Source organism: Erithacus rubecula (assembly GCF_903797595.1).
Source record: "Erithacus rubecula genome assembly, chromosome: 3".
NCBI classification, from domain to species: Eukaryota; Metazoa; Chordata; class Aves; order Passeriformes; family Muscicapidae; genus Erithacus; species Erithacus rubecula.
This window is the reverse complement of record NC_136689.1, coordinates 130,906,565-130,978,653: the sequence shown is the minus strand read 5'-3', so window position 1 is coordinate 130,978,653 and position 72,089 is coordinate 130,906,565. Positions and strand designations below refer to the sequence as shown.

At 38.1% G+C, this 72,089-nt stretch overlaps 1 protein-coding gene and 1 long non-coding RNA gene across 2 annotated transcripts; one reads left to right on the top strand and one right to left on the bottom strand.

Moving 5' to 3' along the window:
* Positions 1-14,732: 14,732 nt before the first annotated feature.
* Positions 14,733-24,317, bottom strand: LOC306799929. Its single transcript, XR_013773716.1, has 3 exons — positions 24,268-24,317; positions 22,992-23,142; positions 14,733-15,126 (listed from the first exon to the last, which is right to left on the bottom strand). It is a non-coding gene; the product is annotated as an uncharacterized lncRNA (long non-coding RNA).
* A 15,316-nt stretch (positions 24,318-39,633) lies between these two features.
* On the top strand, positions 39,634-60,573 carry EIF3E (eukaryotic translation initiation factor 3 subunit E). Its single transcript, XM_079301578.1, has 13 exons — positions 39,634-39,792; positions 41,424-41,538; positions 44,542-44,659; positions 47,875-47,917; positions 48,366-48,470; positions 50,464-50,589; positions 51,998-52,122; positions 52,851-52,977; positions 54,944-55,045; positions 55,719-55,828; positions 58,647-58,749; positions 59,203-59,337; positions 60,414-60,573. Exons 1-13 carry the CDS (start codon positions 39,703-39,705, stop codon positions 60,450-60,452), a joined length of 1,338 nt encoding a protein of 445 aa, XP_079157704.1. The 5' UTR covers positions 39,634-39,702; the 3' UTR covers positions 60,453-60,573.
* The last annotated feature ends 11,516 nt before the right edge of the window (positions 60,574-72,089 follow it).

Below are 72,089 nucleotides of genomic sequence, written 5' to 3'. Positions count from 1 at the left end.
CATAACCTTCATAAAGTGGGTGGAAGGGCCTCACTAATTTACTGGGACTTTAATCCATTTAGAAGCCTGGTTAAAGAAAGAAGATATATTACACTAGCACTGGATAAGCAGATTAAAGGAATACTAATATTACATATTATTTCTGCTTTCTAACTAAAAAAACCCCATTATTTTCCTATATATCTATATCTATATCTATATCTATATCTATATCTATATCTATCTGATCTTCATATCTAATATATGTTCTCCTCTTGAACAAATAAGCAAAAGAAAAAAAAAAATACAATAAAACTCAACTGCTTTGGTAGACCTTAAAATCCAGAATCCTTTAATACCTCAGCTATGCACGGTTTTGCCTGCATATTAGAGTCAAATATATCTTTCTTCCCTGATATGGTAATTTGTCACAAAATGAATGTCTGGAAAAAGGATTTGAGGACCCAGCTTGAAATATCAATAAGAAAAAAGTCTTACTCTATGATGTTCGGTGTGGCTTTTCTTTTTCTCACACCTATTTGCCTTTCCTTTGTTAACTAATTCTCTGGACAAGCCTAAAAATAAGGAAAAAGTCATAACAAAGTTACAGATTGCTTTCTGTACCTGGCACTATAGCTATGTCTCTTCTATCAAGTATTTCCATGTTCTTCAACACCTTTATTTGCTGCAAAAATTAATGGAAGAAAATATTCTCCTGGAGAAATCCTGGCCTGTTTGGGAATTTTTCTGCCAAACACCCGGGGGCTCAAGAAAACCTCTTTGCCATGCTGCCTTCTCCATGGGATTACTTTCACTCCTCTGATGTGCATACCCATGGATATCTAAAAAAAAACTTAACAAAAAAATTCAAGATAAACAGTAAATTCAGGAGGAGTCCCACATACCTTCCAATTCTTGAGTTTTATGGTTTTTGCAGGTGTTTTAGCTTTCTCAAGTAAAAGTTTTGTGTTCTGGGAAAACACATTTCTCCCAGCACCACAGCCCCTTCTAGTGATTCTCCTAAACCCCAAATTGTCACTCAACATGCAGCCATGTCAAACTGGATAGTGCTGCAGTTGCTTTGATGGGAAGATCAGGAAATTCACAGTAATTCACAACAAGAAATAAGATAACCTTTTCTAAACTGCCTAACAAGACTGAGGAAAAAGCACCTTTTTTCCCAATCTATTTATAATTTCAGAAATGAATTTGTCTATCAACATTTACATAAAAGTAAATGCCATTTTGCTGACACCAGCATATATGGGAAAACTCTATTGAACAAAAATCCACAAAACCTGTAATTACACTTTAGTTGCTTTCATGCTAGAAATCTGTCATTTAGAGGGGTTCAAGCAGTGTTTTGTGATGCTTTATTTGGTATTTTATTTTCCATTATTTTATTAAGCTTTATTAAAAGCAAAAGAGCTACTTTACATTTTCAGAATCCTTAAAGATATCATCATCAAGTTCACAGTTTTTACTGAAACACCTTTTACTTGCTTCTTAAACCAAAAGACTTTGTGCTTGATAATGAAACAGCTGGACATATGGATATTGCATATGCATAATGCATATTATGATCACTATATGTGAATAAAGCAAAAGTAAAAATGTTAGAAAAATTAAAACTAATATAATACACTACAAGAATTATGTTCATAATTTACATTAAATTATACAAATACTTCAATATTCTTTTTATCACAATGAAATTTAAAGGAAGTATTTTGGAATAATCCAAAGAAACATTTTAATTAAAAAATATTTTTGTGAAAAATTTCTACTTGCTTGCATAGGTAGTAACCATGAAATAAGCTTAGCTATTAGTCCCAGAATTAGAAGACAGAAACATCTACTTCTCCTTTATTATTTATTTGGAAACACAAATTCCTGTAAATTGACATGATTCGCTTTTAATTCCTGCAAAATTGTACAGAATGATAATATATGTAAAAATTAAAAATATTGTAGCATAAAACTGAAGGAGATATTTCAACTTCATACAAATTTTTTTCCTAAATTATAAAATCTAGAATTTCTGGGGCTTGTGTGACATATAGAAACACAGATGATTTTTTTTAATTATTTTTTTTTCCTCAGGAAGATCTTTTAACCTGTTTGGAGTACAATGACAGCTCAAAATTCTATTCTGACAATCCAAAACACTGGAAAATTTTGCAGTGCTGGAAAATTAAAGCTGTAACTTTCATTTGATGAAACTTTGGCCTCCACCCCATTGAGCTGCAGAGACCTCAGTGCTGTTTGCTCTGTGTCTCATCTTACAGAGCTGTGATGAAACATTGATTTTTTGGTGCATTCCATCTTAGTGTACAAGTGTTCAGGTATTAATCTGATCCTCTTTCTTTTTCCATGGCTGCAGAGAAACATTTTATGTTATTTTATGTTATCTCATGTTTATGTGGACTAAATGCTTTTCTCACCCTACATTTTGATCTGGCCACTTGTGATTACATCTGCAATCTCTCAGTCTCACACTAAACCTTCCAGCACAGCAAGACTCAGGACATCTCCCAAAATTGAGCATTTGAAGGGTGAGGAGACAGCAGCAACCCAATTCACCTGTCAGCAGTGCAGTGGAAAGAGAGACAGGAAAGTGGCACCTGCTGGGAAAACAGAAATGCTACAATCTCACTTTGCTCATTATGGAAACACAGCCACTCTTTTCCATCATGGAAAAACAAAAAGACAAATCAAAAATATTATTATTTGTTCTGACAATTACAGTGACCTTTAAAGCTGAAATTTGACCTGCTAAGGATTTCTGGCCTCACAGTTTCTTTTAAATTCCAATGCAGAAAATGCTTTCTGCATGTGCATCTGGAGCAACTGGAAGAATTTGACTGTGCAGCTGCAGATAAACCCAATTTCCAACAAGCTGTTTCCAACATCTGGCTCCTGTTCTAACCTGATTTAAGGGAGTCAGTCCATTGGCTGGTGGCCTCTGTGCAGATCACAGGTTCTGCCTGCTCTGACAGTTCATCACATGCAATATCCAGTTAAATTCCCTGGCAGGTTCAGAGCCTTTGGAGAAGTCAGCTGGGAAAATCATCCTTGTGCCAGCAAGGCAGTGCCTGCCCTGCACTGCAGCTAATGGCCTTTTGTTAAATGCAGCAGCTGTCTCAAGAGCTCAGAAGAGAAATATGAGGCTGTGATTTAATGAAGTAATTTGATTACATAGAAATCAATTCCCTGCTAGGATTTGATAACTGCAACAAAAATGCCTACCAAATTTGACATAACTCCTACTTAAATAATTCTATAAGCTTGTGCTTAAGCACTTTGTTAAATGAAGACTTAAGCAGAGGAAGACAGTGCCTTTGTACTCTCCTTGGGATAACAATCTGAAATGCTTTAAATTGGGCTTACAGCCTTTTACATCTTTTATATAATTTCCTAATTCAGAACAATCATCTGCAGAAGAAGAGGAACAATGGAAATTTCTCAAGCTGGAAAGTGTTTCAAAACTGGATCTTTCTTGAACATTATTCTATAGTTGCATATTACAACAAAATTAGGTTTAGATTTTTTAGGCTGTAAGGAGTCAATCTTACCAGTGTCTCCAAATTATTTATTCCTTTTTAATCATATATATTTGGAGAAAACCTGAGCATATTTTAAGTTCTACCTCTTCTTTAAGATGTCAAAGTTTTTGGTGGGGGAAAAAGTTATTTTAAGAATGGGAGATAATATAAAAGCACAATTTCCTTTCATCAGACTTGTTTCTCTCTCTCAGTCTCATGTTATTAGCTCTGCATCTAAACATTTGTATCTTGGAATAAATACTTACAAGACACAATACTTGGATTTTTCTTGTGGATGTGCAGAGTCAGGCCAAGGCCTGGGATTTAATGATGAGGTGGATACATTTCACCAGAAATAAAAGGCAGGAGCAACCCTGGTTATCTGCATATTCCTTTGTAGACCATTGGCTTGTCTCAGTTCAGTAGATGGAAGCACACATTTGGATTAACACCTGCAATACAGCATTGGATTAAAAAAACCTGTAGAATACCTTGAGAGTGTAACATTTTCTTCATTTTATTTTCATCCAAGGTAAAAAAGCCTGTTCTATAAGGTACTGCTGGTGGAAAGGTGTGTTGTGGGTGAGACGTGTTTCTGAGCAAGCTCCCACATTCCAACAGCATTTTTTGGTGGTCTAAGCACAAAAGATTAATTTCCTTGTTGAGTCACAGGTTATTACACCTGGGCCCAGCCTCCTGAGGTGCAGTTCAGGTGCTTCCCCTCAGTCTTGCCAGGAAGAAGGGGCTTTGCATGCAAAGACTGAGGCACCATGAGATGCTGAAGCACAGCAGCTCATCCTCAGTGGAGAGCAGCTTGCAGCAGTGCTGCTGGAGAGCTGATCACACCCTCTTTTAAACATGGCAAATAATAATGTTGTTTTCATGAAATGATGAACTATTAAATCTGTATGACATATAGATGAGAGAAGAAGTGTTCACAGGCCCTCTGTAATTTATGAACATGTGGTGCACAGATGTTGCATGAGATTTTTCTTCCCTTTACTTCTCAAAATTTGGATTACATTTTCTCTCCTTTTCTCTAGTGTTCAAACTGTGTGTTTGATGCTTTATTAGATATCTCAGCAGGGTAATGGATGATTAATAATTGTTGTTGACAGATATTTGGTTTCTATAAGCTGTGGAGTGAAAGATAAATATGATGGGAACGGTTGTACCTATGTATGACAACTAAGCCTTTTTAACACTTTGTTAGGGTTACCCATGATCCATGGTGATGCAATCACTGACCCTAGATAGGGAAAACCTCTCAAATTTCTCTAATTGGAATCATAATGAAAAACTTAATTTTTTTCAGGGTAGGGAGATATTTCAAAGAACACCCAGTTCCTGATAGTACAATTAAAACTTTCTTCAGAGCAACGTGTTTTGTGTTGCCATCTCTCAACTAAGTCTTGAGATCAAACCATCAGAACAAGACCATAGTGTGTGTGTGCTGGTATCCAGGGCTGCACTAAAGGCTCACCTCCAACTCTAGTTCCCACTTCACTGTTAAGAAGGAAAATCAAAAAGACAGTTCTGAATCCCTTCTAAGCTGAGATGAACCACAGTGCCCTGATTTGGATCCTGGAGAGTCATAAACAGAGGTGAGGTTTTGCTTCAAGACCATTTCTTTTGTAATGAGAAGCGTCTGGCCACAGCAACTTAAATTCCATTTCCAGTGTTTTAAATTCAAGGAAAAGATTGTACTGGATTAGGTAGGTGGATTGACAGGAATAACTCATAGCAGTTGGCAAGTTGAAAGCGTTACCTCATTCCTATGTCTATCATATACAAAATCATTTACAGAAATACATCACTTCTGTTTCTTTGGGTCATATTTGTTGGAGAAACAAACAACAAAAACAACAACAATAAAACCGTAACAATTTTATTAGGAGCTCTTTCTAATTTCTTCAGGTCTTCCAAAAAATACATGCATCTTGCCAAGGAAATAATATTTTGTTTCTAATATCAACTCCTGATAATTGCAGAACCCTGAAGAGTATTGGAAATTCTATAGGCAAAAGTTATGCCAGACAGGAACAAAGATGAAGGAGAAGAAAGGTTGAAACACAAGCAAGTGAAGGCAGCTTTTTCAGTTGAAAATAAAGGAAATTTGCCTTACAAGTATATACCTATAATAGTACTACATGTGCTAAAAATTTCAATATATTACTCATTATTACAAAACAAAAGTAATTGTTGGTAGATAACCAACTAGCTATGATCTTTTCCTCATTTAAAACTACTGCTCCACCACCCCCACCCCAGCCCCAAACCCAACTTCCTGGAAATTTAATTCCTCCTGAAGTTAAGTAGTTTAAAAATGGCCACAAATTTCTTTGACTCTTAATGCTACTGCAGAATGATGGAAACTCTGCTTTTCTGCACCTTTCATCTCAGCTCTGTGAAGTTTTCATGAGATTTGCATAAATTTGCATGTAGATAGAGAATGACTCCTTCCCATATGTGGTAATTAGTCTGGGAAATGCATTGCAATAAGAGATACTATAAGAGATAAACTGATTAAGGACCACAGTTGAACTCTATTCCTTCCATTTAATCATTATGCATGTTGATAAATGCTTCCTCTGAATTTTGGCCTGATTGAGTTTTTTAAAGTAAGTCTGCTTTCTGTCAGTGAAGAAAATAGCACTCATGTTAAGATTTGGCCCCTCTGCTCTTGCTTTGAGTCCCAAGACCACCTACACCTGCAAACCTAAGGCGAGACAGGCAGGAAGCAAATTTAATTTGAAGGGACAGGGAAGGACTGTGCTGTGAGAGGCTCAAATACTCTGCACAGACATACTGACCTCCTCCTTCACCAAGACTTCAGAGAAAAAGAACAGATTTATACTCTGTCTGGCACTTGGATCTGAGCTGTTGGCAAAGTACTCCTCCAGAACATTATAAATTAACAAAATCTATAGAAAACTCCCCTTAATTGTAATTGGGTTTGGAGCAACTTATCTTAAACATTCTAAATTAGCTTTGATTTTGATCACCACTTAATTGTGGACAAAACAGTCTGACCCACCAGCCACCAGGGGCTGGTTTCATTACAAAACCCCACTCCATCATGCTGAAGCAGACTAAGGAGCCTGATGTGCAGCTCCACTCACAAGGCAGGTTTGTGGATGGCAGAAGGCACTGTGGGGACACCCAAAACTGCTGAATTTTAGTAAAAACTCTGAGAAAAACAAGAAGAAAAATAATTTTGGCAAAAAAAAAAAAAAAAAAAAAAAAAAAAGTGGATATACAGCTCTTTTGACCTGTTCTCTCTTGCTGCTGAGGACTGGGAGAAGCCCCAATGCCCTGACAGTGTGTTGCCCTTCTGCTGCAGAGGCTGCAGAGAGGGTGTCTCCAATTGGCTGCAGCAGCCACTTCACAGCCTTTCCTGATGATGACAAAGTCCTTCACATCAATGCCATAGTCATTGTTATTATACCAGTTTGGAACCAGTGCCTCCAGAGCTGAGATTGTTCTTTGTTTCAGCTATGCAGGCAATATTCTTCAGCTCTGCTGCTAGCAGACTGTATTTCATCTCTGCCCTCCCCTTGGCACAAAGAAGGACTGACAGAGAATTATTCAGGGGGATAGAATAAGCTCTAAAAAAAAATTGTACAGGTGGGGAATTGGGAAAAAAAATTGTACAGGTGGGAAAAAGTATGTTTTAATTCAGAAATATTTCCCTCTAGAGCAAAACTGTCACTTGACAGCTTGAAGGAGGATGTGCCTCTGCAGATTTCCAGGCCAAAGCAGAGGAGTGACACAACCCCAAAGTCCTCCTGCTGTTTCCTAATTCTGGATCATATGTGTCAGGTTGAACAGCAGAGACAAAGGGATGAGACCTTTTCAGTTTCTCCACCTTCCAAAAAATGCTCAGACTGGCATTGCTCTCACGCATACAGAATAATAACCTCCTACTGTCTGTGGTTACTGACCAGACCTTAATTTATTTTAGGATTATCAGTAGTTTTCAAATCAGTGAAAAACTGGATAGACCTGCCCTTGTTTTTTAGCCCTTGTGTTTTAATGGTTCTTAAATTTTCATGCCACCCACAAGGAATTTATCTGGACTTATGTAAAGCCTTTGATATAGAACCCTCAACATCCTTCTGTCTAGATTGGAGAGAGATGGATTTGATGACTGAACTGCTAGGTAAATAAGTTGTTGGACAGTCACATTTGGAGGGCAGTGCTCAATGCACTCAAGTGACAAATGATGTCCCTCATGGTTCAGTATTGGAATGAGTGTTATTAAATATCTTCATTAATGACATACAGGATTGAGTGCACCCACAGCAAATTTGCAGAAACACCAAGCTGAGTTGTGTGGGTGACACACCTGAAAGATGGGATCCATCCAGAGGGCCTGGATGAGTTTGATAAGTGGCCCATGGGAATCTCACAAAGTTTAACCAGACTAAGTGCTGGTGCTGATCCTGGGTTGGGGCAGCCCCTGATGTCAATCCCAGGTGAGGGATGAACAGACAGAGAGCAGCCCTGCTGAGAATGATCTGGGGGTGGATGAGAGGCTGGACATGAACTGGCCATGTACACTTGCAGCCCAGAAAGCCAAACAGCCTCTGCTGTTAGGCTGCATCACAAGCTGTGTGGCCAGCAGGGCAAGGGAGGAGATTCTGCTGCTCTGTCCTCCCACAGGGACAGCCCACCTGAGGAACTACATCCAGTTCTGGTACCTCAACATAGGAAAGACATGGACCTGTCAGAGCATGTCCAGAGGAGGCCACCAAATTGATCAGAGGGATGGAGTGTCTCTCCTATGAGGAAAGGCTGAGAGCATTGGGCTTGTTCAGTCTGGAAGAGAGAAGGCTTTGGGGTGACCTATTTGCAGTCTGCCAGTACCTAAAGGGAGCCTACAAGAAGGTTTGAATGAGAGTTTTTACAGGAGCATGTACTGACAGAACAAGGGGAATGGGTTCAAACTGAGAGTATGTTTAGATTAGATATGAAGAAAAAAAGTCTCCACTGTGGTGCTTGGGGCACTGGAACAGCTTGCTCAGAGAAGCTGTGCATTCCCCATTGCTGGAATCATTCAAGACCGGACTGGATGGAGCTCTGAGAAACCTGGTCTGGTGAAAGATGTCCATGCCCACAGAAGAGGATGGATCTAGATGGTCTTTAAGATCATTTCCAACCCAGGTGATTCCATGACTCTGTAAAGGCTGAGATGCATGTTCATTTATTGTAAGACAGTGGTGTTGAAATTAATGAATAAGTAAATTGGACATGTTTGTAGTCTGACAAACCTGGTGGCTCTTGTGGTAGACTGGAAATCACTTACAACCTCTGAATTACATTATCTTACAGATTAGTCATTGGGGTTAGTTCATAACCAATAGTCCTATATGACCAGTTCTGTAGGACAAGGACAGCTGGAGAAATGTACTGGAAGGAATTAATTTTATTATGGATGTTCAAGTCAGCCATTCAATGTGCAATACAGGTGTGCACAGGAATACATTTCTGCCATTCCACACATTGCTGTAAATCCCATATCCAAGAGCTGACTGGCTGGAAATGTGCATTTTTGCAACACACAGTAACAATATGCCAGCATTAAAAATATTGACAACTTGCCTCAAATCAAATCTAGCTTTCTTTTCCAGTTTTCTCTCTTTACTGCTCAGGCAGTGTAGTTCTCTCAAGTGGATCAAGACAATGGATAGTGCATTTTTTTTCAACAGAGGCTGACAGATAGAAGGATGACAATTAGGATAAAGCTAAAATAGACAAAAGAGGTAAAATATTCTTGGTCTGACACATTTCAAATATTCTGCCCTGTGCTAATAAGACGAAAAAGAGAACAAACATTCCCCTTCCCCTAGCTGATCTGATCTGGGTATAAAAATGAAGCTGTAAAAATGTTTAGCTGGTTCCAGCTGGATCCTATGCAAAGTCCTACAAAGAGCTAGCTCCTCTTAGACCAATCAGAGAGTGTAAATTCTTATGTCATGACAGGAAAGTGCTCAGAATCTCTACCACTGGGAAAAGCTGTGAAGGGCACTACAAGAGCATGTAACAGAGAAAGAGGGATTCTCTTAGGAGGATTTACAGACTTAAAAAAGACTGTTGTATCTAGACATGCAAAAGAGAACACTTCATCATAGAGGGCCATATCCTATGGGTTATTAAAAAGTAGACAGGACAAAGTAACGGAAAATACACTGCATTGGACAATTTTTCGTTAGAAGCTGGAAGGACATGGTGAACTACTAAGTAATTTTTCTTATCATGCATGTCTTTTACTGCTTTTGAAAATAGCCTAGGTTGCCAGCTAGATCCTTGCTGTGGGACAGCAGCCTCGCATTTATAACAGCCTCACATTTTATCACAGTTCAGAGAATATAATTTTCTTTCAATAAAGAAACAGTCCATGAGAACCCTTTAAAAATGCATCGACAACAACTTGCAGGTTGAAACGTGTTGCTTTTATTTTATCTTTCATAAGGCAGTATGAATCCAACATGTAACTTTTAATGGAAGGCATGTTGTGCATACGTGGAGCAGTTTCATGTAAATATGTGAATATATTTAAACAAACAATCTAAGGCAGGCTTACCACAATGAGTGGAAAAAAATGGAAAGCAATAAAATGCCAAGTTACACTGGTCTGTGCTCATGCAATATACACCTACTGGGACTTAGTTTAAAAGTGTTTTGAAATATTTATTTCTCTGATATTTATTTTAATGGAAACTTTCCCAACTGCTGATGGCAGATATCATATGCTTGTGGTGATAAGAAAAATGGCAAATTTTCTGTTCCTGTGGAATGTCTCTTTTGGCTATATGCAAAGAAATACCATATTGTAAAGCTGGAGTGGAAGCCTGTCACTGAAATGAAAATATGGAAGAAATTTAATTGTTTCCATAATACCTTATTTGAGTTAAACAAGTCTACTCAGACATGTAACCCCTGAAAACCTGACAAAGCTGCAGATGTTAAGAATTTAAACAGTTTGTGGTTCTCTTGATAGCAAATCTTATTAAATGGGAACTGATATGGCTTATGCAAACATACAAGATACAAAATAGTAGGATCGTTTAATTTAACTCCGATAGCAGCTTCCAAATAGAATCTGTAAATATTTAACCAGGGACAAAAGGTACTGTTTTTTACAGCATTTCATTAAAAACAAACCAAATAACCTAGTACACTCAATTATAGTACAGTGCTGGCAATGACTGCTGCTCCATCCAATACTTTTTCATAATGTCTGTTACTTTCTCCCATTTTGTGATTGACCTGAATTTCTTCTCTTCTATTATCAAAACCAGGCCTGAATCAGTTTGGTTTATTTCTTTCTTCAAACCAAGGAAGAAAAGGTAGTATAATTCCTACTGAATCTTGGAATACTTTCTTTTGTACTAGCACATAATTTCTTTTTCTAAAAATATAACATTTATCCAATGTTAAAGCTTGTTGTAAAATAGAAACTGAGCTGGCAACACTGACTAAAACCACATATCCAAACCAATTCCTTTGCATCTGCTTTTATTTCTTGGACTTCTACAACTTTCCTCAGATTTCAGCTCCATGTACCAAGTAAGCAAGAATTTTGCAAAAGATGAAGCTATCAACCTGCAGGAACAGGCAGAGTTCATTGGGACAGTTCCTAGCACAGCATCAACACGAAGCCCCTGTGTACAGATAGCTACAGCACACAAATCACAATTTACCTCCACAGTTATTGTTTGACTGGTATTCCTAACCAGCAGCCAGTCTATTCCTGATATGGCCACACAGTCACAGTGAGAAGCAGCGTGTTACAGACTGTGTCTGGATGAGCTTTTCTTACATGCCATCTTTGGAAAGGAGGTAAAACTGAACCCAGCAAGCTGAAGCCATGGGAATGAGGTGTTCCAGCTCCAGAGCTGACCATGACTGGCCCCTGTGCACACAACTGGCTGAAAAACAGCTCTGCTACAAGCACAGCTCTGAAATATTGTTCCAAGGGAAGATGGGTGGTCACATTCTGGAGACTGGTCCACGAAGCAGAGGGAACATTTAGACCTGAGACAGAATTCCTCCTTAAGTCAGCAGTGCATGTACTCATCACACTCAACATACCAGGACATAAATCCTTTAGCCACCTCATAGAATACCAGAAAAAGATCTTTCCAAGCAACTGCATTTTAGATATTAACTTTAGGCTCTTGCTTTTCTGCTTTGTTCTCCTCTAGTCAGTTAAACAAAGAAATGTAGAAAAACCAAGGAGAGAAATATGAGCAGCTGAAAAAGAAAAGTGCTGTCATGATTCTACAATAGGTTGCTGGTATTTACAAAATTCTGTGTATTCAGATTCAATATTTTCCATATGAAGATCATCACTTAGTATTAATGCTGAAGCTGTAAGGAGGATAGGGCCCCTCTTCCAATAAATAATTTGCAGATACAAGGAAAAGTACAATCCCTGCCCTGAGGACCTTGGAAATAATATCCTGCTTGTATAAGTTGAAATAGAAATGTGTTTATTTTTACTACAGTAAGTGCTTAACACACAATAACTAAACCAAAACTATTATTTCAAAAGGATTTAGAATAATATTTTAATTATTTCAATGTTTATAGAATTGAAAAAGCAGGAACTACTAATAATTACAGTCTCAAATACTTGTCTTTTTTCTTTGGAAAATCCAGAGACGGGTATAATGATATGCACTTGCAAAAAAAGAGAGCAGTTGGACAGATGAACTCTTCCATTACAGGATTTGGCCTAGAGGAGTGCAAACAAACCAGCATTCTCTTCAGGGCAATTTACACCTTTCGGTCTCCAGAAACATATATTGTTGAGGAAATTTGGGAGTTTTACTATGCCAAGTCAGAAAACACTGCAAATTATTTATGAGCAAAGAAACAGTAACCACATAAAAGAGCATATAATATTTTGTTCAGGTTATGTAGGAATACAGAATGTAAAAAGTAATACAGAAAAAGAGATCCAGAATGTAAGTATTGAGGGAACTCACATTCTCTTTTCAGATAATTTTTATCAATATGAATGCTGAGAAGCATCCATCCTTCATTGTCCGTCAAGAAAGTCTTGATATGGCTTTTGAGAAATGTTATCACATTGTCTGGTTCTGTTATTCACAGAATATCTGTGACATTCACAGAATGAGGACCTACAGGTTTGTTCTCAAGTTACTACCTCCCCCTCCCTGAACACAGACCAGTATGAATAATGCACATTGAGGAAGAGATTCAAGACAAGTGCACATTTGTTGAAAAAAAAAAAAAAAAGGATGTGTTATTTCATAGAATTTAGGCTGAAAAATAGCTTCTAGACTGTATATGCAGACTGAGGGATGAGACTGAAAAGCAGTTCCATGGAAAGGGACTGGGGGTGCAGGTCCATGGCAAGTTGACCATGAGCCAGCAGTGCCCTGGAGCCAGGAGAGCCAACCCTGTCCTGGCACAGCATCACAGCCAGGCAAGGGAGGGATTGTCCTGCTCTGCTCTGAGCTGGGGCAGCCTCACCTCCAGAGCTGGGGGAAGCTTTGGGTGCCACAAGACAAGACAGAAAACTATTAGAGAGTGTCCAAAGGAGAGCAACAAAGATGCTGAAGGGCCTTGAGACGAAGCTCAGTGAGGAGAGACTGAGGTCACTTGGTCTGTTCAGCCTGGAGGAGACTGAGGGGAGACCTCATTGCAATTACAACTTCCTCATGAGGGGATGAGGAGGGGCAGACACTGATCCCTGCTCTGTGGTGAGCAGTGACAGGACTCAAGGGAATGACCTGAAGATGTGCCAGAGGAGGTTTAGGTTGGATTTTAGAAAAAGCTTCTTCACCTAGAGGGTGGTTGGGCACTGGAACTGCTCCTCAGGGCACCAAGCCTGACAAAGTTCAAGGAAAGTTTGGACACCACTCTTGGGCCCCTGGTGTGACTGTTGGGGATGGTGCTGTGCAGGGAGTCAGATGATGATCCTTGTGGCTGTCTTCCAACTCAGCTTATTCTGTGATTCTGTGATTCCAACCTTTGACCAATCATCACTTTGTCAACCAGACCAGGGCCATATCCAGTTGTTTTTTGAACACCTCCAGGGATGGTGACTCCATCACATCCTTGTGCAGTCTGTTCCAATGCTTGACAGCCTTTTCTGTGAAAAAATTCTTCTTGATTTCCAACCAGAATCTTCTCTGGTATTGCTTGAGGCTGTTTCCTCTTTTCCTGTTGCTAGTTGCCTGGGAGAAGAGAAAAATATTTGGAAAATGCTGCAATATGGACAGCACAGAATAGCATGTGTGAGATGAGTATGGAGGCAGGACCACCCTCATGAAGGGAGGTACTGGCCTCCCCAAAAGTGGTCCTTGTGTTCCCTCTTTTCTTTGCTGTGCTCCTCTACTGCTGCAAGCAGTACCAGCCTTGCATGGGAATTTCTCCCATGCCTGTCATCCAGGGCCTTTGCTGGAATCATCCATCCCGTGAAGGAGCTCTAGTACAGACACCATAAAAGACCTAAAAGAAAAAGAGGAAAAGACCCAAAAGAGAAAGGAGTACAGAAAGGAGAGGAAATCACTGTTTTAATCTACACCACATGTACTACATGGCTGAGCTACAAACTCCAGGGAGTCATAACTCTGAATGTCCTGACTTATGTGTGTTTAAAATCTGAACTGTTGCATTACAACATGGGGTGGGTTTTTACACATTTAATTTAATTTTTTTCTTTGGGGAAAAAGAAAGTATGCTTTACCGTTCAGTCAAAGAAACACCATGACAGACAGTCAAATAAATATCATCCTCACATTTATTTGTATGATTAAGCCATCAGACAGTCAAGTAAATGGAATGGAGTACATTTATTTGAATAACTTCCAAGGTATTTTTGGGTACATATATAAAATAGAGATGTCAAGTCATGGCCCTTAATTTTTTCCATTGTTGAAAGAGTGCAACTCTAGAATAACTCCTCTGAAACAGAGGTAAAATTAATGTAAAAACAAACCAATATAATTCTGAAAACCACTCTGCTTTTCCCATTCTCTACCTACACAAAGAAGTTTAATTAGGAGGACTTTAGTTGGTTATGAAGGGCAACATGCAGCTATATGTCTAGATGAAGTTCAGTGCTGCAGTGGTAACTGGATATTAAACACAAGACAGAATAGTGCCTATACATTCTTGTTCTTTAAGAATCAGGAGGCTCTCCTATAAACCCAAGACATTCTCCTCTTCAAAAGCACATACCATTCACATTGTGTGCCATGGTTTCCACATCCACAGAAGACAATGAGGACAGCATTGGTAGAGCAGAACACTCAGTGTGGAATACTTGAAATCCACAGTACTCACATTTAAAGAATTTTTTTCTTGCTTTTGTCTTGGGGGTTGTTTTAGAGACTTCTAGACTAACTGTAGATTGGCCCCATAGAAAAAATGCCTTATTGTGGCTGGAGTTCATTAGATGAGCTCTGGGAGTCTATACTCCAATTTAGTTTCATCCAAAGGCATCTGGCACATATGTGCCAAAGCCATCCCATAACGAGAAGCAAAGAACAGTAGAGACAATTGGGACTGTTGTTTTCAAGAGCAACCCTTATTTGCACTGAAATATCAACATTGGCACACACTGTGAAGGAAAGATAACTTAAGCTCATAAATTATGCCTTCTGTATTCTTCTCAAAGTAACAGAATGAGCCCTAGAAACAGCACCCAGTTTTTACTACTCCCATGACAAGGACAGATGAATGCACCTACAGCTGAAAAAAGCTTCAAGACACAATTTTGGAAATGTTTCCAAGGAATTGTATATGAATCCAGAGATTACTTATAGTCCTTTATGACTCAGACCCTGGTATGATGCTTAGTCATGAGTCCTGTGCTTGGAGATGACTGAAAATATTTTAGTATCCAGAAGCATCCAAATACCAAATGAATCCTATTTTTACCACCCAAAATAATAGTTTTCATTCAACAATTGTGAGAAACATGAACTGAGTTTTGTTTTAAATCAATAGTGAAGGCTGTTCTGTACAATATTACAAATTGCAAAATTGGAAGAAGTGTGAAATGACTCAAAGTGATGATTATAAAGTAAAGTAATATTATTACAAAGTTTTATTAAGTTAAGGAAAATGTTATTTAAGTTTCTTGTGCTGCCCTAAGCCTTATTCTCCTTGTGAGTAGGCTCATGACCAAGACCATGAGAACAGCAAAGGTCATAATTTCCAGGCCTGGTGAAACCTGGTGATTTATATTGAAAGCACTAGCAACTCCAGAAAACTGCTGTAGGAGGAGAGGAGAGTATTCTGGTTTGTACCCTGCAATACCCCAGTATGATATCATCTCTTTCAGCAGATCAGCTACATGCCACCAAAATCTCAGTGGACATGTCTACATTGTGCTCAGCTCCTTGACAATCTCCATCTAGAGGTCACCTGGCTAACTTCCTCTCCAGTTTTCCTTTGAAGGAAATTAGCTAGCTCTGTTCATATCAAAGCCCAAGGGCAGCTCTGTGGATAACTCACTAGCAACTCTTCCTCAAAGACAGCATGGACCAGCCTGCACTCTGTGGGTCTGCTCAGTGTAGTCCTCCAACACCATTGCAAATAAACCCACATTCCTTTCTGTCATACCCCACAGCCTGCAGCACATACCTTAAGATTCATATAATAGAAGATTCATGTATCTAGAAGACTGCACACAACCCACATGTTACACTTTGATCAGAAAAACACATAAAAAATAGCAGCACCCTGCGAAGCTCAGAAAACTCATAGACAATGAACGTGACCAGTCTGTTTCAGAGGACAGCAGCCCTGTAAAACATGGATGTCACCATCCTGCACCAGATGGTCTGTGGGCCAGGTATCACAGTCTTCAAACACATTTAACAGCATGAATGCACTGGGTGAATTTCAGTTTCTTTACAGCAAACTCCTGTATACCTGAGAAGTTAATTGAGGAGAGCTTGATAAATTATGTCCTTCTTGGATCTGGGATGTCAGTGGAGAGAAGTGAAAAGTGTTTGGTGGTTATATCACCAAGTGCACCAGTGCAAGGAACAGACACTTCCAGAAATGGTAGCACAGCTTCCCAGAGAAGCAAGAGAGAAATTGTCAATGGACTACTTCTCAGCCCCTTGACTTGGAAGAGGAACTCCTATGTAAGTCTCCTATGGAGAGGTGATATGTTAAAGTCTAACAAGCCAAGCAGAATGTCAGGACAGTGATTCCAGTGCCAGATAGCTATAAATTTTCACCTGTGGTACCAGGGTACCAGCCTGGAAGCCTGTGAATACAGAGTGAGAAATACTGCATCCCCATGGCACATTGGAAGCGTGCACCCAACGAGTTCAAGTGGTGCCTTTTGTGTGACCTCTTCCATGTTTCAACTTAGACAGAGTAAATGGTCTAGTAAAGAGACTAAATCAGATATTTATGTCCATATTCCCTCTGAGGACTAATCTACATTAAAACCATTATAATTAACAACAAAATTTTAATCCTAAATGAGTGGATCTTCATTTGAACATCCTTGAGTAAGGATCTTCTCTAAGCTACACTGCCATGCACTTTTAGAGATTAAAAGTGGCAGTTGCTGTGAAAATAAGTGTTTCTTGGCAAGAAAGGAAATCCAACTATGTTGAAAATATTTAAAGCAACACATTTTATCCTAATAACAAACCTTAATTACTCTATTACATTACCAGAAGTGATTTCATTAATGTCTCTGAAACAAATCATATCAGTCATCCAAACAAAGTTTTCACGATCAATCTAAAATGGAACTGAACCAAGCCATAACTTCTCAGGATTCCTTGTAATGACTCAGAGAATATGAGCTGCGAGTAACACGTGAACTGTGAGTTTGACATACAGGCTGCTACTTTGGAAGTTGTCTGAAATTCAGTAGACATTGATTCAAGTGCACTTTTTAAAAGCTGTTGCAGCTTCCTGCTGAAAAAGCAAAAATTCAGTTGCCAAGATGAAAAGTTAAGGGAGGGCCAAATGCAAAAAGCACAAGAAAAACTTTTGTTACAAAATCTTTAAAACCAAATACTGTTGTTCACTACAAAATTAAGGCTTGATGTGGCCAGTATATGTAGATTTGTTTAACTTTACCAGCATGAACTTACAATCAGTTAAGCAGATTCCCTGTGGTAAGCTGTGAGTGAGCTTTGCTCAGTGGGGCACTGACTTGAGTCTCTCTCCTTTAGTATCAATTTTCCTGACATGTGTAAGACCTTAATAGTTTTGGGACCTCTAATCCTCAGTCAAATTTGGTTAAAATTGGCTGCCAGTTCAGAAATTATTAGAGGACTGCTAGATGAGCACATGAATGGATAAAGGAACAAAAGAGCACTAGAATCAAGTAATTTCTTTCATTATAGAGTTTAAAATAAAAGTGGTATATTGAAAGTAGGCTGTGAATCAAGGAAAAGGGCACTAATGTGCCGCTTCGAATATCAAGAGTTTTCCAAAGATGATGGTGGAGATGTCATCCTCTGTAACTTTCAAACTGCATTTGTCAAAATTTTTGTGAACAAGTAATAAAATACCCTGTAGTATTTTTTTTTTTACAATGAATAGTTAAGTATTTTCAGTATAATTGATGAACCACATGCAAAAATGGTTCTTTGTTGTACCTCTATTCAGGTGTGCAAATATATACACATATGTAACACACAGAAATTTATAAAGGTATGAAACTGTTTTTAAATTTAAATCTTCTTCACTAAGTCTACTTAAGATATGAAAAAAAATATCACTAAACCAGAAAGGAAACCCATAAGGCATTAAAAATGACACTATGTATACTAGTCCAAAAATCTGTCACAGTTGGGCTATATATTAAACCATCATTTCAGAGAAGTACAATGAAAATAATTGGATTTATTTGGTATTTGTCTGAATTACTCGTCCTCAAATTCAGCCTGGGTGTCTGGTTCTATGCCCTTTGTCATTAATCATTCTAAGGAAAAACAATCTTAACTATCTCCTCGAAGCACATGAATAGTTTTATTGAAAAAATTGTGCCCTGGCAATTAGTAACAATCTCTTAACTTGTACAGCTATATTCCTGTGTTTGTTGTATGTACATATACAAAATAAACCTCAGGCAGTTTACTTAGTCTCTCTATCAGTATTTAATAACCTATTTTCCTTATGAAAAACCCAGTTCAAATTAGTTTCTCCTTGGTATCCATATTGTTAAACATAAACTCTGCAGAAATACCTCACCTAAGAATAGGAGTTATATTTTACTTCACAGACCTACAGCAGTCTTTAGCTGATCTGAGCCTCATAGCACTCACAGACATATGGTGATGAGATTTGGTAATGTAAATGCAACATTCATTATAGGGTCACTGGCTGAAAGGTGGTGCTAAGATTCTGGAATCAAAAAAGCTAAAGTATGATCAGGTAGCTTATTGCAAAAAGACTCAGAAACATGCACTGGTATGCACACCCATAGAGCTATATATACTGCTTACATTCAGCAAGTATTACCTCTCTTTAAAAGGTAAGGCAAAGAAAGCTCTTAAGTGTCTGTTATGGGTTGTGTCATATTCACACATCATTTCTGATTGTCATAATTTTATTTTTATTAAGCTTTTTATTAACAGCAAGAGCAAAAAGAGAAAGCAGGGAATAATACAGCAAAATAAACGAAATCCCAACCAACAGCTCACTGGTCACACTTGTACTTTCAGCAAATTGCTAGATTTCAGTACAAGGATGTGGGGTTTCTTTGTGCTCCCCTTAGTAGCAGCTACAGGTAGGAGAGGTACTATCACTTTCCTCAAATTAATACAGTAGCTAAAAGATCAAATTTAAAAGTTTAAAATTGTTTTTAAAATCTTATCAGAAGTTAGCAGATAAAAAAGTCTGTCTTTTGAAATGTGAACATTCTATTGAGGTCCTACAGAAAGTCAATGGGCATCACACATTTTCAGCCTCTAAAAAGAATTGGAAATTTAGTTGTAAGCCAAGCACAGACCCTGTGCTTTTGAGGAGACAGCAAGTGATTTCCTTCTCTCCTGGCAGCCCCTTGTAAGAGTTACCAACTGATCAATGGACAGCAGAGGAGATCCTGCTCATGAACCATGCCAGGCTTCTGACAACAGTGTTTAACTACCCACTTAAAGAAAAGTTTAGGGAATATGGGGACTTAGTTACAGTACATTGTAAGGAATCTTCCCATCCATACTGCCACAGGACCACTAAAAAGATTTCTTTTTTCAGTGCAGGTGATGAACATTCACCAAAGTTTGCAACTTGGCTATGCACATTTGGCAGACTGAATTATGGGACTTGAAGTCTAAGATCAAGAGAACTGCTTGGTTTTGCAATTCTTCCTTTAGGAACAATTCACAGCAGAATCACAAATTTTCCTCTTTCCAATTACAGTCCTGTATGGATGTGGTGGCATGAGGAACATTCAATAATGAAGATCTGCAGTACCAAGCCACAGGGGACAAACAGATGACAGCAGAAAAACTGGAACGATAATTGATGCCTCCTTTGAACAATACAATGTAAAATGAAATCTAGATTTAAAAAATGGAGAAAATAAGATTATTCTACTTGCAAACTGTACTAAAAGCTGCCATCTCAGCCACATATTCCACGTCTTTAGTAACCCAGTTATGATTAAAACAATTTTTACATGCATTCTCTGCACATCAGTGAATTACATTACTCAACCTACTAATTATTTAGTTACCATTCTGTGACATGAATAATTCTAAAACTAAGCTCCTAAGAACTCCAGTTTAAAGGCAAAATTCTGATTGGCAGGCAGGAAGATCTGACAGATTAGTCAATGGGGGCAGCTAATCAGTCATTTGACCTATTGTCCTACTGAAGTAGTTACAGTTAAAGTTGCTTTAACACTAATACACCTGCAGTGAAATTTTTCTCCTCCTTGGCAGAGAATGGTATTATCAGAAATGGCATGTCTAAAAATCACTTTTGAGAGAAGCTAGGCTTAAGGTGTCAAACTCAGAATGTTGTGACACATTAAACAGGGTTTCAGAGATGGACACTACCTCCCAAGCTTAGGTCCTGAGGTTTCATTGAAATTCAGTCATTTGGTGTTCTTTTGCTGCTAAAACCCACCACGATGATTGTGCCAACTACCTTATTAATGGCAAAGGTGTTTGGTACACTTGAAATTCAGAAAGAATGGATGAAACTGATCCGATTGTTCTTCAATACTTTCACAGGTAGGTTGTACCTACATAGCACTGGAAGCACAGAAGAGAAATTTTGTAATTTGCCCTAATTCAAAGTCACATTCCTACACTCATTGAGGAGAGGGTAAGTTTGAATTTAGTTCTGGAAAAGATTAACCTATTCCAGGACATGTACTTGCCTGAAAAGAATAAACCTGCTACCTCTGAACATGTATGACAAGTGAAGAAAAAGGGCTTTTAAAACTAGAGGAAAAATAAATCTGGAAGATGCTTCTTTCTACTATTATGTTTCAGGATGGCTCTGTAAGAACCTGCTCTAAGCCTGGTGCTAAACAGCTGAATTCTCTAGAAGACAAGATTCTCATCTCCCTGATGCTCCTACAGTCTAGATCTACTGCATCACCTCTGAGCTCTGAAATGCTTTCTGCAACGCTGGCAAGTGCTTCCTATGAAAAATATTTCTGTTATTCTACAAGGACAACTGTGAATTTCTAAATCAGCTGTTTGGATTATTATAATAGATCTGTATTTGTCACACTGCACTACTATTTGATATGTTTACTTTCAGGGGCAAAATCAAATCTAAGGAACATTAAAGGAAAAGTTGATCAATCTATTAAATGATAAAAAAAGTATGGTCACTTCTTGCATGATCAGGGCAAAAAGTTTTTTCCTGTATTCATTTCCTTTTGCACTCTTTTCTCTCAAGAGACAATTTCTTTTTTTACATGACTTGAAATATATCAGGATCATTTTAATCCTTAATTAACATATCCTGAAGTTAGATATTCTTTGTTTGCAACAGATACAAATATCTGCAGAAATAGGACTTTCCTTTGTATAATTTTCTTCGTCAATGAAAAGTATTACACTTGATCCCATGGATTTAAATGTGCATTAACCTGTCTTGTTCACACTAGTTCAGTGAGTAGTTCCATTACAATTAATGAGGCAGATAATATCTTGATCCAGATCCTGTAATTCTTTTATTTCAGAATAACTAATGCAAATAGGATGACATATGAGCTTTGAGCAGTGAAATCAAAATACAAATACACTGAATTGTATTCCAAGCTACTTTGATGATTAAAATTTAGAAAAGTGAATTTTATTTTAGTAAGCTGAGAAGACTTGTTGTTTATTAGGCAACCTAGTGAATCATCCCTTATTTTCAAGCCTGCATTTTAGGAGCTGCCTAAACAGTTCTGTTTGCAAGCCTTAGAAGTATATTGATTTATGGAGGGACAGAATAGCTATTAACACACATGCAAATATGAAGATGAGGATGTACCTTGTAAGACATCCTATTGGTGTTTCATAGGCTGCCAACTAAGATGAATTGTAAACTCTGGAACCTCATTACCTGCAAAGTGTTCTGCTTTGTGCAGTTTCATGGGAGTTTCTGTTCTCAAGCAGGCAGCCAGTCTATTGGCTTTTCTATGAAAACCAGATATTGCTTCCATTTATATCAACATTTATGTCAATCAGCTCAAACATTTTCATTTAGAGACATCATTAAATACTTTATCTACCTAAACAGTCCAACGTTTCAAAATCTATACCCTTTTATCCTTAGGCAGGACAAAGTAACATCTAGATGAAAAGAAATTTTACTGTCCAAAACAGCAATAACCATAGCCAGACAGTTTTTGTCCAAGCTCAGAGTTTACATCTATTGAGTGCATTTTCATTTTATTTGTAGTAACAGCTGTGATTTCTACACATATTTTGCCAATCGGAGAACAAGCATTTTCCTCTGAGTAACTAATCACACCTCAAGGGCCTGTGTTAGCAACACAGACACCCTTTTAAGGAAATAGAAAACACCATCTTTGCTATAGCCTTGACCTAAACCCAAAGGAGCAAGGCCCTTGGGGTCATGATTTCAAGCAGCACTGCCCATACCTTTCCCCTCAGTCATGTATTAAGTTATTACTTCAGCACTGTGGGAAAAGAAGTATGAACAAGTTCACTTTTACTTTCATATTTCTCATGAGTTCAGCAGTTCCTAAAGTCTGATACACAGAAAGGTCTGGTTGCAGACTGATTATAGGCTGGTTGCCAGAAAGATCAAGCAAGGTATTTTAAGCTTCATCAACCATATGGATGTGCCTTGTCTTTTTAGATGATGTATTTTTCCCCTGAGGATTTTCAACATTTTAAAGTTCTACTATTTAATTTTTTTAAAATTATTTCAGATAAATTTAGGATGACTGAGACTCAGCACAGAAGTTCACAAAACTGACAGTAATTTTCCAACAGTGCTATGTTCTTGGGTGTTAAATTTCTTTACCTTGAGTGGCTATATATTTATAGAATGGGTAAGGTTGGAAGGGAACCCAGTGAGTCATCTGGTACAAGTTCCCTGCTCAAGCAGGGTCATCTAATAGTGCATGCCACAGGATTATGTCCAGAGGGTTCTTGAGGGAGAATCCACACTATCTCTTTTGGAGAGAGGACAATCTGTTTCAGTATGTGGCCACCTGGACAATAAAATTCTTCCTCATGTTCAGGTGGAACTTCCTGTACATCAGTTTCTACCCATTGCCTCTTGTCCTATTGCTTGGCTCCACTGAGAAGAGCCTGAATCTGTCCTCAGACATCCTCCCTTCAGATACTTGTAGATATCTATGATATCTCCTCTCAGTCACCTCTTCTCAAGGCTCAATAGGCCCTATATTCCCTATATTTAAGCCTTTCCTCATAAGACCTCCAGATTCTCAATCATCTTCGTAGCCCTCAGCTGGACCAGCTCCAGGAGCTCCATGTCTCTGCTGTAACAAGAAGCCCAGAACTGGACACACTACTCCAAATGCAGCCTCACTAGGGCTGAGTAGAGGGGCACATTTTCAACTGTAAATACATTAGATAACAATTATTAATAAATGTTTGTTGTACTTGATTAGCTGCAATCAAATATTTCTTGAGAAGGAAAAGCTGATTTTGTCTTTGTGTCTCAGGGTTGAACATCAACAGCCCCTCCTGCCCCTTAACACACACTGCAATCATATCTTCAAGTCTTCCCTACCTACTTGTCTTTGTTTTCTGTTGGACAAGAGACTCTTGCATTTCTCTACATTTTTGCCACTTGTTGCATACCTGATGATCTGATGCAAGTGCAGCTCTACTTGGCTGCCAGGAAATATTGCTGAAAATCAAGCCTCTCATTCTCTGGCAGATAAACAAATAAGTTCAGGGGTTGTCTTCAGTTCCTGGAATTACTGCAGATTTTCCCTTCTGGTATCTCTACCCCACTTTTAAACTGATTTGACCTGCAGGTTACAAAGGGATGAACATGTCATGCTGTGACATGACAGCAGAAGCCTTGCTTCTTTAGTGAGCCAAGTTAAAAACTGATTCACATGTGATCTCAGAGATCACTGTAGTAATTGTAGTATGACATAAAGGCTGTTTCATGCAAGAAAAGCTGTCCATCTGGGCATTTTCACTAAGGTTTTACCAGATCATGCTTATAGGAGGCAAAAGAGGTAGATCTAAGTTTTAACAATCCTATCTTAGTATCTTACTATTTCCACTATTTTAAATCCTCTAAAGCTAGCAAAGCCCACCTCAAAAGATTCCACAATGGGCTGCCAGTTTAAAGCTCCAGCAAGAAATAATCCTCTTTCTAGTTTCACCTATACATACCTGAAAGAAAAATGCGATTAATTAAACAAAATGTTTATCCCTTGCACAGTGCAACTGAAATTGGAAAATTGGGAATTTCTCCAAAAATAGAAAAATCTCCTGAAAACATTCTAAATTTTACGTAGAAAAATGTAAATTTAAAATACTGTAATTAAGCATACAGCATAATTAAAATCTGCCCTTAAAATCAAGTCCTAAATTCCCTAGAGAAAAATATACATTAAGTGTATGATGGCATTCACCAAATGTATTTCTCCAAAATATGTAACCTGAGTAAAATGTTAGGAAAAAACTAGAGTTTTTTACTATTTCACAGCAAATTCAGAGCACCCATACAGCACAGGATCAGTGCCACAGTCTCTATGTTCTTTAGCAATGACATTATTAATAGTATCTTCAGAGGAGGTACAGCGTGTCCAACTTCTTTTCAGTCCCTGAGAAGTCTCCTGACAACTTCCAAGAGAGCTGAGCACTGTTTCATATGAATTATATTAATTTCCTTATAGGCTGATTTGTATTTTATTGCCCAAATTAAATAATATCAAAACTCTTAAGAGGCACAAAATTTCCTAGAACCTATGTCCTGCCCTCCCTTCATTCCCCAAACACAATCCTGAGTGGAGGCATACAACTGTAATAAACTAGATTTTGGCAAGTTTTGACTAATTACATTTTATCTATTAAAGTAAATAAATCTGTTTGATCAGAACTGAAGCTTGGAAACATTGTTGGGAATTTAGCTCCTAAAAAGACTAGTACAGAAACACCAACAGAGTTTCGTAATAACTGTTTATTTATTGCACATCACAAGATTTTCCTGGAGGAACAGAGAGGACAAAAATTTCCAAGTCAGTTATATTTTTTCTCAAGTATCAGCAAGCCTCAGGGATAATCCTTACCTGATGAGCAACACGATGCAACACATGCACTTCAGGAACAGCCATCCATGTGCACAGTCCCTCCCATTCCACATACTGCTGCATTTGGTATCAAGACAAAACAGGGTGTTTTGTTCTGCAGAGGCAGAAGTTCAATAGAAACCAGAGCGTCTCTAGAGAGCAGAACAAGCTAGAAACAAATGCATAGGCACTGGTCATCCACAGCAGCACATATATGTTATAGAGCACACCTGCATTCAGCAGATGCAAAACTTCTTCCCATGCATGAACACAAAAACCTTCCAAATCCTTCCCCTACTTGTTCTGTTTGGTTCAGGGAGCTCATCCTTCTCTTAGTAGACAAAACATAAACCTAGAGCTCTATTTACATACTATCACAAAGAAGTTTACCATTAAGAGTAATACCTTAATGCATAACACCCCCCCTCCCCACCCCAGTGTAATTACAAAAAGAAAACAGGGACCATCATTTGCTCTCCTATGTACCTATACATGCATGGAGCCTGTTCTCCTACATGAGGGCTGCTAGGACAATTATGCTTTACTGAAAGCATATGCTGTTGCTTTTAGATGAAGATGTGCTCATATCATTTGAAGGGTAATGTAAAAAAATATTATTGCTGTAGTTATGCTGTATTTCCTGACCAAATTTGCTTAAACTGTGATGTATCACTGACAGGATCTCCCTCCACCTCTCTAGGGATATATATTCAGTATCTTGGGAACACGCTGCATAAGCAATGGATCTTTTCAATGTCCATATACAAGAATATAACCCACAGTCTTCACTATCTGGATTTGTTCCCAGAGTAATTTCAGGAAATTTCTAGGCTGTTCTGTACAAGCAAGCTTTTCTAAAATTGTCTTTGGGAATAAGCTCTAGAAGCAGATGGATCACAAACACTGGAGCCCAGCAGGAAACAGATCATTACCAAAGTCAGCATTTGCATACTTGCTCTTCCTTAGAACTTTTTGTTTATAACTGATTACTTGTTTGTAAAAAAAAATCATCCGTTTTGGTCTTCTGAGCAGTCTCTTAGTTATATCTGTGGTATCCAAGTCTACACCTTCATTCTTACCTTCATGATGTTTTCAGAGCTTGTGGTACTGAAACAATGCTCTGCCTTATTTGACTATATAAAGAATTAAATTTCACATCACCTTCCTGTCCATGTGAGAACACCAAAATGATTCCTGAATAAAAATGTCACATCCTTCTTTCTGGGGAAGAAAAAAAAAAAAAAAAAAGCTGCCTTCAGAGATTCAGTGAGTAGGCTATTGAAGAAAATTAAATGGCAAAACAGAGAAGTCAGTGATGTATCAAAAGACTGATTAATTCCAGTTCTCTTGGGAACTGTACAATGTTTTGCTTGACATCACAAAAGATTGATAGGTGTGAATTATACTCTGTTGGAGGTGAATACCAAAGCATATTAAAAAGCAGTACCATTTCAATTGGATTTCCCATGTCCTGACCACTGAATCAAGTTTTCTACCATTTCACATATAACATTTATCAAAACTTTTCAACACTGAAAAAAAAAGAATGAAAAATATTAACAAGAAATTGGATTGGCCAATATTTGGAGAATAGATCCTTCATTCTTGAATATTTCTAAAAGACTGAGACAATAAGCGATTTTTTTTGAAATGGAATATTTATTTACTTTATTTGACTTAAACTTATTCTTTCTGCAACTACAGCAAATTCATATTTACATCTGATGTAACGATGGATCAAAATTTACATGGAAATATTTGATTGAACATAATTGCACTTGCAAGCACTCTCTCCCACTAATAGACAAACTTTAATCTCACTCTATTCTGACACAAACCACTGATGTACAGCTAAAAAACTTGGCAGGCAGGAAAAGCAATATTTCAACAATTCTTCAAGTTATTGTTGTCTCAGCACAAAAAAGTCCATACTTACTTTATGAAAAATACTACCAATCTCTAGGGCATATAAAACAAATTGGTTTCAATGCAGCAGTTTTGGCTCATATTAAAAGCATGTGGAGATTAATTTCTTTCTTTTTGAAGGTAAAATGAGTTAACTCTGCCAACACTTACAGAAAAAGTTCTAATGCTCTTAAGCACTCCATAAAAATCCCCAGACCAGAAAGTTCTCCTTTAGTGACAATGTAGGTATCATGTGAAACACTTAACACCTAATAATTAAAAATTTATGTACTAGATTATTTTTTGCAAATTTTAAGGTATAAGCAGAAATTTAATTTGTACTTTCAATTCTAAATATGTCCTTGTTATAAACCAACATTATTTTTAGGATGCAATCATCCAGTTTGATCTGATAGTTGAAGCAAAGTGTCAAAAAATACATGTATTTTTATAGTGTTTTGCAAATGAATATTGAATAGAACACTGCCACCTTTTGGCTATGATCTGGCCTTAAAAACTTCTTTGTAAAATTTCCAAAAACATTAGACATATAATGATTGTTCTGAAGAAATCAGTCTGTCAACAGGCTAATGTTATGCTTATAATTAACATATTGTAGATGTAAGAGTAAAACTTTTCATACTGAACTGCACAGCATTATCCTATTATTTCAGGATAATGAGCAAGCATTTTCACAAGGGCTTTTGTCTTTAGCAGAAAAGATGCATCCATAGCTTTGACAGCAAGCTAATGGAATTACTACCTTACAATCACAGCAATTCTTCTACTGCTTAGAGTTAAATAATAATACTTCAGTGCAATTCATACACTCAACTTCATACAAATTGAACCACAGATTCGTACATACATATTGATTGTCAGAAAATTCTTACTGATGAACTGAGTCTAATCATAACCTATAAGCTTTAAAAATGCTTACATGGTGAAAGATTAAAGGCATGATTAAAAGGCATGATTTCAGTAACCTCTGCAAGAAGGACTCTCAAGTATCTCACCATGAACAAATAATGCTACTAGAACAGGCAGTGAAGAACTGGGATTTGGGGTTAATCCCTAGAAAGTGTTCCAAGTCATTGCAGAGAGATTCTCCCAACTGCGGGCTAACCAAGTTTCAATTTAATTCATTTATGCTGAATAAATTAAATAAGAAGATTTGATCCATCTTTAGGGAAGATTTTTCTGATTAAAAAATCAGGAAAATCAGTACTCCCTTTTTTGTTTCAGCATTTGTTTTATAAATTGGGGTGTCTGGTTACCAAGGTGCACAGAAGGACTATCACTTCTCTATGGGCTACTTTAAATCAGATCCTATAAGCTTACAACATTCTTATTATGAATTCAGCTATCTCAACTCTCCAGTTTTGCACCGTCAGAAAAAATAACTTGTACCTTCATGAAAAATACATAATCCCCACTGGACTCTCTAATTAAAAGGAGAAAGGCTCTTACCCAACTCCCTGTAAAATGCCAATGCCATTGATAAATGTAATACAATTTTCATTTGTAAGCATTTTCATACCATTATGCTTTAAAGAACATTTGAAAAAGTAATAACTTCAAATCATTTTGCTACTGCAAAGGCAGAGTTCTTGTATAATTTTTCCTACTATTGTAAATACTTTGTATGCCGAAACTTTGTTAAATCCTATCAGAGTTAAGCAGCAGGAATACACTAGACTTGAAACTTAATTTCCATCAAGTATAAACACTTGAAACTATCCTGACAACATTTTGAAATTTCAAGATATCATTCACATCTAGACAAGAATAAACAGCGAGATTCCTATACTTTTAGCCAGTAATGCAGTAGCTTCCCATTTTAAAACAATCCTATTTAAAAGACCTGCATTTTCCCCATCATTGGCTATTGGCACAGGGAGTTTTTACACAGAGACCAAAACTGTGCAGGCTCAGTTGAAACTTTTTGCACAGCAAATTTGTTCTTCAGAATTAAGTAACTGTATAAGCAACTCGCTTTAGACACTTTCTTCCCCATCTATCCTATTCCCAATTTTTTTTGTGAAGATAATCTGAAGAAGACAACTAGGAATATTTACAAAATGCCTGGTTTTTGGAAACAAAATTTAAAGCAGCATTCAACTTTGACAAATAGCCCTCACTAACCTTTAAAAATTTGCCTGTAGGGGTAAAATGACAAATTACTCTCACAATGGGACTTATTAGACTTTTAGAATATTGCTCTAACAGGGCCCTTCAGGAAATACTGTTTCAGATTATATCAGCACTTCCATTTTTCAGGGCCTAATAACTTAGTTTGAAAAAAAATAACCAACCAAAAGAAGCAAAACAAAAACCACACACACACACTTTCCCTGGGGGATGAAATTTAATACATGATGTCATGAATGAATCTTGCTTCAAAATTTAAAACATGAGTTCCACAACATTCTGTGTCTGTATATAGTTCAAGATACTCATGATATTTCGGAAATGAGAATATTGCAAAAGATTAGCATAGGCAACAGAAATGTTTTCAGTATTTTGAGAGGGCAAGAAAAATTTGACCTCTTTAAATGTCTTAAGGTAATTTAACATAATGGTGAAAACACTGTGCTGCTGCAGGCAGTACTAGCTGTTACATTTATGCTCTGGTCCAAATCCTGTATCTGTTTCAGATCCTTTAAAAACCACTGAAGTCAACAGACAAATCCTACTGCCTTCAAGAAGTTTGGATCAAATGCCTTAAGATTATATCATGCCAGACAACCTGTCTATATGATATATGAGACATTTAGAAATACCAGTCTAAGAGATCTAAGACATCATAGCCTGTTGACTGAAAGCAGTCATATTGTAGAGATCAACATTTGTATTAGAAGTTCTATAGTGAGAAAGGAAAGTCAGCTTCTGCTTTACCCTCCTGGCTGAGGCTGCATTCAGAGTTGGGATTCAGAGCAAGCCCACAGAGGGAATCACAGCACTTGGGAGTAGCTATTTTTCTCAGATGGAAGAGAAGCTCACAACAACAGGGTGATCAGTTGAGAGAAGTACCTAAAGCGTTTCTCCTTCCACTGCCTTTTCCTGAAGCAGCTATGTTTATTACATATCTGCTAAAAAATGTAAGTGGTGGACTCAGTAGAGGGATGTTAATAGTAAGTTAGTATCCTTATTTGAGACACTCCTTTAGTAATAACAGTTACATCTTCCCTTCTTAAATTACTCCTACATTATAAAAATTTTCAAGGTGCTCTTAAAACTATATTCACTGAGAGTTCAAACTGTCAAGTGCATATAGCACAACTGATAAATAGTGAGAATAGAAGAGTTGGAAAATGTAAAAGAGCCTGTCTCTCAAACACCTTAACATGGAGCTGGCAACAAATTTACAAAAGGTAAATTATAAAAATAATAATAAAAAAAAATCCAAATCAAACTTTGTCTGCTCTTTGCTTTCTATATCTTACACCCTCCAGAAAGGAACACTGATACGTGTTCTGCCTTGAAGGCACTGAGCTCACCTCACATGTTGTAAGGCAGCAATCTCTTTACTATGGCACCTTCTTGACTCTTTGAACACGTCCATACTGGTCTGCAAGCTTTGCAGTGACTCTGTCCCAACCTCCTAAATATCCAGACTCCATAAGTAAACCTGGATTTCCTACCAAAAGAATGAAGTGCACCTTCTGATATGGAAAAAAAGATGACACAGTACATAGGCAGTACAGAGCTCTTCATGAGCACAATCTGTTGCCTTTTCTGCCCGTGAGCTACTTACCTATCTTTTATACTTTAACTCATGACCTGGTATATGACTTGTTCCAGCCAATGTTTTAGTTGTTGTTTCTCTTACTCATTTTTATCCCAATTTGGATCTGCTGAGCCATCTCCCACATTGTACCCCACTAAAATTGTCCTTAGCTTATTTCTTTGAGCTGTCTTTGTGTAATTTATTATCTCCATATGATCGTCTAGTAATATTCTTACACAACTTTATCTCATGTATCAATCATCCATTCTGTGTATTGTCCCACAATTATCACAATGAATGTAGGCTACTGCAGCTGTGGAAGAACAATGCCTTCAAAGACAGCTCTCAAACAAAAGGAGAGAAATGAACATCTTCACCACAACCCCCGCCCCCGTGAGAAATTGTGCTTTCCACTGTCTTAGACTCATTACCGACTGGAGGCCCCTACAACAATTAAGTGCTCCAAGAGACCAGAGTGAGGTCAGATCTCTTCCTCTTTTCCTGGTCCTGCCACCAAGCTATTGTGCTAGCTCTCAGTAAGTCTTTATCATCTCCCTGCTTCAATTTTCCTCCTCAACAAATGCGCCTAAAATGTTATCCCTCCTGGAGAAGTTAATTTGAGATGAGTACAGGGAACACTGTAAGATTGGAATGTTTTTCTTGTGGTTAGCATGGTGACGCAGCCCACTTCCCATGGACAAAGCCCGAGAGCAGGCAGGGTTTCTTTTTGTATTTTCAGGCATCTTTGGTGCATTACTGTTGCAGGAAAAAAAAAAATTAAAAAAAAAATTAAGCAATAGGAAGGGGGTGATAAATGTGTCTATACCTGTGTAAATATATCTGAAACTGAACTTTATACCCTCAGGAAGACTGTAAGTTTCCACTGGCAATGAATACAGTCTGGATATAAATTTGGATAACATTGTGACTGAACAGCAGCACATCCCAACTCCTCCAATTAATAAAGAGACAAAACCCCCAATTAGGAAGCTGATCATGCATTGTGTTTCTACACAGACTGCTTGAGAAAATGGGAGACTAGGGGCCTCAAAGAAGGCTTTCCTGAAAAAAAAATAGATGGCTTTGGAGAAAAAAAAAAAAAAAAAAAAAGAGGCCTGGAAAGAAGGTAGTGAAAATCTCAGCTGTAGGAAAGATCTCAGGGTCAGGGGGTATGGGTGCAGTCAACTGCCAGGGGGTGCTCAAGGACCTTGGTCTGTAAGGGCTGAGGCCAGCAGACATGAGCAATGGCACAAAAAGATCCAGCACAGCTTTGGTTCCAGCATTCCTGGACCAGCCTTGACCTCCCTGCTGGGAAGGGAAGTCAAAACCCACTAAATATAATGCTGGAGGTGAGCAGGTCCATGTGAGATAATCTAATAGGGTGAAACCACTAATCTTGTTGGTTCTTTAACAAACCCAAGTAACCAGATCCACTATGGACTGTTGGTTCCTCTGGCTTCCCCATTGCAGGGTAGTATTCTGCAGCTTATAGCAGAGTCCCATCCTTTCTGAACAAATGCTGTCAGACACTGATGCACAAGGCTGTGGATGTATTAGACTATTGTGAATACAGCTTTTTGTAGGATTTGCTATGGTGACTGTGATCATTACCATGACCTCATGAAGACAGGTAAAATAAGGTACAGTCCTCATCCACATGTGAAATAAAATACACTGCCTGCATTTAAACAGCATGATCATCTGACATCTCCAGTTTACCCCATTTTATATAGCTCAGAGGCTCCCACAGCAAAGGCACCTAGCACTACCTGCAAATATTCATCACCACCCCTTTCCAAGCTACTCAGTTCTGTGAAACTACTACAGGCAGGCAGGACGTGGCTTGGCAGCCCCTGTCCTGCCCTACAACAGACTTGGAGAATGGACATGGGGCTGTGATCTGACACCCCATCCTCCACGCTACAAGGGCCAGTCTAGACTCCAATTAATTGACAAGGCTGGCAGCAGACAACAATCCTGACAAATGACAAAGTATTCCTTCAGTAAATGCAGGTAAATATGCAGCTGCCAGAAAACATAAAGACTGTGTCTGGTTTTAATTGCAAGCACTTCCTAAGCTACCTGAAATGAATGTCCACACCATATACTCAACATCTGCCCTGTCCACTTGCCTGGACAACAACCCTAAGTCTCTCTTCTCTTAAAATTCAGCCCAGCTGCATGAGAACACTACCTCATGAAACCCCATGAACCCCATGAAACTATTTGGCAACCTAAGCTGGAGTGTAGAGTGGGCTGGTTTTTTTTAAAAATATATACATACACAGAAGAATAATAAGTAGAAGAGACACAGCTCCCTTCCACATTTTTTCTCATTCTAAACTGTTTTCTGATGTGAAGTTTTTGGCCAGATCCACCACGTGATTGCAGAGCTATAGATTTTGAACCTATGATGGAAAAAAAGATGGAATATGTACGAAGCATTATACATCTCTCTTTTCCTGTTCCTCCCTGTTTCTCCCCCTAAACACTTTAGACAGCTTACTTGAACATTAATTTACTGTGGGATTGATCTATCTATTTGTGTTCCAGTTAGCAGGGCTTCTAAGAAGCTTGTGTTGTGCTTATGTTAAGAGCTGTGAACTTCTGGTTCAGAGTTGACCAGATCCTAATGAACCTAGAGTGCAAGCAGGGCATACAGTGGTTAAATTTGGGTATTACTTTGGCTCAGGTACTTCAGAATCCTGTACTTAGGAGTCAAATTCAGGGTTGTAAATGTTACACATTTGCAGCCCTTATTAGAACAATATAGTATCCATAAAGTGTCATGATTACTGAAAGAAAAATTACCAATAACACACTAATAAAATAACAAGTAATGCAGTAGTAAATAAAGTAGTAATAAAAACTTTTTAAAACAATAGATGAAAATATAATGAAAATTAATTCCACAGAAACTGGTAAACTTCTGCAAGTCCTATCTCACATACATGAATGTGACAAAAATTATTTTACCCTCCCTTACTCAGAAAAACCTGAGAATTTCTTACATTTCATCAATGTACCCATTTGCTATATAAAGCTTAAAATTTACAACCCTTTTACCAAAGTCCTCATGAAAAAAAAATCCTCTCAATTTTCTACAGATAAAAAATGTTTTTAGAAGATTTTAAAATACTGAAACTTGGGAGGTAAATGCCTTAAGCTATGATAGTTTCAAGTTCCATTTCCTGATGTAAATGATTTTCCTAATGAAAATAGAAACAAATATTTAAATCTGAAGGCAGAAACTGCATCTGAAACTGAGGCCACAAAACTCATGCCTATAACCAGATTCATATAAACTTCAGATGGCTTACAAATGATTGTTTAAAAATATCTAGTGATATATGTATCACCTTCAACTTAGATTTTCATGTACAATCATTCCATAACTGCTTAATATTTCATAATTGAACCTAAATTGATCCAACAGTCAAGGACAGAAAAAGAACAGTAAGTACTGCTTACTGTTCATTGGCATGTAAAGTCCTTTTCAGATGTAAAGTTATCAGGACCCAAGGGAATGGACTGAAGTTGTGTCAAGAGAGGTTTAGCCTGGATATTAGGAAAGGGCTCTTCAGCCAGAGGGTGGCTGGGCACTGGAACAGCTCCCCAGAGAAGTGGTCACAGCACAGCCTGACAGAGTTCAAGAAGCATTTGGACCATGGTGTGACTCTTGGGTATGGTCCTGTGCACAGCTAGGAGTTGGACTTGATGATCCTTGAGGGTCCCTTCCAACTCAGCTTATTCTGTGATTCTGTGAAAATAATATTCACTGCAAGTTGTTGAAGCTTTTTCATAATAGCCCATTATTTTTCCCAAATATCCTGGGGATACAACATTTAAAGATATTTCCCACTGGGAAATTTCACTTTTCCCACTCCTTTTTATTTTCTTTCTCTTCTTCTTTTTTAAGAAATCAAAAGAGGTAACAATTTCCAGTTACTTAATGCATGACTTATTGTACCTCTGAATGTATACAGCTATTTTGAAATATAGCTTTAGAACATGCTTATTTTGAAGAGCCTCATTTTTTTCTCTGATCTCCAGCTCAAGTGTACTTGAACTGCAATGGTTTTTCTTCAAATCTCTCTCCTGTGAACAACTTGGGATTGGAAAGCAAAGCTGATTTCTTTCATGCTCATCCATCATCACCAATAATAAAGACCTGAGATTAAATTATGTCCTTCCTCGTTCATTCCAATACTCTGGGATAAAAAGCTTTACTTACAATTTCCTTTGCCTTGTTTTGTATATTTAAAGTACACCATGTCATACTTACAGAACCAAATTCATTTATTCCTTAGCAATCCAGCTAAGCTCACTGAAGTATTCTGTAATTCCCAGGCATAGTTCTGCCTTACAACAAGCATTTGAAGTCTCTCCTGAAAGCAAAGAATTGGACAAGCTGGTAACACTTGAGAAGCATGTGTTAGTTTCCAGTAAAATGATACTTCTATCTTTTCTTTTTACCATGATGAACATAATGAAAATTGTACCACAGGGTGGAAAGGGACTATTCCTATGTAAAATTCCCCTCTCCATTCCTTTCATATTACTATGTTCTCTAAAAAAATCAAGGCAATAGACTAAGAGCAAGCCCATATTACACAGTTTTCTAAACAATGATGATTTTAACCCTATCACGTGTCAGTACATTATGCCTGATGTAACCTTTAGGAGGATATTAGTCAACAGAGACATCTGCATCTGTAGGAGATCCACATCTTAAAACTTATTCCAACAGGTATCTTGGAAAAATAAGCCATGAAAAGAGAATGTCTTTCCTTATAAGTGGAGCATAAACAAAGACACCCTTTCCCTATGAAATAACTATCTTTTTGCTTTGACTTGTTATTCCCAATCACCTTTGTGGAGGGAAAGGGAAACCATTTTATTTACCTGTTTTACAAAAATCTAAGTTTGACTGGAACTTTGACAGAGAATATATTAGAACTGATGGACTGATTTCACCAGATTCAAATCATGAGTGAACCTTGCAACACAATAGCTTCATAAATTGCCTGGGGTTTTTTATAAGAGAAATAGTTCATAAAAGACTGAAAACATCACATTGAAAGTTGAAGATAGAGCCTCACACAATCTAGAGCCCACTGGTAAAGTACAGTCAGGTAAGCATTTCTGCCCTTGGCTTTTTAGTATGTTCACAATTTCAGGTCAGGAAAACTTATCTTGGTTCCACTAGGAAAAGGCAGAGCAACTCCACTAATTTAATTATAATTACATTAGACAAGTTCTGTAATATTCTTAACCCAGAAAAATGCATCAGATAAGTAGAAAAGTTATAATGTGGTACAGAATCTCAGAATGAAGAGACCTCCAAGATCGAGTGCAACCTATGACTAAACACCACCATGTCAACTAGACCATGGCACTGAGTGTCACATCCAGTCTTTCCTTAAACACCTCCAGGGACAGTGATCACCACCTCCCTGGGCAGCCCATTCCAATCACCCTTTTTGTGAAGCAATTCTTCCTAATATTTAACCTAAACCTCTCCAGGCACAGCTTAAGACAGCATCCTCTTGTCCTGTCCCTTGTTACCTGGGAGAAGAGCCCAAATCCCAGCTGGCTGCACTCTCAGAGTTCTAGAGAGTGGTAAGGTCCCCTCAGCTCTCTCAGCCTTTCCTCATGGCACTTGTATTCCAGACCCTTCCCCATCTCCATTGCCCTCCTCTGGACTCACTCCATCACCTCAGTGTCCTTGCTATACTGAGGGGCTCAGAACTGGACACAGCACTCGAGGTGTGGCCTCCCCAGTGCCCAGGGGACAATCCCTGCCCTGCTCCTGCTGGCCACACTCCTGCTGATTCAGCCCAGGGGTCATTGGCCTTCCTGGCCACTTGGACACACACTGGCTCATGTCCAGCTGCTGCTGACCAGCATCACCAGGTCCTTTTCCACTGGACCACATTCTGCTTCTTGCATTTTGGACTCTTGTGTTTCCTCATTTTTTTTTTCCAAATAGTTTAAATGGCACATCAACATATCACAGTTTTTATGATGATTCAGCTGAATTATGAGATACCCTTTTTGTAAATTTGAATGCTATCCAGAAATAGTTGACAGCACTGAATTCCTCTAGATTATATATTTTTGATTTTACAAATATTTCTGCTTTAAGTGGTGTAAAAATATTTATAGTATTCAGGATTTAAAAATTGTTTTCAGATACAAAAGTCAAAAGAAAAAGACATAAATATAATTTCTGAATTACAAAAAAACAAAAAAACAAAAAAAACAAAAAAAAAACCAAAACAAGTTACATAAGGTTTGAATCATAACAAAGGATGTTGAAGAAGTTAATACATTCAATTTCCCTTTGATAATGTGAGACAGAAAAATACTTTACTGTGATTTCCTGGTGATTATTTACTTCTAACAATTCAAAGAATGTTGGATTCTACTGTCATGCTAACAATAAGATAAATGACAACCAATTATGTAAACAGAATCCTTCAGATAAAATTTCCTCACTATTTAGAAATTATGAAATCAAAAGACTTAGTCCAAGCAAGACACATTCCTGTTGATTTATTTAGGATAATCTTCTAGATAATTCTAGCCAAATGGCTTTAATTTCATTAACCAAACTAGCAATCTTAAGTATTCTGGTGGTAAGAATTTCCAGAAGAGAAGTACTTCACTAGGTTAGAGGACTTCAGCCTCAAGCCTGTTCTATGTCAAAAATGAAATTTGGCCTAGAGGTACTACAGTTTGTATAATTCTTCAGTCAGGTGTCTGTGCAAGAGTTCAAAATAAATTCACATTTCCTGTTATTCAGTTAAGATTGGCTTAGTCTGTTTTGCCATGAAAGCTTAAATGTATTTTAGAAAAATTTTTACCAAGAGGGTGAATATCTATGTCATTAGATGATACAGCTAAAGCAGTTAGTCAGCCTCTTCTTAAAACAGTAACCCTCAGCACAAAGTATGTTTCATTTAGGGAATTTAAAACTGTTTTCTTGATACTTTGCCTTGGTACAGTATTGTTTTAATGGTCTTTCTCTAAAAGGCTCTCCCCAGCAAACTGTTGACACCTTTTCACTCATTACTGCAGCTGTTTCTTGCAGACAGTCACTCACCAGCTAAAGCCAAGCATTGCACAGGGCCTTGGATGCTTTAGCATTTTGTGCTGCTGAGGTCTCCCACTGGCAACTGCACAGCCTGGCTTCCACTGGCAGCTCTGTAATCTGACTGCCATGAGGAGAAACCAGTGGCAAGTTTGATCAGGCCTTAATGAAACCCACATTGTTATTATGGGAAAAGTAGTACAAGAGGATACTTTTAACCATTAGAGATTATGTATGTCATCAGTGATATGCAGGTATCAAAGTAAACAGTATCTACAACTACTATGAGAAATACAAGGTTGTCTTGCAGATAAAAAGGGATTATTTCTCACAGATGATGTTCTGAGCAGAGTATTACTAATACAAAATCACATATAGCAAAAACTCATATGAAAGTGCTAACAATTCAATGTCACATGAAGAATTACTTAATTCATGCTGCATACTTTTTTTCCCTTACAGGTCATCATTAAGATGCAATGATGTCTTACTTCTAAAAGCCAGCCTGTCCCATCTTTAATTCTATAGCCCTTACATCTTGCTGTTAAGGTGGACAGAACATCACTAGCTGCCTAAATAATGGCTTAGTAAATGTTATGATCTTATTCCTCACCTCTCATTTACATTGAAGACAAACCATCTAAGTCTAAAATTAACCTGTACTACAACTACATTAACTTGCTGTTCCACATGAGCAAGTACTGTACTACCATAGGTGTAATCTGTAGCTATGTGAATCACTGAACAAATTATTATGCCTGTGCTCATGAAAGGAAAAGTTTCCTCCTGACAAAGGTTTTAGTCATGCTTTATGTGAAGAGATGAGGCTTGACTTACTGAACTCAACTGTGTGTCCTGACAAAAATCATTAGAAAATTTACAAAATGTAACAGGAAAAGAAACCTTTTATCTTTCCGGTGAGTTAACATGATGAATCACAGAATAACTTAGGTTGGAAATGGCTTCTAAAATCTAGTCCACCATTAAACCATGTCCCTAAGTGCCCCATACACACATTTTATAATTACTTCCAGAGATGGGGACTCAAACACTTCCCTGGCAGCCAGTACCAATGCTTCCTTATAATCGCTACACGTAATATGCAAGTTATCATCAATATTACCGATTTTTCCACTTCTGTTACTAAACTCAGTAATACATTTCTGTACTTGCTTGAATTTCCCTGTGTAAGCCATTGTCCAGCAGCTCCCCAGCCTTTTTCTGTCTTAATAAACTTTTCACTTGATGTCAAGGACAGCTTGGACCCCTTTTCAGATTCTCATCACTAGTTTAAGATTTCGATCAAGTCAAGCTTACAAACGATGCACAAAATTCGGGGGGCTGGACTCACACCTCACAGCTGCTTTCAGATGTTCACCCCCGCACAAATCCCGCTCCATTCAGCGGGACTGCCCAGCATTTGCTCACGCGCTGCACCCGCGCCCTCAGCACACGCGAGGAGCAGCAGGGCCCTGCCCCAGCCCCCACACAGCGCACTGAGACGGGCCCTGCAGCGGGAAGAAGGGAAGGGAAGGGAAGGGAAGGGAAGGGAAGGGAAGGGAAGGGAAGGGAAGGGAAGGGCTCGGCCATTCCCCCATCTCGCCCGCTCAGCCCCCGCAGACCCCAGTGCGCAGGCGCCGGCGCTCGCGGCTGGGGCGGGGCCGCGCAGGCGCAGCGCACACAAGAGCCGGTGGCGCCTCTGCCTTTCCTCTCTCCCGGCGCCAAGATGGCGGAGTACGACCTGACCACCCGGATCGCGCACTTCTTGGACCGGCACCTGGTCTTCCCGCTGCTGGAATTCCTCTCCGTCAAGGAGGTGCGTGTCTCTCCTAAGGGTGAGAAAGCCGGCTGCGGCAGCGGGAAAGCGGCAGGCGCTGCTGCCAGCCGCCGGTGCTTCCCGTGGGCCTGAGCGCTGTGCAGGCCGGGCGCGGCCCGTGGGGGATGCGGAGCCTCCGTAGGGAGGAGCTCGGGGCTCCTGCGCCGCCTGAGCCGAGGGGTGAAGCGTGTGGGGCTGCCCGGGAGGGACGGGAGCTCGGCCGAGAGGAGCCTGAGGGAGCCGCTCCTCGATCGCGCCGCTCCTCGGCTGCGAGGCAGCGCGGAATCCTGCGCCTCCTCCTTGGGAGCCCGGGTTTGGTGCCGTGCCTTTCCCTCACGTCTGTTCGGAGGAAGGAGAAGTCCGAGCTCTCCCTTGCAGCCGCAGTTGGCAGCTGTGGGACACCCTCGATAGCCCCGCGCCTCTTGGTGCTCGGGTCTCCTGGCAGCTGGAGCTCAGGTGGCCTTGGGCTTACGCCAGTGATAGTGATTAAATCTAATTCGAAACCCATGTCATCACAAAGTTGTGTTGGAAACAAATATAAGTCCCTTCTTGAATCATCACTTATTAGTCTTCTTATGTGTAATTTTAAGTTCTATTGCTACAAAGAACCGAATAATGCTGGAAATACCTCAGAGGAGTGCTTCAGATACTTTAGACTAAACCCTCATCAGTCTAAGATGTTTTAAAAGTGAAGTAAAATGTGTAAAGTTATATAAGTTTTGAATTTAAAGTAGGTCTTGTTTTATCCTTCATAGAGGAACTGATGAACCATGCTGTCGAGTCCACATGTGGACTTTGCTTAATGCCTGTCATCTTGGTGGCATTTTTACATTAACTTTTTTATGTCAGCTGAAGTTAATTAAACAGCTAATTTTGCATTGTTAATTTTGAACAACACGATGTTCAGAGCCGAGTTAGACTTCTACAGATTCTATATCTGAGATGGCCACAGATGTGATGTGGTGAGTTGTAATACTGCTCTTGTGCAAATATGTTCTTGAGGAATGTACTGGGTTTGGCCCTCACCTACATCTTCAAGGTCTAACAGCAGTTTGCAACTCACTGCTAAATTATGGACTATAAACTCCAAAAACAATTTGAAAAGTTTAAAAGTACACCATCCAATTACATAGCTACTCTAAATTTGTTCTTGTGCTATACACCTAGCAACATATTTTAGATTAATCTGCACTGCAATTAAATTGCAAGTTTAATCTTGTGCATCTCTTCTGAAATCCACTTTAAATAGCTTAACTAGTCCTCACTGTTCAGCATTTTATTTTGTGGAAAATATTCAGTACTTTGAAAGAAAAGCATGATTAAGATGATTGTTATTTTTTAAAGTATGTATGTAATTCTGCAGTAGGAATTGCTATTCCTGTTAAAAGACTAGTAATGTTACTTGACTTCTAATCAGCTTTTGAAGTACCTGCTTTCATAGATAGCAGGGAATAGTTGGTATTTTGCCAAAATGCAGAGGGGCTTTATAGTAACTACTCTTAATGGCAGAGCTCTGGGATTTTGTATTCAAAACAGTTCAGTTGTACAGAAGTCCAGAAAAATAACTACATAATATGATTTGAAACTCTTCAGCAGTATTCAAATGTATCTGTTAATAATTCCTGTTTCAGATATACAATGAAAAAGAGCTGCTCCAAGGAAAATTGGACCTGCTTAGTGATACCAACATGGTGGATTTTGCTATGGATGTGTACAAAAATCTTTATTCTGATGAAATTCCTCATGGTAAGCTGCTCATTTAGATGTAAAGTTTGTTTTCTAACCTTTCTATCTAAAGTAATAAATTAACTACTGGTAATTGCTTGTTGCATTCAGAAACTAGAGTACTGTTTAACTGTACTGTTTAACTGTGGGTTACCAAAAGGATGTGCAGTACTGGGACAAATAGAAGGCCCCAATCCTGGGAAGTTTGGGTTTATTGGTCTGTCAGAAACTTAACCTTTGAGTGACTTCTTTGAGTATTTCTATGCTGATTTGGTAATTTCAAGGTTTTTAGAGAGGTAGCCTGGTGGAGTTGCATTAGCTTTTCATCTGTCAAACACTTGGACAATGATTTGGTGTCATTTGGTGATTGTTTTTCTTTAAAGTATGTTAAGACTAGAGTTGCAGTGTAATTCCATTAATCTGTTTGTCTGTGGCTGATTTTTGGACTTTGGCTGGAGAAAGATGTTTCTGAGACTGTGTGGTTTTTCTCAGTTTTGTCAGTATAAAAATTGCTGCTTCTCTAGAAGAAAGTAAATTTAAGATTATAATGAATGTGATCTCATACTATCTTATCCATGGTTTTGGTAATCTCTGTTTACTACTTAAATTTCTGTCATTTTGAGGAGCATTTGGGAATGGGGAGAAAAGTAGATTATCTAGCCTTTGTCTAGATCATCTTTGTCTATTTCCATCTTTTGTGGGTGTTTTGATTTTAAGGGTTTTTTCCAGTTCTTTTCGTTTAATGGGTTGGGTGTTTCATTTTGTTTTTTCCTTCCTGACCTGGTTGTTCAATATCCACTATCTTCTTATTTCTCCATCTTTTTTTTTTTTTTCATCTTGGGAAATTCCTCACTTTTTTTCTTAGCTATTGGGACTACAGTCTATTTTGCCTGCATCTTAGGAGGAAGAGGCTTGTGTATTGCTGCATTCTTCCTTTGGGTCTTGCTCTTTTCAGTCTCTTGAAGCTGCAGAGATGGCCACAGACCTCTTTGGAATAGGAGAATTGATAGGCTTGTGGACATCAGGCTTATGGTCATGCCAAGTCTGTGCTAGCATTAGGTGTTGTTATGGGCATTGTACCATGATACATGGGACTTGTAATGTAAGGAGAACGAGAGGATTTCATTTCTGTAATCTAAGAAACAGTTGTAGTAATAGCTTTAGATTATTAATAGAGCTAGTGATTAAAAAAGTCAGGCAGTATCAAGGCTATAAAACAAGTATCAAAGCTGAATAGATATTCCTCTTTCTTTCCCTGCTTTGGCCTTTATAAATTGCAGAATATTACTGTTATCAGTAGTAATCAAGGAGTAAAATGCTAAAGAAGCGAACAACACAAGAAACAGCAATTCTAGCAGACTTCCACAAAATAACCACTCCAAATGTCTTCAGAATTCTGATTATAGCCATTTACTTAAGCAGATTGCCTTAGAGTATAATTTCATAAGATCACAGCTGCAAGAATTTGGATCAGTTTGCTCCCTTGGACAGCTCTGCCTTCATTAAAGACCAGAAATTTCCACACTTGTTTGAAGAGTATAAGAAAAACACTACATCTCTCATAAAATCTTAAGATCTTATGTCATCAGTTTGGCAAGATTTTGGTTTTGGTTTTTTTTTGTTTTTTTTTTTTTTTTTCTCTTTTTTATCTGTGGCTTTTATTCATTTAACATAAGCAAAGCTAGTTCTTTCACAGTCTACTATTCAGGGTGGTTGCTTGCACAGCTTTCTATGCAAAGGACTTAACTTCTGAGATCTTTCTGGTACGTGTCTTCTTGTATTAATGCTTATCAGAATGTGTGCATGGACAGGTGGTTCTTACTTTTGGAATCACTGGTGTCAGTAGAAGCTTACACTTCCTTTTTTTAAGACTTCACTGTTTGAAGTACTCAAAACTAAGTTCCCTTACACAGTTAAAGTTAGAAATGTCCCTGCACAATTTATAGTTGCTTTTGTCTTGTCTTTCATGAGATCAACTTACAATTACACACCCAGGAGATGTCGCAGGAAAACATTTTCGTGTTCTTAGTAAGTCAACTGAATGTTTTTTCTTTCATCTGTTTCTTCCTCTTTTATAATCTCAAGAGTCAACTGAAGGTGGAGATAATTTCTCCTTATTGGAACACTTCCTGTCAGGCAAGTTGTTCTTATGTTTAGGTTCAGTCACCATTATGGTGTTAGCCACCTTGGATGTCCTGTTTAAATATCTGTGTAATCAAATCATGAAAGAAATGTCAGCTCTGTTCACCGTGGCATTGGGTGTTCTGGTGTGTGGCTCACTTTTACTGTTTCCTGCATTTATCTCCTGGGGTTTAGTCTTGGCTTTCCTGATCCCACAAGTTTCTCGGATCACATAGCCTATGTCAGGGTGATTTTTCCTGTTTTGTTTTGTTTGTTTGGGTTTTTTTTAAGCATACATGCTTTTCTGAATTTTGTTTAAGTCTTCACTTCATTGCATTCCTAGCACTTGGTGAGGCATTTGGGGCAGTGTAAAATAATCACCCTAAAACACTTAGTTGAATTTCTTAACAATTTTTCATAAAGGGCCTAATGTTTGCATTAAACACAGAGTATACAAAATCCTAATTTTGCAGGTTGAACTGCTTGAAATTTTTTTTTTTCAATTTTTAGTTAAGTATGCTCAAATGTTCTTACAGAACCTGATCATGAGTCAGAAGAAAATTAATCCTTGTTGTGTCATCGTATTGTTTGGTTTTTTGCAAGTTTATTTGGAATAAGTGAACTTGGTTGTTTCTTCTTTAGCAGAAGCCTGAGGATGCCTTGTCTAGTATAGACTCTTCTCCAGCTGTACCTGTTCTCCACATAGGAGGCAAAGAACCAAATGTTACCAGTTTATACTAAGTTACAGAATTGTTATACCCAGCTGGGTTTGAGACTTGACTGAGAGGGCAGGTGAGGTAGGAACTGGGAAGATGTGTTCAAGTGTCAGCACCATGTAATTACAGGTTGGTTCATGTAAAAATTTGAAACATTATATTAAAGTCTTTCTGTTTGTGTGCTCAGCTTTACGTGAGAAAAGAACAACTGTTGTTGCACAGCTGAAGCAGCTTCAAGCTGAAACGGAACCTATTGTCAAGATGTTTGAGGATCCAGAGACTACCAGGCAAATGCAATCCACCAGGTAATTTCTAACCTGATTTGTCAGCATGGTTTTTTGGTACCTCTCAAGTGTTGCTGCTAGGAATGCTTTCTGTGTATTAACTGCAAGAAAGATGTTTTTATTTTCATACAGTATTTCAAGCAGTGCTTTTGGTCAGGTAATGGAAATTGCTCAACACAGTTTGCTCATCTCAGTGCTTTTCCCTGTTGTGCAAAAGACATCTATTGATTTTAATGTTTGTGACTCAACTTGGTCTAAGTGTCAGTCATCATCGTCCAGCGAAGTCCAGTCACAGGAGCTTTTTTTTGTTTGGCTTTGATTTGGTTTAAGGCTTTTTTGAGGGGAAAATAGAAGCTGAAACACTTCATATCTTCATCTGTCTTCCAGAAAAGGTTATGGAATGTTGTATTTGTCTGGGAGGCCTGGTGGATGAGTATCCTTTCAGCCTCAAAGCACGTATTTCTTTAGGGTGTTCTATCCTTTTGCCACTTAACTTGCTCCACCCCCAAACTGTTCCAGCTTGTTGGTATAGCAGTGCTCATAATTGTCTTTCTAAGGTGCATCCAATTTCTTCTAATTTTCTTGTGAGTAATTAAAGTCGAATGAGTTTGTCTGCACAGTGTATCTAAGGTCTATCAGAGTTTCACTGTGGTTAAGCTTGAAGTGGGCTCTGTAGGAAAGAGTTTAGCTGTAGTCACTGAGGAGTAACTGCACCTTCAGCAGAGAGGTGGGCTGATATTTCTTTGGCATAAATTGCTCCTTGCTTCCTTTACATAGGAATCATTGTTAATGCTGTTATAAATGTGTCTGGAAAACTGGACTATTAATTGGATGCCTTCTTCAGCCCTACCTGCCCATAAATTTTAAATAGAGCATGCTCTATGTATCAGAGAGAACCTATGGCTCAACTTGAATTTGAAGGTGAAGCCTTTACTTGGGTTTACTGTTGGCAAGCTTTATGCATCCCCTGATATGGAAGGCTGTAACATTATTTTGGAATTTCTTAGAAAAATATTGAATGTACAAGCTCTTCTTTCTATTCTGCAGGAATCTTCTCTATGAATATACCTTTGTTTGCAAACAAACTCCCTGAAGAATATGGATCCCTCAAGGCAAAGGAGCTTGATTAGAATTTACTCTGTTTCAAATACACATTATCATGCTTTTTTTTTCTTTCCTTTGTTATTTTTTCCACTCTTCACATTGTTTTCAGAATTTGTTATAGATTCATTTAGATCTTGGTTGGTGCAGAAATGGTGAGGCGCAGTGTATTGTGTCTCAATGCACACACAAAATGAGATTTCTGTAGGAATCATGAAATGCTGTTAACTTTGCAGCATGTCAGGGCAAGTTTATTTTCTATCCCGAGTACTTAATCTTTCACTATAAAAACATTAAGTAACTAAGTTGCCTTTGTATCTGATTTCAGAATGGATGTTCATGTCAGATAATTGCATACAGAAAAGAAATTCCATTTGTTTATGACTTTGATTATGCAAAGCCAGGAGTTGCTTTTGGAGGTATACCTTTAAAAGTGAACTTAAAACGTGAAAGTTCCAGTTACTATGGCAGTTGAGCCTGCCTTAAAGGAAAGTCTTCCTCCACAACTATACAACTCTAATTGAACATACAGAGGTCTTGTCCAATTCTTGCTTTGCCTTTAGCCAAGTTTTTTAATAATACTAGATGACTAGCATTTTGTGGGAAATGTGCTCTGTTACTTGACTTTTGATTGACAAATTTTTAGACAATAGAATGTGTTTCAAATTGGAAATGCCTTGTTTGGGAGCAAGAGTAAATAAATGCATGGAATATAACTTGCCTAATGCTGTAGAATGTTAACACTGCTGCTCATCTGCAGCAAGTTTTGTTTTAGAACCGGTGTGTGATTTGTGTTTGTAAAGTATCTGGAAACTTCACAGTTCAGAAGTTCTGGTTTTGGTTATTGGCTCAAATGTAGTTCTTCTAATCCAGATTCTTTGGTTAGATAGTAATGGGTAGAATTGGGCTGAAATATGTCACATCTGCCTAGACTGAGTAGTGTGCTGTAGATGGAAGAAAGAAGTTTTGATTCTTTTGGGAATTTTTGCTGGTGATTTTGAATCTGTATCAAATTCAGATAGATAGCTGCATATTATCAGGACTTTAAATCATGATTTTTGATCCATGATGGCAATATTTGGAACATCCAGCTCTGGGAAATAATGTGTAAAGGAGATTTTGCAGGTAGAAGTTCTTTAAAGAATAAGCAAAAACATTTTACTTCTCTAAGCAACTGTTGGAGGATGTTGACTTAAAAATCAGAGTGATAGTATTCCTCATCCTTAAAGTTATGTTCTACTGGAACAAATCCACGAGAATATTTATTTGCTTTCAGAGCTAAGACTGAGGAATTGTCATTCTTGGCTCACGTGGCAATTTGCCATTTCCCTGTGGAATCTTGTGCCATAAGTCCTAATTAAACACTCATATCATTGCAGTTGGTTCATTTCAGAGTAAATGGGAAAATACTCTTTGCATACAGTTGTTACTGTATCTTTATCTCAGGGAATTTACAGCTTGCCTTCTCGCTGGAGGCTAAACTTCTCTTTGATGTAGGTAATATGGCTTGTTCTTTTAATATTAAATGTTAAATGCAAAGCAGTCTTTGGAGATGTGGTCACATGATCATAGATGTTTAGAACTTACTAGTATGATTATTTTTTGTGGTTCTGTGTTCTGCACATATTTGCTGAGGTAGAGATATCCTTGTGACCCACTCTGTCTCAGTGCTAACAGTAGGATAAGTTTCCTTTCTACTTTTATTTGCTTTAATCTTCGCCATTTTTTCCCATCTCCTGTTAAAATCAAGGTTGTCCAGAGTAACTGCTCTGAAATTGGACCGTGAGAATGGGAAGAGCTTTAATTCAGAATTTAACTTTCAGACCAAGAGCTAAGGATGTTTTTAAATTTAAAACAACCTTACACTCTTTCTTAACTGTAGTTACTGTTGCAGGTGGCACTCATGACTTAAAATTAGAATAATTTTAAGATTCTGAAATTTCATGACGCAGTAATAGATGACTCTGCAGCTGCTTTTGAACAAGTGGAGGAATGTTACTTTAAATTCATGCTCAGTTTTTTGTGTTTTACCTTTAAAATTGTGTTGCATTGTGTAGTGTTGCATGGTGACTATTGATTTTTTTTTTTTTTTTTTTAATTTTGTAAAACCAATTATTTCTATCCTTTTATTGTAGAGATGGTCGGATGCTGTTTGACTATTTAGCTGAGAAGCACGGGGTAAGTGTAGCTGCTGGAATTCAGTTCTCTGTCCATTCAACCTCCCTCACAGCTTAACAGCATTTTGACCAAGTAGGGTCTAGCATTTTGTCCTGTCCTCTGTCAATGTAGCTAATAGGCAGAATTCCTAATACTAACGTATTTAATCCTTTGGACTGTTATTTTTTTTCTACACAAACAAACAGAAAAATCTCTCAAACTTAATGCTAGCTGCACCTGTGTAACTTAGGTGTGATTTGCATCCTAATGCAAGATGTCACCTTTTTCCAGTATTGGTGTAATTTTTCATTCTTTGGCATGGATTGAGAGTATAATAGTTTTCTATTGTCTTGTCCTATGTACAATGTATTTTGAAGTGCTACAGATTTCAACTCTACTATTAAAATTGGCTTGTGGTAGTGTGGTTCTTTTCCTAGTGAATAAAAGCTTTTATTGTATTCCTTTTCAGTTTAGGCAGGAGTACCTGGATACACTCTACAGGTATGCAAAATTCCAGTATGAGTGTGGCAACTACTCAGGAGCTGCAGAATATCTCTACTTCTTTAGGGTTCTGGTAAGTTTTGATTAGTTGTTGATTTGTGGTTTAGTTTTTTGATTTGTTTATTTGGTGTTATTTTCAATGAAATACTTAAACCAGTAAATTGTCTATATTAATTCTTAGCATATAATACTTCATTGCTTTTTGAGGCAATTACTGTATGCCAGAGTTCACAGTAATGATTAATAATCATCACTGTTGTTCAACAATTCCATTATTTTCAAGTAGAACTCAGAACTGTTCTTCAAATTTGTATGTTTTCTGACATTTAATTATAGAATACAATGAAGTGAGTACTTGTTTTTAAGAATACTTGATTTTTGTGCACAGGTGTAGTCAGCAGCAGTGAAAAGCTTGCAGGTGGCTTGAATGTAATTGGTGGCAGTGGTGAACTACCAGCTTCTTACCTGAACTCTCATCTGTCCTCTCTTGAATTCTGTGATGGATTTAAGAGTATAAGTTCATCTCCCTATGAAATGTAGACAGCTCAGATGATGAATGTACAAGCAGATCCATAGTCTCTGAAGCAACTCTTTTCATCTTGTTGTAATGCATATCATTTGTTCCTGGTGGGAGTGAATTTTGTAAATAAAGATTTGATGTCTTGTAATAATGTCAGCACAGTAAATTTATTGTTGGTGGTCAGTGAATGTGCTGCTTTACTAACAAGTGGAAATTTAAGGTAACTGCTTGCAAATCCAGATAATGTAGCTGGAACAGCTGCAGTACCTAAAAGCAGTTATTGTGAATAGCTACCTCTAATGAAGTGATTTGGAACCAGCACAGAGCATGTGAACCTTCTCAACTCGGTATGTACTAAACTGGCACCTGGCTTGCCTGGAGGATACACAGTCTGTAAGTCAGTGTCTCATGGATTGTGCAGTGATTGCTGAAAACGTAGTGGTTTGTACCATTGTGCTTTTTCACTGCTAGTTTCTATTCCCCTCTAAAAATAATCTCAACTCTCTGAAATAAAATTTCTGTAATTGGTTGTAATTAAAGAAGAAAAAGAGGAAAATGTATCTTTAATCGGAAGAGCAGGGCTTAAAGGTGGAATGAGTTTAATTATTACTCTAAATTTTGATGCTAAACCTTTCAGTGTTACAGGGTCTTTTTCTGTGCCAAGAGGGGATATGAAAGTTACATATGTAGGTTTGTGGGCGACTATCCTTAATTCTTCATGGTTTTTTTCTGGGTATAGCATTATGTTCTTGTATGTCAAGTAACCTCAGAAAATGAAGTACTGATTTTGTGCGGGTAATAGGCATAGTATAAGACTCCTATTACTAATTCTGGTGGGAGAAGATTTGTTTAAAAGGCCTGTATGCTGAAACATAGTCTGTGAAAGAACTATTGTAACCAGTCTGAGAACAGAATTTGACATTTTTTAAATGACATAGTACAACTCATTCCTAGTAAAACTAGCACAGCTTGACCTTAGGACTACCCTTCCAGGAGGCAGGTTCACTGCTGCAAAGTTGCAGTTGCACTAGACATTTCTGTAACAAGTACACTTCTGGGCAAGGCATTAGCAGGAAGAGTTTGGAATGCTAGCTTTTTGAAGGTGGTTACCTACTATTATGAGTTCTTTAGGAACTTGCCTTGTAATAACCTTGTTTTACTAGTTTAGAAGCATTTTTGTATGGTGGAACAGAAAGAAAACCCAAATAAATTTGGAACCAGTGTATTATCTGGTGCTCAGTTGTGGTGTTTTGTTTTGGTTTTTTCAACTTAAACTGCAGCAGCATGAATCTGTCTTACTTTGACAGGATTTCCTAGTTGCTCCTTAAGAAATTTTACTACTTTTTTTCCTGTGTCTAAATTATTTTTCAAAAAAAAAAAAAAACCCCACAAAAAAACCCACTTAGCTTGGAGAGTTAGGACTATGCAAAATTGATGTCTTGCAAATGAAAAATACTACCAGGCAATACTCTTTGTAATTTTTAAGTAAATAATAATTTTTAGCAAAATACTAAGAATGTGACTTCTTTGCTATTGTTGATCATAGGTTCCAGCAACAGACAGAAATGCTTTGAGTTCTCTTTGGGGAAAACTGGCATCTGAAATCCTGATGCAGAATTGGGATGCAGCCATGGAAGATCTCACAAGACTAAAGGAGACAATAGATAATAATGTAAGTAAAATCAGATATCTTAGCAAGGTGAGAGGTTAGAGGTGCTAGTACTCAAGTTTTATTATAAATCACTTGCAATCTTGTTTAGGAGTAGGTTACCACCTTTTCACTTGACACTTTCTTAATTGGCAGTGGGAGAGTTGAAGGATGCTTATAAAGAAATAATGGAAGATTCTTTTTCAAATTGCTTCCCTCTTAACACTTTAGGTTCTCATCTATATTTTTAAATATTTCCAATAAACAAAAAAATCTTAAGGATATGTTTGAGGGCAAGGTATTATTGTGTGAAATTGCTGCTTAAATTTCAGATACTTGTACTGTTCATGTTCTGGAAAGAAGAAAATGCATGTAAATAAACCATGTTATCTCATGAATACGGTGCTTGCATTTTAGGAAATGCAAGACAGCTTGTATTTGGAAAAATTTTCAGCTAATTCAGCTTTCTCCTGAGTTCAGATGAGTACCAAGAACTTAAGCAGAGAGTGGGGCTGAAGTGCTAATTCAGAACAACTGATGAGATTAGGGACCTGTCAGTCTTCCTTTTTACTTGTGGAGTTTCACTGACATATTAGAGATATGAAAGTTTACTCTCCTGAGCCAGAGTCTTGAAAAAACAGGGTTTTTTCTGTCCCCCAGTTGTCCTTTGTCTATGTGGCAGATAATTAGTGTTAACAAATTTTCTTCTGTCTTTATGATTCTGTATGCTTATAATAGACCATTTGACCTGTTCATTTAGCTCTCAAGGTTTTTTAGGATAGAATCATAGCAGTCTGTTGTCATTCTCTTTGGAGTGAGGATTACTTGCCATGTCATCCTTGCCATGTCAGTGTGTTGTTTTGCAGTCTGAAGTGCTATTGAAATTTGGAGCTAATGCAAGTACTTAGAGCTGAACCCTTGTTTGTCCGTTATCAGCAGGTTTGAATAAAAATAATGACTTTTTTTTTTTTTTTTGGCTGAAAGTGATTATAGAGTTTCATTATTGTCTGAGGGTCTATAATATAAAAACGATCTTCCTTTAGAAAGGAAGTAAAACAGAAAAGATGAAAAAGCCAAGTAGTTACTCGGATCGCATCTGAAGAGGGAATACAAGGAATTCAGAGTTAAGAAGGGGAGTAACTTGGGTTAGTATGGTGATCTTTGAGAGTTAAAATCACTGCTCTTGCCATTAAAAAATGCAAATTTCAGGAAACAGTTTGGAATATAATACTGGAAAATTTATTTTGCTTATAGCGTTCCGTAGATTTATCATTGAGATAACAAAAGTTGAAGGTCAAAGCCTGAGAATTTGATGACAGTTACAAAGAGTGATGCAAGATCACAAAATTATGAGCAATTGCAGGTTTCCATGGATTAGTATTCAAGGAAACTGTGTTGTGTTTGACTTGAACCAATGTTGTGTTTTTTTTAGTCTGTCAGCTCTCCACTGCAGTCTCTTCAGCAAAGAACATGGCTCATCCACTGGTCTTTGTTCGTGTTTTTTAATCATCCTAAAGGGAGAGATAACATCATTGACCTTTTTCTCTATCAGCCACAGTAAGTTGTGTTTTATTCTGTGGGGGTCTTTAAATCAAATTGAAGACAAACTATGAATATGCAAGCTTACTGAGTTTAGGGCTGCAGCGTGCAGCTATTATTCTATTCTGATTCTGTGAAAACCTATTTTAAAAGATTCTTGAGGGAAATCCAAGACTAAAAATGAGAATGGAAACACTGTATGTATTTGTGAAAAGATTGTTTTATATGTCGATCTAGCAGTCTTTGTTGCTCTCCTTTGGATGCTATCTGATAGCTTGATACCTTTATTATGTTTTGACATCCAAAACTGCACCCAGTACCAAAGTGAGGCTGTTCCAGTGCGGAGCAGAACAGGATAATCCCCTCCCTTGCCCAGCTGGTGGTTCTGTGCCTGATGTCTACCAAGACACAGTTCTCTGTCCTGGCTCTCCTGCCTGCCAGGACACACTGAGACTCATATTCATCTTGTTGACTAGGACCTCCAGATCCCTTTCTGCTTTCCAGCTTCTCATTCCCCAGGCTGCACATAGATCCAGTGCTGCCCTGTTACAGATGCAGAATCTGACACTTGCCCTTGTTATACTTAGTACAGTTGGTGATTGTCCAGCCCTCTGATTTCTTTGTCAGGATCTCTCTGCCGAGCCTCTCTGGCTGTGAGGAGTTAATGGCTCCTCCCATTTTAATGTCATCAGCAAACTTCAGTATACCTTTGAGTTCTGAATCTTACCTATGTTTTTTCTTTCCAGGTACCTCAATGCAATTCAGACAATGTGCCCGCATATCCTCAGATATTTGACTACTGCTGTCATAACAAATAAGGATGTTCGTAAGCGTAGGCAAGTGCTGAAAGATCTAGTCAAGGTTATTCAGCAGGTAAGGACTGCTGTATCTGATATTTTTTGCCTCTTTTTTTTTAAGGAGACTTCATGATACCTTTCTTCTAGTAATATACCTGGGTTAGGATTTGAGAGGTATTTTGATACTTATTTTTTGTCAGTGAAAGTTTTTAGTGAAATAAGGTACATATCAGTCAGTGGGAGGATGGAATAATTTTTTTCTCCTTTCTTATACATGAGCAGTGTTATGTACCCATACGTGCAGTATGGGCATACTAGAGTATGCACCTAGTTCTTGCTTCATGTGTTATTAAATGCTGAAAATTAAGTGAGATGTGAAATGGCTTTGGATCTGATTATTCTTTTTCAATTATCTGTACAATAAATTGTTGTGTGAATAAGGGTTCTTTCTTACATTTCAAAACCTCTGAATTGTATGTGTTGATTTGAGTTCATGTGCATTCTCTTGCAAATGGTTCTGTTGCCACAGTCACATGAGGATGGAGATACTGAAAGGAGCAATGAAAAGTTGCAAAAGTTGCTAGCAATCAACAGTGTTATGGCCCAGATTTTTATATGAAATCAGCAAGCCACTGGTATACAAACCAATACATTTCAAACACTTGAGTAATAAACGTGTGTGTGTATATATATATACACACACATATGTGACAGTTCAGTTACTATAGGCTAGCAGTCAGTTATAACTACTGCAAGGATTTGGGAAACTGTGTGCAAAGCACAGTCAATGCAAAGATCAAATTTTAGTCACAACTTAATCTGTTTTTAAGCTTTAGTTTTCACAAAAAGTAGCATAAGCAATAATTAAGTAAGTGATTAAGTTTTGTGACTCATCTTTTATCTTTATTTAAAATTTGATTGTAACTTTGAATTTATAATATGCATTTCTAGTACTTGAAGTGAGTAACATTTTACAACTTCTTGCATTTGTTTAATCTTGCGCACAATTAAGGTATTCCTTTTGAAAATACCAACTTGGGCTTTGGTTTTGAAATTACCTATCAGATTTCATAGTACTCTTCTGCTCTGTGTGATTCATGGTATTAAATGATAACCTGGTAGAAGTTTTATAGATGTGAAAACTTACATGTTACTGCTCTACTGGCAGCATAAGATTGTTTATACTTGCAACATCTTTGCAAGTATTTAACTGATAGATAAGCAATTTGTTATTTATTGAAATTGAGAGATGCTCATTCTAAGACCATTTTGCAAATAATGGTTAACAAGTGTAATTCTGATGTGAAGAGCATGTTGTATAAAACTGAATTTTAAACTTAAATAATGTGACTGTAAATCCAGTTCTTTGGGGAAGGAAAAAATAACTTTGATCCATAAAGAAAAATATGTCTTAGGAATTCCCTTTATCTTTTGGTCTTACTGTATGCTAAAACAGGTATTGATACATATTCATTTAAGCTGTTATAAAATATGCCTTAGAAACACTTAATGGGATTTTTGTTACATCTGAGTTATCACAATTGTATGCAGATGTAGTGTTGTCTCTGCCTCATAACTGAGAAAGTTGAGAAACTTCTGTAATGCCAAAACAAATTGAAGTAGTTTGTGTATAGAAAGTAGCATTTTTGTTAGCCATCTTGTCCATGAAAATCAAATAATAATTCAGTTTAAAGTATGAAGGATTTGGTGTTGGAGTCATCTTTGTAAGCAGAATTTAAGAAGACTATTTTGTCATATTTTATGAAATTTGAAGGTTTGATTCAGAGACAGCACTGGTCTCTTGACACTTTCCTAACCCAAAGATTGCAGCATTAAATGCTGAAGGTGGAACTCCCTCTGGTTGTTTAACCAGACTATTAGAAGGAAGCTTTTCTAAAGAGGACTTGAGAGGTTCAGCTTCTTTTATAAGGTGATATATATGAACTTGTTTCCACTATCAATTTTTTTTAAAGACTATAAGGAGTACTTGAGTGACCATGTGGCCTTGGTTTCTGATATTGTTCCTAATTCTTTTTTGACAGGAGTCCTACACATACAGGGACCCTATCACAGAGTTTGTGGAATGCTTGTATGTTAACTTTGATTTTGATGGAGCGCAGAAGAAGCTGAGAGAATGTGAAACAGTAAGACTTAAAATATTTATAAGACTTTTTCCTTTAAGTAAAGACCCCTAAAATTGACAATGGTCTGCTAGTTTGTTTGAAGTGGTATTTGATTCCATTGCCAATGCTTTCTGATAAACTTTAATTCATGGGTGGGTGGTGTTGGGTTTTATAACAACTCATTTTGTAACACTTAAACGTGACTTACTGTTAAGGATATAGCTTTAATGTTATAATAATGTTATATTTCAGAAGTTCTAGAAGGAGCAGCAAATGAGTAATCATGCATTTGGCCGAGCTTCAGGTTTTCCATTAGAGAAATGCTTGAAGAAAAGCTCGGATTTGCCTTTTTTGTGAAAGATGAGTGGGCAGTCAAATTTTGCATTAAAGGGATCTTCAGTAGTTAGGATAGCAGTAGAGTTTGACCTTCAGTCGAGCTACAACCTTACTCTCTTCTTGAATCAGACCTCAGTGATCATGGTTGTATGCAATTCAAATTCAGTAAGATGCTGAACAGTGGAAAAGTATTGCTAATCTATGGCTTTTTCACCACATCTTTGAACATAGTAATAGTGTTTTTAGCTATACTGTATATGTATAATGTTTTCAGGTATACTGAGGGCCGCTCTTAGTTATTGTCAGTGTCTACCAATAAACTTGTACTCACATGTTCCCCTTCTGCTTACACTTGCAGGTGCTTGTGAATGATTTCTTCTTAGTGGCGTGCCTTGAGGATTTCATTGAGAATGCCCGTCTCTTCATATTCGAGACTTTCTGTCGCATCCATCAGTGCATCAGCATTGGGTAAGAGAATGGCTTCATTCCTCACTTCATAGTTGTGGAGGGCAATTTGGCAAACAGTGCAAACTTCAGGAAGTATTGAGTTGTCAGGTAAATTCCTAACTGTAATCTCACTTAGATAGTATTCTTTCTAGTTTTATAACTCTGATATGATGGATTTAAATTATAGTTATATTTCAGAGTGTAATTATTGTGTTTAACTTCAAAGCAACATCTTTCTACCACCCCTAGCCCCCCCAAACAAACAGTGCTTTGAAGCTAAAACTGCTATGGTTTTAACTGGAATCTCTGTGAATTTAATGGGAACTTTCATACCCAGTGTCACCAAAGTCCTGGTGACCTCATACTGTATATGTACTGTATGTCAGTTAAAAATGCACTTTAGTTAAAAAAAAAAAAAAGCCATTTCTGAGGCAGCTAAGCTAGTAGTAAAATGTAGATATAATAGGAACAGGTAAAATTATTTGCTGGGAATAAGTGGAAAATACTTCATAGTTTCTGGCTTGGAATGATTCTGTGTAGGCAGTTGGGGAGTCCGTGGAGGTCCATTGCTCTGAGGACTCAGAAAGCTGCCAGCCTTCCCAGAGAGAAGGTCCCACAAGGGACTGCCTTCTAAGGGGGTCTTCTGGCAGGTCTCCTAGCTGCTGGATAAACCTCAGCAAGCTGTGGCCTGTGGCCACAAGTGATCAGCTCTCAGTGAGACCAGCTCAGTGATTTCAGCTCTGCTTGTGAGGCCATCCCACAGAGATTCCTTTATTATCCAGCAGCTCTGGGATGGGGGCCAGGAACAACAGCTCCCTTGGAGAACTGGGGAAAAACTGGGGGTTCTATGGGGAAGAGCAAGGGTGGTACCAAAGGGGAAAGACCAGTGGGTTACAGAGGATTAACGTGGGTTCTAAGGCATGGTGGGATCACTGAAGCCTTTGAGGGTAGCTGACCATGATAAGGGAGGATGTGCCCACTTAAGGGGCATCTCTCCAGGGGAGGGCTGAGATAAGCTAATCACAGCCCATTCCAGGGACATCCCTCCAGGGCAGGGCCATGGACAGAGCTGTGGCAGGCCCATAGGCCTCCATAATTCTCTGGAAATCTGTGCCCTCTTCCCCTCCTATTTCATGAGGTCATGAGAAAAAAAGGAGAGTGTAGGTGCTGTAGATTGGAAGTCATCTGGTTTAATCCTGTGAACCCGATTCCAGCTCTGAGCAGGTCCCATAGCAGTATTCAGGTATGCTGCTTAGTCAAGAATCCACAAGTAAGGGCCCTATCTCCACAAATGGATGTCCCACACTGTAATCCCAAAGCTGGGGTGCTTAATCCCCAGTGTAGTGGCAGTAGACTTTGTTGGTCATCTGAAAGGGAATTTACTCCATCTAAATGTTACTACAGTTTCTAAAAGAGAAATGTGAGAATTACACACCTAAACTTTCAGTTTAAAATTTCCTGTTTCAAGTCAAATGCTTAACATTGCTGAATAGGGTAATAAAGGGATGGTATGTTTTCTTTTTGTATTAAAGTATCTCATGTTCCACAGAAATTTCCATCCCTGATATGTTTTGCTTTCTTCTACCTTTACAATTGCTCATTCAAACTCAGATTAAAAGGTCTACTGGAGCAGTAGCAACTGGGGTTGGATTTTACTTCTCCTTATTTTCCCAAGTTCAAACACTTGTAACCCATTTGTTGTCGTTTTTTGGTGAAGTGAGTCAGTGTAAATCCATTATTTTAAGTTACTTTGTTTTCTGTTCACTTCATGTTTATCTGTGGGATGAAATGGAATTTGCTTTTATAGTTGGGAGAGAGGTGAGAGATCAAGACCTTATAGGAGAGACAAGTGTATGATGAGGTGTATGTAGAAGTCCAGCCAAGCAGATGAGCTCATAATTGATAGTTTATAAAGTATTTGCTTGATAGAAATAATAGTCAAGAAGAAAATTACTTTTGCAGGTGGAGAAAGATGTTTAGGCAAGACTCTGTAAAATGGTGAGAAATTGACCTCTTGTGCAACTCAGCATATCCAGCTGGCTTTTTAGTCATGCTTGTAGCCCTTACCTCATGTTTGTTACCTTAGTCTGAAAGCTGATGGAAGAATGAGCGTTACAAATGCCCTGTATGAGCCAACTGCCAGCAGGAAGCTGAAGGAGTTAGCTGGAAAACCACAGGAAACACTATTAAGAGGAATTATTCCTGGACAAGAGTGTTTGTTTGATTAAGAATTTTCCTTTCTCTGTTTTCCCCTACCTTTCTTTCTTGAAGTTGCAAGAAGTTTTACCATAGTGTATCTGTCATATCTTCTATACCAAACTCTATCTCGTGGGTCTCCTGAGCTTTGGAGTGAAGTTTTTTTGATAAACATTTTTTAGTTAGTCTTAACTTTCTTGACTGCTGATTACATTTAAATAAGAATAAAAGCAATTTGTTTGGGATTTTTTTGTTATAATAGTGGTGGCTTTATGCTAATAGTGAAATTACTTAAATAACAATTTTTCTAAGAATGCTTGTGTAAACAAACTTTAGTAGGAACATAGGAAAATTGTGCAGGTCAAGATTTAAAAGCAATATGGTGTAGCTCAGAATGAGTAAGTATACACTTAGGAATATAAATTTCTCATTTGCAGTGGGGTTGGGAGATGTGCAGGAGAGCATGTATGTAATTTTTATGTTTCAATCAAATGAAAATAAAGCTTCCCAACTTTGTAGTATTTATTGGCTATTGGACTGTGCCATAATTTGTGTTGGTTTGACTCGTGTTCCATAGTCTCTTGTTATGTTTACCAGCATCAGAGATTCTGTTTTGTCATTTAATGAGTTGGTTATCTTTTAGTATGTTGGCAGATAAACTGAATATGACTCCTGAAGAAGCAGAAAGATGGATTGTCAATCTAATTCGAAATGCACGATTAGATGCCAAATTGGATTCAAAGCTGGTAAGACTGTGCATAGAATCATGGAATGGTTTTGTTGAAGGACCTTAAAGACCTGTCTAGTTGCAACCCCCCCTGCACCCCACTACACCAGATTGCTCAGAGCTTCATCCTGCCTGGCTGTGAGCCCTTTCAGGGATGCAGCACCCACAGTTATTCTGGGCAACCTGTTCCACCCTCATAGTAATCTAATCTAAACCTGCTCTCTTTCAGTTTAAAGCCAGATGGATCAAAGTTAATTTACTGAATTTTTCATTACATTTTTTACTTCATGGGCAAAGAAAAAGAGTAGCAATAAAAACTTCTGTTCCTGGATAAACTGTAGTGGATTTCATTTATTGTGTTTTGCGCTTGTCTGTAATATGATCTGTGAAAGTTCTAAAAGCAGAGTATTATATTAAAGATCCTGGCATGCTGAGCAATTGTTAAATTTGTTCTGTCTTTGCTGGGTTTTAGGGCCACGTAGTCATGGGCAACAATGCAGTCTCACCTTACCAACAAGTGATTGAAAAGACCAAAAGCCTGTCTTTTCGTAGTCAGATGTTGGCTATGAACATTGAGAAGAAACTGAATCAGAGTGGTAGATCTGAGGTTGGTATAAGTTACGTTTTTCTGAATTCTTGCTGTCTTTTTTTATGAGATAAATTTAAGTATAATTCTTAACCTATGCCTCAATTCACCAGATGTACCTACTCCTAGTTCTAATACTAGGAATTGCATTGGGAAAGACTTACTTAGTCATGGTGGGAATTAGACAGTGGTTCTTGCTTTCTTTTGGCCTTTCTCTTTATCATTAGATTTTATTCTGTTGCATAACTGTTTTTGTTATTTGATGCTCTGCTTCCTTTAAATGGTCTCCTTCACCACCAGGAAAGGGCAGATGATGAAGTGTGACACTTACAAAAGTAGTTAAAATACTTTTTCCAAGTGGGTTGTACTCAAAACTATTGTAAGTGCATATATGTTATTGAAAAAACAATGAATGGTGCTTAAGATTGGAACATGGAAGAATTCTGCAAAACTCTTAACTGTTAAACCTGTTTAGTGAAATTCTAGAAAATGTTATAAAGTCATTGAAAGGTTTGTAGAACCAGCGAAAATGAGAAAGCTGGCAAGATCATCTGGCTTTGCTTCCCTCCACATTACAGTATGGGAAGCTTTGTGAAGGAGAACAGCACTGTAATGGGGATGGCTCTGAGGCCCAGCCATACATCTTTAAAACAAAACAGAAAAATCAGAACAATCCACACAGTAAAAGAGCTTAAGCATGAAAAGTTTTATTGTGCTTCCTCGATTCTCAGCTGAAATACTGGTAGCAGCTGGATAGGCAGTGGTGCACTATTATTCTATTCATGGGAAGTTGTTGGACACTTGTGTGCCATTACTTTGTTTTAAAAATACACCTGAAAACTTATTCTTAGATTTATCTTGGAGCTTCTAGAACTTCTTTCTGAAACTGCTTACTTGGAGGACTCTAGCTGTACAACTCATTTACAGTATGTGTGTCTGGTATATCAACATTTGTTTTAATCTTAAAGGTATCCTTCATTATTAACAACATTCCCACTTCATATACACTATTAGAACTGTTTAAATTAATGTTATAAATTTCAGTAAGTATTAGTTAATATGGTAATTGCTTCTAATCTTCTGTATTCATTTTTTAGGCACCTAACTGGGCTACTCAAGACTCTGGATTCTATTGAAACACTTCTACAGTGGGGACAAATCTGTTTATTTGATTAAAAAGCACATAAATGTGGAACTTTTTTGAGAAAAATAATTGTGTTAGAGCTAATGTTATTTGAATAAAATTGGCTACTTTTATCAGTCCCTGTGTGTTTGATTTAAACAGATTCTTATGTTATATAAGGACTTTTTAACATGACAGTATTCTGCAGCATTTTTGATCACATTTTGCAAAACTTAGGATGGCAATTGTGTTAGGTTTGTTTGTACCAAAGGATGCTTTTGCTGTCAGGGCTGTCTGAATTTGGATGCAGGGATTAATCAATTATTACCTATTGCAATCGTTGGATTCTAAAGAAATTAGAAGTTTGTGATACAAACAAATAGACCATTTTGCACTTCTTTTTGTTTCTTACAGAATAAGCTTGGAAGAGTGAAGGTATGTGTAGCTAGTATCTTTTATGAAACCTAACATAGCCTACATGTAGAATAATTTGAGTAGACCTCTTGTGTTCATGCTTCAGAATCTTTCCTCTTTGAAATCACATTTTTAATCTTGCCCCATGTTGTAAACTTTCTGAAGTATTTTTGGTTGGGAGGGAAGATTACAAAAGGCCTGATGAATGAGCTGCACATGGTTTAAAACTTCCATTCTGAAACCTGAAGTTCTTAAGATTAATGATGCGAACATAAAGGAACAGAACTCTTATTTCAGCTGTTGGAATTTGGAGGGGGCTTGTAAGTTTCTGGGGTTTTCAACTACTGTTTCACAATTGCCTGCATTTCCTTTGCTCTTTTGCACTGCAGAATGTGCCTTAGTATCTTTAAGAGCAAGTCACAGATCCTTTTTCTGAGTTCTGTCAAGTATAGTGACTAACCATAGAGGTGAGTGTACATGTTGGAAAGGAAGAGGCACTATCACTGCATACAGTTTCCTGTTGCAGGCTGAGGGAAACACCAGTGACTCACCTTCAGCTTGTTCCAACTGTGTGCTTGTTTCCTTAACCCCTAAAGTTCTGGGTTCATCTACGTGTCTTAAGTTGTTTTAGTTTGCCAACACTCCTGCTTATTGTCTGGAATTACATGTTGCCTGGGATGGAGAAGCAGTTTAGTGATGTTCAGTCTTAAGGTTAAGACCAGTTTTTACTGTTGTGTTCAGTCCCTTCTGTGGGAAGATTCACATCAAGACAGGTCAAGCTGCATGGAGACAGGATCAGTGGCAATGGACACAAATGAAAACATGGGGCAAATCCGGTTAAATTTAAGTAGGAATAACAATATTTTTAGTTTATTACCTAGAAGAACATCAGGCATTAGAAACAGTCACCCAGAAAGGATATGCAATCTCCACCTTTGAATTTAGTAAGTGCCTCAGCACCCTGATAGACCTAAACCTGCTTTGAGGAGGGAGTTGGACCCTGGCCTTCAAAGGTGCCTTCCTTGGCTGGGCAACTGGAATTTAAGAAGTAGATTGTTGCTGGCCTATAATCATGGTGCAAGAAAGCTGATGTACAGCACAAAGATTCATTTTATGTATAGGATTGGTTCCTGGGATGGGGATGAAGAATCTGAAATGCCTGAAGTTACAAGTTGCTTTTGATGAGGAGTTTCCTAAGGCTGAACATGCTCTAGGCCAAGTTCCTTATTCCCCAAGTTCTCTGTCAAGGGATTGATTAAATTGCAATCTGTAGATTCACTGTATTACAGCCCCAAACAGTCACTTTAGAACAATCCAGATTGTGTAATACCATTTTCCCTGTTAACACAATCATAGAAGTGCAGTTGTGTAATAATTAAAGAATTTTTAAATGAGATAAAATAGGAATGTTGCTTTGTAAACAGCAGGGAAAGGGCCCACATGCAGCTTTTCCTTTGACTGGAAGAGTTCACTTAAAAGTACAGATTTTAAATCATCTCATCCCAGGAGTGAGATGCTGTGTTATCATAGCTTTCTCTTGTCTGTGTTTTGGACCCTTCATCTACCAGCTGTGTAGGCACAGAAAAGGTACATGCAGTTTGTAGCACTACTGAAATGCTTGGTAGCTTTGTGTCCTGTCAGTTCCATGAAGTTTTCAGGCTTGAGAATGTTGTGTCAATGTGAAAGCCTTGAAGAAAACTTCCATTCAAAACAACTACCTTCTTTAAAAGCATTGAACAACAAACTACCTTTCTGTCATCTCTACACTTTAATTCTTGTACCACCAAGATGCTTTGTGTGTCAAAGGGTCTCCCATTAGATTCAAAGTCCAGCTCACAAACCCCAACATTTTTACAACCTTCACATAAACAATCATTGCTTCTTTATTTGGTCCTTCTAAGGAAGCTGAAAGGGTGAAGTTTATTCAACTTGTGAATGTAAAACTATTGCTTTAGGGGTTGATTCTGACTTTTTTTTCTTTTTTTTTAAGGAGGGTGGCAGGATAGGAGTTTCTTAGTTTTGCACTGTCATTTAAATCCTGGAGCTGTCATCACTGAATATTTTAGTACACAGGTGGATTTCAGGACAGGATTTCAAAATAATTCATACTGATTTCCAGAAGAGACATTTACTAGTCAGCTTATTAAAACAGAAGTTATATAATGGATGTAAGATTCAGAGCAAATTATTCACTGGTGTCATTTCAGATAAGTGCAATTATATTGTATGTAATGTTTCCTGTTTTCTGAAATTGTAATTTGAGATGGAAAGGGATGTTAAGCAAATTATTTCTTTTTAATACTTTTGCCAGTACCCCTCACTTCTGCTTAGAAGTTTAGAAAATGTTCTTGCCACTCTTTAAAACAAAAAAATTCAACAAAAGAGTAGTTCTGTAGTTGGAGAGTGGTGCATGTGTTCTGAAACCCACCTGCTGTTACACACTTAAGATAATATTTCTAAAAGTTATTCTTGTAAATTGATAGATCTCACTTGGTTTCAGTGGCTGATAGGGAAGTGCATCATTCAAAATGTTGCTATGAAGGACTTCAGTTCCAGGTACCTTCAAGAGGTATCTTAAAGTAAATCTGTGCTTTCAGCAGCCTGGGAAGAATTCATTCCCCTCATTTCTATTCAGAGACAAAAGCTTGGCTGAAGCTGTATCTCCAAGAGCCAGCCCTGTCCTGGGCTCTCCCGTGGTGCTGCACAGCCCTCAGCTCTGCCAGCAGTCACCCCAGGGCTTTTCCATGTGCTGAGCGTGTGCTTGGCTGGACTGCCAGCATGGTTATGGAGAGCGTGCTGCCTTCCCTGCCCGGGGAATCTGGGACACCTTCACAGAGAACTGACCTGTGACTGAGTTAGGCAGGGGAGAGCAGAAGGGGGAAGGCAAAGGGTGAAGCCAGAGTGTGAGTTTGCAGTAGTTTGGCAGTAGATTAAACTTTCTTCAAGCACGACAATTGCAAGGTCTGTCATAACTTTCCATTGACTAAGCTTTAGCAACCTCATTAGTAGCAATATTTTATAAACATCCAAGAATAGTTGTTCTCTGAATTACATGAAGATAAGGTCTGCTTTTTGTTTTGGCTTTGCTTTTACAAAAAAAAAAAAAAAAAAAAAAAAAAGCTTGTAGTAACTGCTAAAAGAAGACTTGGAAAGGGGTGAGGAAGACTTAAAACTTCCCTCTCTTTCCTTTAGTTTTTGGAAGGGAAAAGGAATGAAGGGTAAAAGTACTTCTCTTGCTCCAAGGATCTTTAAAATGAAGTTTATTTTTTCAGTAAATTTGTTGATCAGATGCAATTATATATTATCAAGTTTTCCCTCTTTTGGACAAAATAGATTGTTGTTTTCTCTTAAAGCGACTGTAATATGTAAAGCTGTGATTATCTTGGGGTTAGAATATTTAATCTATCCTATTTAAAGAAGATGTGTTGCCATGTTTGTAATTATTTTAATAAAATTGTAATAGTTTCAATAAATGTCTTCTCAATTCCCATTTTAGAAATACCATCAGAAATTAAGCCTGCAAAATGTGTTCAAGGATCTTTAAAAGGAGGGTTGGGGTAAGGCAACACTGCTGCTTCTGGAAAGGGCTCCTTTTACAGTGTGTGAGAGTGGAAGAACTGTGAGGGAGGGACTTCTAGTCTTCCTTGCAATTGTTTATGCAACCTGTAATATCCAATAGGGAAGCAAAGTCAGATGAATGTAAGCTGTGCATTAAAATAAAAGCTTAAACTAAATCCCACCTGCAGCTTGGAAAGGCAGGGATATTTTCTACTCCAAGTCGTCACTAGATTTTATAGCCTAAGACTCTGTTGTGCCAACAAAGAACACTGAGTGCTGTGAGTCAGAATGAGGAATAAGCAAACGTAGGAGATCAACAGAAAACACTGAGAGCACAGAGGGGCTGAAAAGTGGACTTGGCTTCCCTTGATCCTTGTGTAGCTCAGCAGCAGATTTGGTGCATGAACTGTCTTTGTAAATAAACAAGATGGCATCAAGTAGAAGCCTTCCTCTGTAGAACAAGACACTCACAGCCTGGATGGCTGCATGGTAAGGTGATTAGTGCCAAGAATAGGCTACCCAGGAACTATGGGAGGTGCATGTGAGCTCCCTGCAGCTGCATTCATGAATAGGAGTGTCCTTGGAAAGGATGGCAACTGGCAATAGAAGCCAAATTGTGAAACAAGTTTATTGCTGTGTATGAGTAGCCAGCTGACCAGCTGTAAAAAAATTTCCTTCTTTACTTGCATCATGCAACCCTGCCTAAATAAAGTGTATTTAAAGATGTGAAAATGCAAATCTGCAAGCTTCCTAATGAATATTTTCATTTTGTTTGAGAAAGTAGCAATGCTTTGCCAAGAGCAAAACCACCACTGAAGTACAGCTCTCCAGAAATGCTCTGTTAATTGCTCACACAGAGAGTGGCTGTGGTTTTTTAGCAGCTTGGGTAAAGGAATAGCCACATAACCACATCTTCCTTGACATCACCCACATCTTCAGGAGTAAGCTATTTGTTTCTTGCTTGGTGCATCCTCAGTGATAGGAGGATATTTTGAATTAAGAGAATGAAAAATCCATATCTCCCCTTGTAAATAAATAGGCTGCATGGTAGCAGACTAGACCAGGCATGGCAGGCCTCACCCATGTGCCCTGTGCCAGTGGAAAAGTCTAAACTTCTCCATCCACTGTGTCCCAAAGTATCTTCTGTGTCAGTGTCTGTGTTCATATGTGCACTATGGCCACTGGACAAAGCTGAGCTTTAGCAAGAGATGAAATCATAATGCAGCATTCACATTCCACAGCTTAAGGCATTTAAGGGTGTATGAATTAGATTATTGTCATGTTGGATCTCACCTTCCTGGAGCTAACCACCCCTGAATATGCTAAGTTGGCCTTGAAAAGAAATTTTGACACAAAGAACGTAAAAGTTTAACCTTGTTTCAGTAGGTTGAACTTCTTGTTGCAGTGAACATCTGGTGTAAATGTAAGAATTTGGTTTCAAAAAATGAGATGCTTGTGAGAGCTTTTTGGAAAGGTGCTGACCATGCTTCTCAGCTCCAGCTGCCCTGGCTGAAGAGGCCACAGGCTGGAAACTGCACTGTGTGAGTTTGTTAAAGTTGGGAACATGCAGATGATACTCCTCTAATAATGACCCTGGGCAGGGCATGTGGAAGCAATTGTTTAAGACAATTATCTGTTTATACCCATGTTGAGAAGACTGAATTGTGTTCCTGCAGAGACCAGAAGTGATGGTATTTAAGGAAATACTCTTTTGTGCCAAAGAGCCATTCACTGAATGTGTAGAAGTGTTCACCTTGTGACTGGGCAGGGACACTGCCTGTAGAAGGATCAAAATACTACATATGGCTTGGACAGAGATTTCTTGTTCAATGTCACAGCAAAGAAATGTATGCTTTATGTCCCCTCTTAGGAATTAGAAGTCAAGGTACCTCTGGAGTTTTGGGGTGTTAATTATTTCTGTATGTTTTCATATTTTACAGTAGGGCCTACAGAAATGCATTGCATCATTTGATAATAATTGCTATCATAATGCATAATTAAGGTATTTTTTTCCCTATTTCTACTGCTTTAAGGTGCATTTTTCCTCCTATTATGCCAGATTGATGTATTTTTGAAGAGATAAAAAGTGATGACATTTGGATAGTAATAGTTTATCCTACATCAAACTGCAGTTCTTTCTTCTCACTTGCATAAACCTTGTGTAGTATGATTTCCTTGATGTAAAAACCCTTTTCCTAACAAATTTAAACAAATAAATTTTGTTTGCAATACAGGAAATTTTAAAGTTTGATCATTGTATAGAGCAGAGAGAAACCTGTTTGTTTCTTTTCCACGTTTTTGGGGTTTTTTTTTACCTAACTAGTACTATTTGTTTAGTGCTCTGCCTTCCTTACTGCATATGTAGGGAGAGGCTTTTTTCAACTTCTTTTCTTCCCTGTTCCACACTTCATATTGCCTTCTAAATGTCCCTTAAGGATATAAAACTCACTTGGGGCACTCAGCTTCCAATGCTTTGAAAACACATACTGGAAATTATTAGAAGAAAAATATAATCCAATATTTTGTATTATTTGAATATAAGGCAAATGTTACCCAGAATTGGAAATGTCAGATAATTTCTGTGAGTCTCCAGGAGGTTCAAATTAGGTTAAAACTAACAAGAACACTCATCTATTTTGGCTTTCAACAAGGTTAGATATTAGTTTCCTGGATAAATTCAATGAGTGTTTTCAACAAATATAGAGTTTAAACTATAATTACACATCTTAAAGGTACTAATAATTTGCAGTGTTCCTGCCAAATAAACAGAATTTATGAGAGGTCAAACACTTGTGATTATTGAGTTGTTACTGGTATATCCAACTATAGATTGAGGAACTTTATTTAGACAGCCACACCATTTCAAATTTTGGCTACATTTAGTGGAGTGCTACAGGAGCCTTTTGGATCAAAGGTGCCTTGTGTCAATAGTACAGTGAAGGAATATCCCTGATGTGAAATGAGCTTTCCATTTTGACTTCACTCAATCCTCATCCCCCCAAAAACTGTCCAACTGCATCTTGTGTATATAATTTATCTGTCAATTCTCTCAAAAAGGAGAGCTTATGTTACTTGGAGGGCCTTCATGCCAATTCCAAAATGAAAAGCAATACACACTGCCAATGCAGCAATTGCCTGCAGGCTTATTGAATTTCTTTCTTCACTCCTACTCACCACCAAAACCCGCTCAAGGAAAAGAAAAAATCCCCCTAAAAAGCTTGTTAGAAGTCAACAGAACTGAAAGCTGGTAAAATACTAAGTGCTTTTTCTGGGGGGAAGGAAAAGGGAAAATTAGATGTAAAACATTATTAATGAGCTATTGTGTATGTGCTTTGCTCCTGAATAGAGCCAGACTCAGCAGGACTGCTGAATGTGTAGGCAGAGGGAATATAGATGTAGATATAGATAAAGAGATATATGTGGTGTTAGTTTAAGACCACATATTCCAGTACCCCACCATGTTCTCTTTATCTTCACTTCCCCTACAGCTTCTGAGTTGGTCCCATGTAGAGAACCAACACAGCCCTCCCCTTCCCTCTGTTAGTGCTACACTTGTGGGAAAAGTAAATGGGATATAAGGGGATACCCATCAGCTGGCATCAGTCCATTTGGTAAATATCTGTGATGCAGGAACCATCAACTCAGCATCACCACTTCTGGAGCAGCAGGGAATTTGAGATGCAGTGTTTTCCCCCCGTGGGTTTTTCCATCTGTATTTTTCTCAAACTGAGGAATTATTATGGACCCATAGAAGGGAGTAAAGGTAAAGGATGTGAAGGGAAGTCATGGGAGAAGCCTCTGCTGCAGAAGAGTGTTTGAAGGGCAAGTCTAAAGAAACAGGAGAAGGCAAAGGGAGGAGGAGCCCGGGGAAAGTACAAGGACAGTGTGAATCCACATAGAGTACATTATGAAGAGAGAAAAGAAGCTGTCAGATAAGAAGAATCAAAAAGTACTAGGCAAAGTTAGGAAGAAATTAGAACAGAGATACAGACAAGATACAAACTCCAGATAGCCATGAACAGGCAGGAGAAGTGTTAAATTTGCATAAGTGCATGGGGCACATTGGCTGATGACATTGGTTGAAATATGATTTCTAAATATTTGTTGGTGTTAGTGGTAATAACTGGGACATAAAACCTGGACAAAACATGACAGGAAAAGAAAGAGGATGAAACATGCTCTGCTGTTTGTCTTTTAATTTTATCTGTTTTCTGTGTATTGGCTCATTAGGTATCCTGCCTGCCTGCCAAGAGAGAAACCATTTTGGGTTTGCATAGTTGTAGCCATATGGGGAAAAGATACAGTGCTCTCCCTGAAGAAAATTGTTTTCTCTCTAATGTAAGATAAGATATTTTGGATGCACCATGCTGTTTGCATGGAAATATTGCAGTTGGGGAGTTACATGGCAGAAACTAAAATGGAATAATAAATTTGAGGGAAGTAGTCTGGTTGGCAGCTTATTGGAGGTTTTGGTTAGTATTTATGACAATCCAAAGGCTTCTGGTACCACAAGCGTCTTTCTTTTCTTTTTGGTTTATTTGTGATGAGAGAAGAATGACAGAAAAGATCCAATTTAAAATTTCCAACATATTTATATTTTTTCTCTTGTGTTTGGAATGGTGATTTATTAAGTGAGAGGGAAGAAGACTTGACACTGGGGGAATGGCACACTCAGCTCTTCCTATCCATTGGACAAAGCCTCCAAGTTCTAATTTGCACAGGAGCTCTTATACAAAATACCACAAATAAATAATATAATGTGGGGATGGCTGGGAGCAAGAAGTCACTGCAGTCCAAACCTCCCTGAGCTAGAGGAGAAGTCTGGCTGAATGGCCCTTCCTTTCAACAAGGGGTAGAAGGTTTCTCATGTTGGGGCAGCCTGCCAGGAACCTTAAGAATCAATTTATTATTGCTAGACTGATCTAAAATGAGGATAAAAATTTCCAGAGCATAGTTGTTCCAAGCACTATAGGTGGCTTGCATGTCTTTATGCTGTCAAATGTCCCAGAATATGGAACTAAAAATGTAGCTATTGTGTTAGTCAGGAACTTCCAGCTCCAGACCTGCTTTCAAGATCCTTCCACATGGTGCTATCAGATGCATCTATCAAATTTATGAATGGAAAAGATATAAAGTTCACTGAAAAATTAGGGCCTTAAACCTATTCTTTACGTTCTTCTGATGTGCCCCTAAAAGTTTTAGTAAACAGCCTCAGGCTACCTCACCAGGATATTAGTAGCAATGAGGATGCTGTGTTGCAGGACTTGGTGCAGATGAAGAATCCCAGGAAGACCTGGGTGTTCTCAGCAGGTGTGCACAGCCCATGGTGAATCCCAAAACACTGGTGCTCTGCTGGCACCTGTCTGCTGGCTTACCCTTGGAGTTTCACCTGCAGGACAGGCTTAATCTGTGTGTTAAAAATCCCCTAAACTGTAACAACGTTGGGATTGCTCTGTAAATATCAGAAAGTGAGCATGTGCTGTGTTCCTGCAGCAGTATTGCCCTAGGCACACTGTGTGTTCCCAAAATTGTCTTGCTTTCAGGTGAACAGCATAGCTATCTATACCTCTATGTCTGTCATCAAGTATGTGACAAGAGTAAAGAAACTCAAATCTTCTAAAACTGAGAGAATGGTGTTTTATAATTTTTTGTTTCAACAATAGTTACTAATAAAGAAACCAGAAGGAAGAGATGTGTTGGATTGCAGAAAAGGTTACATTAGTTTCATGGGCAAAAATGCATAAGAACACAGCACTCAACCAGCTTTCTTCAGCCAGGCAGTGGGAATACAGCTAGTGGGGAATGTCTTTGAAAACCATTAACCCATCTGTCATCATACCCGAGGCTGAATTAATGATTTAAAATCGTCTCATTTTCTGGTGCCTACATCCAAAATTTAAACCTGCTATTCTTTCTAGAGCTGCAATCTAACCCTTGAGACTTCTGAATTCCCCATATGGCTGAATGCCCAATCTCATACATGCAGGCTGAACTTTGCAGGAGCTGAAGTTGTGTTCATTTTCCTGGAGTCCATCCCAGCTGGTCAGCATTCTCTGAGACCTGTCCTGTCAGGAAAGCAAACAAAGATGAAGAGGGATTTGTCAGCTGTATAGCCTGAGTGCATGCCCAGGACATTTAGAACCAGGCTTATGTCTACCTTTTTCCTGATTTTAGAACAAAGATTTGAACCTCAACATCTCACCTTTCACAGGGCACTAGAGGGCTTTTCTGGTTTTGCAATTCCTAAATGATTTTTGGATCAGGTCTGCCCCAGCAGGTTTGATAATTGCTCTCTTATAATCAATGTTTTAGCTTTTTTCAAAGCAAACCAACTATATCTGTAAAAACGAACAATCTATTCCTTGGGAATCCAGTAACCCCAATTCAAATGCTTTCTATACCTTGTGTACAATATGATGCAGTTTATGGAAATGTTTTGGTATAACAAAAACTTTCCAGCAGTGTAAACAAAGTGACAAAGTGAATTTATTTTTTCCTGAGGTATTGGCAAGTGATATCTGAGAGATAAGAGATATCTGCAACAGCAATCATTCTTAGCAAAGCTATGCTAATTGCTTACTTCAGGTGGTTGACTCAAAGGGTGGCCTTCTGCTGCTTGTTTTAGCAAGTTACAAAGTGTTGTAGGATTCTTTGTCCTCACACTGGACATGCATGAAATATATAGTTTGGGGTTTGCCATATTTTTTATTAAAAATACTTAATTTTTTTTCATTAGCTACTCTGGTGTGTTTTCTCTATTAATGTACTACTTGCTTTTGCAAAAAACTCTCCACTGATAGAGTATCTTGCTGGAAGACTGAAAAAGCAAATAATGAAAATCATGATGTTGTATGTGCTGCACAGTCAAATGGAAAAACAGTTGTTGACAATTTGGCATTTAATTAAACATGCTGCAGCTACCTCAGCCAAATCTCTCACCCAGTGTAAACAACACCAGCAGGTTAGATGTTAAAATAATATTTGTAATATCATTTTTATGGCCTTTGCTCTGCTGGGTCTGGGATTATATGGTGATGACAGTTTATCAGCTTCATTAGACTGTCCACAACCAGGTCCAGATCTTTTGTCCTCGGGCTTCCCAAGCAGTCTCAGACCTGACACCTCAAAAAAGTATCTATTTCACTTGGCCTTTCTGTGCCAGCTCAGAAGACCCACCATTCATTTTCCCAGTTGAAGAGAGGCATGGGCTTGCTGGAGAGAGCCCAACAGATGGGGACTAGAGCATCTCACTTGGGAGAAAAGACTGAGAAAGCTGGGACTTCCAGTTTGGAAAAGAGAAGGCTTAGGAGGATCTTATTCATATGCATAGATAAACACATGGTGAGATGAGATGAAAAACAGCAAAACAATCTTTCCAGTGTTGTTTGGTGGCAAGCTGGGAGACAGTGGTCACAAGCTAAAAAACTAAATTCAATCTGAACACGAAACCCACTCTCCCCCCCGCTTTTTTTTTTTTTTTTCACTCTGAGTATGATCAAACACTGGCCCAGATCAAACTTTTTATTCTGAGTATGATCAAACACAGGTTTCCCAAAGTGTTCCTTGGACATACCTGGGCAACCAGCTGTTGCCACATGAGCAGGAGGTTGGAGCAGGTGACTTTCAGAGCTCTGTTCCACCCTCAGCCATCCTGCAACTCTGTGATAATTTCCTCATA

What these genes read in the sequence shown, in the direction of transcription:
- EIF3E (XM_079301578.1), top strand. Translation starts at nt 39,703, where the DNA reads ATGGCGGAGTACGACCTGACCACCCGGATCGCGCACTTCTTGGACCGG. An exon ending in TTCTGATGAAATTCCTCATG is followed by an intron (nt 41,539 to 44,541) that starts GTAAGCTGCTCA and finishes TTGTGTGCTCAG; the next exon opens with CTTTACGTGAGAAAAGAACA. An exon ending in ATCAGAGTGGTAGATCTGAG is followed by an intron (nt 59,338 to 60,413) that starts GTTGGTATAAGT and finishes TTCATTTTTTAG; the next exon opens with GCACCTAACTGGGCTACTCA.